This window comes from Vulpes lagopus, chromosome 5 (genome assembly GCF_018345385.1).
Source record: "Vulpes lagopus strain Blue_001 chromosome 5, ASM1834538v1, whole genome shotgun sequence".
In the NCBI taxonomy this organism is placed as follows: Eukaryota; Metazoa; Chordata; class Mammalia; order Carnivora; family Canidae; genus Vulpes; species Vulpes lagopus.
This window is the reverse complement of record NC_054828.1, coordinates 10,809,243-10,865,884: the sequence shown is the minus strand read 5'-3', so window position 1 is coordinate 10,865,884 and position 56,642 is coordinate 10,809,243. Positions and strand designations below refer to the sequence as shown.

The 56,642-nt window shown below is 54.1% G+C and overlaps 3 protein-coding genes and 1 long non-coding RNA gene across 6 annotated transcripts; 2 read left to right on the top strand and 2 right to left on the bottom strand.

Annotated features, from left to right (window-relative positions):
- Positions 1 to 4,734: 4,734 nt before the first annotated feature.
- CDC42EP1 (CDC42 effector protein 1) lies at positions 4,735 to 12,762 on the top strand. Of its 2 annotated transcripts, none has more exons than XM_041755084.1 (3): positions 4,735 to 4,871; positions 9,214 to 9,859; positions 11,419 to 12,762. In XM_041755084.1, exons 2-3 carry the CDS (start codon positions 9,397 to 9,399, stop codon positions 12,105 to 12,107), a joined length of 1,152 nt encoding a protein of 383 aa, XP_041611018.1. In that variant the 5' UTR covers positions 4,735 to 4,871; positions 9,214 to 9,396; the 3' UTR covers positions 12,108 to 12,762. The 2 variants fall into 2 exon arrangements, with proteins under 2 accessions (XP_041611018.1, XP_041611017.1); XM_041755083.1 differs by having other exon boundaries at positions 9,151 to 9,859.
- Positions 12,763 to 13,258: 496 nt separating this feature from the next.
- LGALS2 (galectin 2) lies at positions 13,259 to 16,696 on the bottom strand. The gene is made up of 4 exons (XM_041755085.1): positions 16,620 to 16,696; positions 15,054 to 15,136; positions 13,755 to 13,911; positions 13,259 to 13,580 (listed from the first exon to the last, which is right to left on the bottom strand). The coding sequence occupies exons 1-4, from the start codon at positions 16,623 to 16,625 to the stop codon at positions 13,434 to 13,436; spliced, it is 393 nt and encodes a 130-aa protein (XP_041611019.1). The 5' UTR covers positions 16,626 to 16,696; the 3' UTR covers positions 13,259 to 13,433.
- A 20,385-nt stretch (positions 16,697 to 37,081) lies between these two features.
- On the top strand, positions 37,082 to 56,340 carry GGA1 (golgi associated, gamma adaptin ear containing, ARF binding protein 1). Of its 2 annotated transcripts, none has more exons than XM_041755081.1 (17): positions 37,082 to 37,542; positions 41,443 to 41,527; positions 42,720 to 42,795; positions 43,802 to 43,900; positions 45,207 to 45,330; positions 45,696 to 45,796; positions 46,491 to 46,571; positions 47,503 to 47,643; positions 47,751 to 47,832; positions 48,722 to 48,829; positions 49,575 to 49,727; positions 52,624 to 52,688; positions 53,139 to 53,305; positions 53,668 to 53,861; positions 54,716 to 54,885; positions 55,128 to 55,238; positions 55,331 to 56,340. In XM_041755081.1, exons 1-17 carry the CDS (start codon positions 37,500 to 37,502, stop codon positions 55,439 to 55,441), a joined length of 1,911 nt encoding a protein of 636 aa, XP_041611015.1. In that variant the 5' UTR covers positions 37,082 to 37,499; the 3' UTR covers positions 55,442 to 56,340. The 2 variants fall into 2 exon arrangements, with proteins under 2 accessions (XP_041611015.1, XP_041611016.1); XM_041755082.1 differs by lacking the exon at positions 37,082 to 37,542 and adding an exon at positions 38,436 to 38,600.
- On the bottom strand, positions 49,758 to 52,613 carry LOC121490888. Its single transcript, XR_005987797.1, has 3 exons — positions 52,305 to 52,613; positions 51,178 to 51,278; positions 49,758 to 50,528 (listed from the first exon to the last, which is right to left on the bottom strand). It is a non-coding gene; the product is annotated as an uncharacterized LOC121490888 (long non-coding RNA).
- Positions 56,341 to 56,642: the final 302 nt, after the last annotated feature.

The following is a 56,642-nucleotide window of genomic DNA, read 5'->3' as shown; positions in this document are numbered from 1 at the left end:
AGCCCCGTGTCGGGCTCCCTGCTCAGTGCAGAGTCTGCTTCTCCCTCTCCTTCTGACCCTCCTCCCTGCTTGTGCTCTGTGTGTCTCAAATAAATAAATAAAATCTAAAAAAAATAAAAAAATAAATAAAATCTTTCAAAAAAGGGGGGGATGTTTTGCCCAAGGGTGACCCATGATGAAGGTGAGCGAGGTCTATTTATGTGAAAAAAATGAAGACACCCTCAGAGCCCCACGTGGGTCAGCAGAAGCCAGGTGTGAGTCGACGCAAGCACTTCACAGGATGGACAGGGAAAAGAATGAGTGAATGATGCGTGGATGGACAGGTGGGTGGGTAGACAGGTGTGGGTGTGGGTGTGGGCAGTAGATCCAGGGATGCTAGATGGATAGAATGGGTGGCTGAATATACAGGTATATAAATGGATGAGGATGGAAGGATGCATGGGTGAGTAGGTGGGCAGATGGGCAGAGGGGCAGATGAATGAATGGCCAGGGGTGTAGGCAGTGGGTCAACTGAGGAGTGGGTAAGCAGTTAGCCGATTGAATGGGGGTGAGTAGTAGGTCAAAGTATGGGGAAGTAGGTGGGTAAATGGGTGGGTGCAAGGGGAGTAGATGGATAGAAAGGAGTGGGGGTTGTGGGTAGAAGGATGGAATGGTAATCGTATCCATAGGATGGACCACTGGCCACTCAGGAGAGAGAGTACTGGGAAGCCCAATCAATGGACAAAAAGCCCAGCCAGACTTTGGGATGGAAAGGGTCCATGCTATGCTCCCCAAGGAGAGGCTGGGATGAGGGCTGATAGATGTGGCCAAGCCAACTCACTCAGCTCAAGGATCACACTCCAAACCTCACTGGAGCCGGGTGGGCAGCCACTGGCATTCTTGAGTTCCCAAGGGGGAGTGCCCCTCTCAAGCTGTGCCTTGCTTCAGCTCCATAGAGGACTCCCTGCCCAGAAACCGCCTCCTTCCCATAAGCCCTAAGCCTCAGCCCACCCAGTCTGCTGGGGTGAGTTGAGGGGGCAGCCCAGCTCTGTGATTAGGCCCAAGCCCCCCCCGCCCCCCCACCCCCATTCCCCCAGGACAGAGGAGGAGCTGGGGGCTCCTGAATGCTATAGGCAGCCAGTACCCCCCTTAGCAGCTCCCAGTCCCTAGCTGGGAGGCATTTGTTCTGCATTCTACACGGTGATTACAGCTCCCCAGGGTTAACCCCTGTGCTCCTGGACATGGACAGCCCCTTCACCAGGAAAGGAAAGGGACCACGAGAAATTAGTGGAGGAAAAAAAGCACAGGAAATGGAGACTGCCCATTCTTGCATCCTTCACGAGGGTGCCAAGGCCCCTCTGTCCTCCCATTTTCCAGAGGGGAAAACCTGAGTTTGACACTTAAATCAGAAGTGAAGCAAGGAACAGGAATTCAGCCTGCATGGAGAGGTATTTCTATCTGGAGAGAGGCTTTGAATGAAGGGAGAGAGCCGCCCTCAGGCTCAGTGTACCTATCTGTAAAATGGGGCAAAGAATTTCTGACTCGAACACTGCCTCGCCATGAGCTAGTGGAAACAAAGTACCTGGCACATAAGGAGAAGGTTCTCAGCCACTGGATCCCTGCCCCCAGCCTGGAGCTGGAGAGGATGGAGGCAGTTATGTGGCAGGCTGTAACCCTTCTTACTAAGACTGCTTTCTCAGCCATCTCTGAGGCTGGCAACAAGTAGCAAATCTCCGCACCGGTATTATACCCATTTTATAGACAGGAAACTTGAGGATCAGAGAGGCCAAGTGCCTTGCCCCCAGTCACACAATGCCTGGAAAGCCAATGGGTCAAGATTTGGGTTCAGGGCCTTTTGAAAGGGCACTAAATTGCTTCCTTTGCCAGCTGTTCTGAGGATCCTCTGGCTAAAGTGACAAGTAATTTATTGTCGAACCAGGTCATCTTTGAGAGTGAAAGGAAGTGCTATTAATAATTATGCTGGGGGCGCCTGGCTGGCTCAGTTGGTAGAGCACTCAACTCTTGATCTCAGGATTATATGTTGAAGCCTAACAATGGGTATAGATATTACATAAAAATAAAATCTTAGAGGTACTTGGGTGGCTTGGTCAGTTAAATGTCCAACTCTTGATTTAGACTCAGGTCATGGGATCGGACCCTGTGTCAGGCTCCATGCTCAGTGTGTAATCTGCTTGAGATTCTTTCTCTCCCTTTGCCTCCCTCCCCACTCTCTCTCAAATAAATCTTTTTTTTTTTTTTTTTTCTATTCATGAGAGACACACAGAGAGAGGCAGAGGGAGAAGCAGGCTCCAAGCAGGGAGCCTGATGCAGGAGTCGATCCCCGGACTCCAGGATCAAGCCCTTGGCCAAAGGCAGATGCTCAACTGCTGAGTCACCTAGGCATCCCCTTTCTTCAGATTTTATTTTTTAAAAAATTTTTTTTTCTTTAAAGATTTATTTGAGGGATGCCTGGGTGACTCAGTGATTGAGCGTCTGCCTTTGGCTCAGGTTGTGATCCCGGGGTGCCGGGATCAAGTCCTGCATGGAGCTCCCTGCATGGAGCCTGCTTCTCTCTCTGCCTGTGTCTCTGGCTCTCTGTGTCTCTCCTGAATTAATAAAATCTTTAAAATAATAATAAAATTGGGGCACCTGGGTGGTTCAGTTGGGTAAGTGTCTGCCTTCAGCTCAGGTCATCATCCCAGGATCCTAGGATTGAGCCCATGTCAGGCTCCCTGCTCAGCGGGGAGTCTGCTTCTCCTTCTGCTGGCTCCTTCTCTAGCTCTCAAACAAATTATAAAATCTTTTATTAATAAATAAATATGTATTTTTTTAATTAAAATAATTATGCTGGGACCATCCTGGGCAGAGAGGGGTATGGCCATCCTGCCAGAGCAGGAGACTTTGGGCAAGTCACTGCACTTCTCTGCAAAATGGACATGATGGCAGGATTGTCCCTTTGGGGCTTTCAGGAGAATTAAATGTGACAGTGCCTATAAGAGGCTGTAGGGCCTGATAAGCATTCAATGCTCAATAAATACTGGTTATTACTACTGCTATTAATGATAATAGCCACTAGTCCCTGCTTCTGTCACTGTGTTTCCAGTCCATTCTTGGCTCAGAGTAAGAACTTACAAATACAATCTGACTCACACTGCCTGCTGGCTCCCCATCCCTGCCTGGGAGAGGCTAGACGCCTGGCCCAAGGTTAGGCCCCCAAGACCTGGCCCAGTTCTCTCTCAGCCCTTGACTGTGCCCCTGCCCCATCCCTGCCTCTCAGGGGCAGTCTCCCTTCTTCCTCACCTGTGCTCTTCAGCACCCCTGAGACTATCCCCAGTTCTCCCCAGGACAAAGCACCTCCACGCCTGACCCCAAAGGAAGGGCTCTATCCAATGGGAGTCTCAGTCCTACTGCTGCCCATTAGAGGAAGTGCCAGATTTTGCTGTGCCTCAGTTTCCCCATTTTTCCATCTGTCCAGCTGGGGAAATAACACCCCTCTCTTGGTGGCCAGCAGGAGGACTCAGGGAGTCAGCACAAGAGGCCCAGCACTCTGTAAACACCAAAACTTTGTCTCCTCCACCTGTGTGTAAAAATAGCCCCTCATCCCCAGCCAGAACAGCACTCAGGTGACTTCCTCCAGCCACACCTTCGTCTTCCTTGTAGCTCCTTTGCTCCAAATCTTGGCCTGTGCTGTGTCCCACCAGGTGTGTGTGCGCACTTGCACTGCGCCCCCTCTGCCTATGTGTCCTGTACAACTTATGTCGGGTATCACCTTCTAGGAAAACTTGCTCTCCCCCCCCACACACACACACACTCCCCTGGAGGTTGTTAGGGGTCTCTCTGTGCCAGGACAGCCCTCAGGACTTTCTGCGCATCCCCAGGCAGCTCACAGTCCCAGGAGAGAATCAGAGGAGGACAAGAAAAACATGTGGCAGGGATCAGAGGTCTATCTCCCCTCCTTGAGGATGACACAGGGTCCTGTGTAGGGCTATTCCCTGACCCTCCTGGGTGGGGTTGGGGGGTGCTCGATAAAGCTTTCTGAACCCATGCAGTTGAGGTGTGGTCTCATGGACCTGTTCAGCAGGCCTTCTAGGTGCTGACAGAGCAGAGAACACTTAATAACATAACATCCGATGCCTACTGTTATTATCCCATTTTACAGATGGGAAACCGAGGCCCAGAAAGGCTATGCAGTGGCTAAGGCAGGAGAGGAAACCGGGCCCCTGGGTCCTAGGGCCACCATCCTTGACCACCACACCACACACCACTGTGTGAGTCGCCTGCTGTGGTCTGAGCCCCAGTCTGGCTCACTTCTGGGTCCCAGCACCCCTGTGGCCTGCGTTGGCTTGAAGGGATTGAGGGATCGGGACAAAGGCAGTGGGCATCCCACTCGTAGATCTCGGGGTCTACGGGGGTCTTCTCGGCATTCAAGGCCCCCGCAGACCCGAAGGGAGCGGCTAGAGCCCGGGAGCCAGAGTTCTCAGGTCTGGGCGCCCCAAGGCCCCGCGGGGAGCCGGTGGGGGAGGGAGGGGTCCCCGCGTAGCCCCGTCCGGACCCCGCACGCTTCCCACCACCCCCGCCCCGTGCCCTCAGGCCCCGGCCCCGCGCCCCCGCCGCCGCCCCCCTCCAGCTCCCGCCGCCACTCGCGGCGGCCCGACCGGTGCCCCGGAGGGGGACCCGGCCCCGCCCGCGGGCGGGAGGAGCGAGGCGCGGGGAGGGAGCGCGCCCACACCCCGCCCCCGCCCCCGGAGCCAGCCCGCGGAGCCCGCGGCCAGGGCGGCGCAGACCGGCCCAGCCACTCGCCGGGGCTGCGCGCCGGGACGCGCCCGCCACCGCCCCTGCCGCGGCGTCCGCCCCCCGGCCCCGGCCCCGGCCCCCGGGCTCGCCGAGAGAAGGTAACCGCGCCGCCGGGGGGGCGTGGACGCCGGCGGGGGGCTGCACCCTCCCAGGCGCCCGGGGCCGGGCCGGGGGCGGGGGCGGCCAGCCTGCGACGGCGCCCCGGGTGCGCGCGGAGCGGCGCGGGGTCCCTCCAAGTTTGGGGACGGGGCTTCGCGCGGCCCCGGCGGGCGCAGAGCTGCGGCGGCGAGCGGAGCGCGGACGCGGGAGGAGGGGGCGAGCGGGGGCCGTCTACGCTCCTTCCTGCCCCCCGAGAGGAAGGGAAGGCAGGGGAGGGGGCGATGGGCCGGAATGTCGGGCCCCTCGGCGAGGCCGGCGCGGAGAGCGGGAAGTGGGGGGCGGGAGGGCCCGCTGGGGAGAGGGACCAGGCACCCTGCCCCCTCCCCACCCGCCGCATTCCTGGCCGAGCGGCGGATGAGGTCATCCCGTCCGGTTCCCCTCGGGCCACGGCAGCCGGCTGTCCCCTGCCCCCGCCGATCGACCCTCCCCAGGCTAACCCCCTGCCTCCCGGAGGGAATGTTTTATGGCCAGAGTCTTTCCGGGACCTCCAGTCCGGACGGGCCTCGGGATTGTCCAGTCCTTGCCTCAACCCTGCTAGACCCGCATGGAAGCCCGAAGCCCATTTTCTAGACGGTAAAACTGAGGCCTAGAGGAACGCTCCCCCCCCCGCCCCCCCGCCGGAGGCCGCGCCAAACGCGTTTCGGGGACTGGAACCCAGGAACCGGGGGACACTTGGTCCGTGGCCACCTCCTCCCGGATTGGGGGGCTTCGGCTCTACCTTGGAGTGGTGGACCAAGAGGCGCCTCTCCCGCTCTTTCCTCTTACTCCCCCAGGACCCCCGGCTCTCCCTCTCCCAACCCCTTCAGAGCCGGGCAACAGGGCCCCCCCTGCGACGGCAGACGGCTTGCTGCCCCTCTCTGGCCGCCGGGTGCGCATCTCTCCACCTGGAGGTGGGGGTGGGGGCTCCCGGGGATGCGAGAGGCCCCGGGCAGTTAACCTTTTATGCCAGGGCCAGAGCAGCCCTGAGCCAGGCAGGGCCCCGCTGTCCAGCGGTACCGGTGGTGTTACCCAGCTGGACACACCAGTGGGGAGGGGGCTGTGCGCGTGTGCGTGGCCTCCCGATGGCAGGTGGTGCCCGCGTCGGCACGCAGGCCCGCGGGTGAACCCCAGATGAGTGCCAGGGTGCCCCAGTCCAGCCTCTCCCAACCCCGGGGTGGGGGGGGGGGCGGGGACAGGCCCCTGCCTCCACCGCCCCACACGCGCCTCCACAGCGGCCCCTGTCGGCCTCTCCTAAAGCAGGGTCCCTGCATGCGGCCTCAAACCTCGTCCGTGAGGTCATTGCCACCATTGAGTAACCTCCTGGGAGGGGCGCAGCCTGACTGTCCTCTGTAGGCTCACTAGCAGGACCCCGAGGCTGCCCAGTGACCACTCTTGCGCAGGTCTCTGAATCCACACAGCTGAGTCTCCTGCCTCGCAGGCCTGCCCTTTTCTGGAGCTCAGCAGCTGGGCATTGCCTCCTCTAACAACTCTCCGCGGGCCCCTGTGGTCCTACCCCTCCTCTGGCATTTACTAGTGATGGTCACAGTAGCCCGGTGGGGTTCCCAGCCACACCACTTTTTAGCTCTGTGACTTGGGGCAAGTCAGTCCCCTTTCCATGCCTTACTTTTTTCACCTGTAAAATGGGTGTAAGCGTAACAGGTAGTAATCCTGGGCTGGTGAGGGGAGGTAGGCCTTGCACCAGGACGCCTGGAACCCTTCTTCCCCTGGGGCACCGCTGATCACCAACAATAATACCCTGCAGTCAGCAGCAGGTGCCACAGAGCTGCAGCCAAGGGTGCACCGAATGAGAGATGTTAGTACTGGGGTGTTGGATTTGAACTGGGGCTGCCCTGTTCCGGGACCTGGGGCTTTGGGTACAGCACCTTCCACTCTTACAGCAACTCCGGGAAAGGACCAGCTTTCCATGTTCTTATTTTCCACGTGGGAAAATAGGTCCCTGGTAGCAATGCTCTGCCTGCCCTTGGTCCCACCACCTCTCCATTGGCAGGGTCTCTCTATTGCAGTGGGCAAGGTGGAGGGATAGGGAGAGACTTTTTTAGAGGTACCCAGAGGCATTTGGGAGGTGGGAGCATCACAGGATTGGGGCAGAAGCTGGTCTCACAAGTCAAAGTGGCCATGGGGGTTCTGGGGGGCCAGAGTCCCTTGTGCAGAGTAAAGAGTGGCTACTTCGAGGTGGGGGCTGGGAGAGAGGTGGGTGTAGCAACAAGGCAGACACAGTGACACCTCGCATGATATTTCAGGGTAACACCTCCAATTTCTCCCCAATTCTCCCCAATTTCTCCCCCTCCTGCTCAGAAATTCCTCCCTAATCTCTGCTAAGCAAGGAAACCTGGCCCAAGCCATGCACCTGCCAGGTAACCTTGGCCAAGTCCCTTCCCTCTGAACCTTGGCTCTCTGTATAAAAATGGGCTAACCCCTCTTCTTTGCGGGGCTGCTGGAGTCAGACGACATCATGTAATGGTTGGCGGAGCGCTTCAGCAAACATTCCACGAGGACTTCTTGGTGTGGGGGTGCCAAGGAAAGGGATGATTCAGACACCCCCCCCAGAGGGGGAGGAGTTAGGGTTGGGGGAGGATCAGATGGTGGGAAGGGAAGAGAATGTCATCAGAGAACAAAGCAAGCTTTGTTTTATTGCTTTCTTTGTTTTTATCTTGTTATTTAACCTATTTTGAATTTCAAATAACATTCAAAGGGCCTACTGAGATTTTTATGCTTGGAGGTGGCAGCGAAATTTAAAAAAAAAAAAGAGTTGAGGCACAGATCTAGGTGTTCTTGTTAGGGATTATTATCAACTTTTATCAGCTGAGGTCCCAGGCCAGTGCAGGTACTTGACTTGCTCAAGGTCACCTGGTGAAGCTTTTTAATCCCCCACCCCCACCCTCACCTACCTGCCGTCACTTGAAAGCTAGCAAGGGGTGATCCTGTGGCAGGAAGGTCATCACAAAGATGTCCTGCGATTGAACCCCCGTTGATTTGGCACTTGCCACGCACATGGGGAGTCCAAGCTGGGTGCCAGGAGCAGGGGAAGACGGGACCATTCAGACGGCTGCCCCACCTTCGCGGTGTGTGGCCAATCTGGGGAAACAAGACTGGGCTCCAGGAGCCAGTTGAAGGCCACGTGAGTCAGAGGCTCTGAGTTCAAGTATTGACTAGCTCTCCTGAGGTGACCTTGAGCAAACTTGGGCCCTCTCTGGGCCACAGGAGAACCGGAGATCAGACCACAGAGTCACAAGTGTCGTCCAGACTGCGCTTTCTATGGTACTAGAAGGGATGGGTCAGACGGAGAGAAGCTTAGAGGAGGTGGGCGCTGGGGAGGAGGCCGGCAGATCGGGAGGGGGGAGGGAGTGGGCGAGGAATAGCTTTTGGCACCAACTGAGCTTTTTCCAAAACCTCTTCCCTGACAACAAGGCTCCTCCATCAATTTGAAAAACTATAGTAAAGATCTCTCCCGCGGGCCTTCTCAGAGCCTTGAATATGCTCAGGCATGCAGTAGGCAGCTGGGAAAAGCCACTTCTGACCACAGGATCCTTTTTCCAGGAAACACCTTAAAGGCAGAGGGTTCTGAGGAACCTCTGTGCAGGCTGTTTACACAGCAGCTCACAAAGCCTGTGGCAGGGCGCCTCCTCCCTCCTGGCCTCTCTGAGTGGAGGACAATTTAACCCACAGAGAAGGGAGGCCATTTGCTCAAACTGGCAGCAGAAGAGACTGTAGCTTGGGGCTCAGGGGCTCTGGGTTTGGGGATCGGGGGTTTCTGCTTCGCCGTTTTGACCCTGTAGCCGCAAACGAGTCACCTCAGGCCTCAGTTTCTCTAAAATAGTGTCTCCCTCAGGGCTGTCGCGTGGGTTACGTAAATGACAGATAACTTAATTGGCACTTAGTAGGTGCTTCACGGACAGTCTCGGTATGAAGACCATTAAGCGTGCTGCTTACTGATACACACCTCGAGTGTCCAGCTCGGTGGGTTATTCTGTGCCCACACCCAGCAGTCCCTGCTCCTGCTCCGGGGCAGCCACGATTCCGACTTTATCAGTGTTGTTTCCTTTGCCTGCGGCTAAACATCCGGTGCCCAGGATTATACAGCCTGTCCTCCTGTGCACCCGCTCAGCATCTTGGTGGTGGTCCCCACCTCTGTCTGGGGGTGGAACCGCCTGTTCTCTTGAGCTGTGATTTGGATCCAGGATCCCCCGGGCCCACCATCATTTTCTTCCTTTCTTTCAGGTCCCTACCCCCAGGGCTGTCCACACTCAAGGCACATCTCATACCCTCTCTGTTCTTGGACAGATCACCTACAGCGGCTGCTACGGGGAGCCAGGCCCCAGGGAGAGACCAGCCATGGGCCTTCCACAGCCTCAGCATCTGGGGGTGACACCTTAGGAGCACCAGCGGGCAGCCCCTGCCCACTGCCCCTCCGCGGGGAAGACCCCCAGGGGCGCATGGACCAGCAGCCGTGAAGAGCCAGAGCCAATGCCGGGCCCCCAGGGGGGCGGAGGAGCCCCTGCCATGAGCCTGGGCAAGCTCTCACCAGTGGGCTGGGTGTCCAGCTCACACGGGAAGAGGCGGCTGACGGCAGATATGATCAGCCCCCCGCTCGGGGACTTCCGCCACACCATGCACGTGGGCCGTGGCGGGGATGTCTTCGGCGACACCTCCTTTCTCAGCAACCACGGTGGCAGCTCGGGGGGCACTCATCGCTCACCCCGCAGCTTCCTGGCCAAGAAGCTACAGCAGGTGCGGAGAGTAGGGGCGCCGCCCCGGCGGATGGCCTCCCCGCCGGCGCCCTCCCCTGCTCCACCGGCCATCTCCCCGATCATCAAGAACGCCATCTCCCTGCCCCAGCTCAACCAGGCCGCCTACGACAGCCTCTTGGTGAGCAAGTTCACCTTTGACCACAGCCCTGCCACTTCCACGGATGGCCGCTCCAATTACGGTGAGGGTCTGGGCCAGCTGCTCATTTTGTAGGGGCTGGGGTCCAGAGGGTTCGATCGTCAGCCTCGCTTCCAAGTGAGCTCTCTTCCCCACATTACTCTGGTCTTACCATGTAGGTCAGGCCCAAGCCCCAAACCGTGGATGGGGTGGGGGTCAAGGGGTGCAAAACCTCACCCCAAAGCATGCTAAGGTTGAGAGGTAAGGAGATGGGGTTTGAGCTCTACCTGCCTCTAACTTGCCTCCCTGTGTCTGGGTCCCCTGGCTGAGCCGGCTCTTCCTCTCCCATCCCCTTCAACGGAAGCAGCCCCCTAAGGTCAGAATGACAGGGTGGAGACGCTGGGAGTCTGGGCTCTGGATGAAAATCCTGATTCTTCCTGATTTCTTTTTTTTTTTTTTTTTTTTTTTTTTTTATTTATGATAGTCACACAGAGAGAAAGAGAGAGAGAGAGAGAGAGAGAGAGAGGCAGAGACATAGGCAGAGGGAGAAGCAGGCTCCATGCACCGGGAGCCCGATGTGGGATTCGATCCCAGGTCTCCAGGATCACGCCCTGGGCCAAAGGCAGGCGCCAAACCGCTGCGCCACCCAGGGATCCCTTCTTCCTGATTTCTAACAAGCTGACTGACCTCCTGAAGATCAAACGCTGGCCTGTACAATGGGTCCGTTAGGGTCATTGCTAAGACTCAGGGTTGTGATATGCGTATGAGGTGTGGCCCAGAGTCGCACAGAGTAGGTGCCCAGGACAGAGGAGCTAGCTGTTGCTGCGTTGTTATTTGAACAGAAGTTCCCGTGACCTGACAAATTCAGAAAAACCACTCACGTGGACAGAATCCAGAGGCCGTTCCTGCTGTGGTGGGAGTGACAGGTGCCACCTTGGCGCTGCTGGACAGCTCACCTGGGCACCGGGGCCCTGCTGCCACCTGGTGGCCATTCCCGCCCGCGGCTTTGCCCCACTGCCCCGGCTTCCTCCCGAGCTCCGCCTCCCACCCCCGCTGCTCTGATAGATCCCCACCCTGGGCTGCTCCACAGTAACCACGCGGGGCCTCGGCCATGGTTGTCCTGGAGCAGAGGGCGACCAGACGTCCTTTGCGGGGCATCTGCCTGTCCTTTGTGATTTCTGTGCAGTCAGACCCTGGACCCTCCCCATGCCCCCAAACCAGCCCACACACTGTGGGTTCATCTGCAACCCCCGGCCACTGTCATGGAAGGGGACCAGGGACCATGACCATCAGTTGGGACGGAGAGTCAGAAGGCTTGAGCTCCAGGCTTGGCTCCACCCCTTCAGACTCTGACCCTGGGCCAGCCTTTCCCCTTGTCCCAAACTGAGTCTTACTTTCTTCATCTGCAAAATGGGAATGAGGACCATGTCCCACTTTCCACTTCTAGACTTGATAGGAAGATCCCATGAGAGACTCCAGGGTTTGCTATATTTGAAAGATGGGACAAACTGAGGCCCGACGTGCTAGAGGCCACATAACAAGCTAGTGTTGGTCCTGGCTCTCCCCTTCCCAATTCCTGGTCAGGGACCCCAGCTATGACCCTGCTCCCCATTTCTCTTCTAGGCCTGGACTCTGGGTTCTGCACTATCTCCCGCGTGCCTCGCCAGGAAAAGCCTCGTGACCGAGACCATGATAGTACCTTCCCTTCTGAGCCTGAGCTTCGCCGCTCTGACTCCCTCCTGTCCTTCCGCCTGGACCTCGACCTTGGGCCATCTCTCCTCAGTGAGCTGCTGGGGGTCATGAGCCTTTCAGAAGCCTCTGCAGCTGACACCCCAACCCCTGCCACAAGCCCCCCAGCCCCTGCCCCAAGCCCCCCAGCCCGTGCCCCAAGCTCCCCAGCTCCTGCCACAAGCCCCCCAGCCCCTGCTACAAGAACCCCAGCCCCTGCTGCAAGAACCCCAGCGCTTACCTCAAGACCCCCAGCCCCTGCCTCAAGTCCCCAACCCCGTGGACGCTGCCCCAATGGGGTAACTGCTGGGCTGTTGGCTGAGGTGAGGGCCAGCCCAGTGGAAGATTATCCCCGTGCACCTGCTGACATGGCCCCTGGCAGGCACTGGGGAGCAGGCTGGGGGGACAGCCAGGGCAGCTCCTGGCGGGAGCTGCAGGGGGTGCTGCCCCAGGCTCGGGCTTCTTGGGACAGCCTGGATGAAGAGTGGGGGCAGGCAGGCAGCAGGGCCCCCGTGCCCAGCACAGTGCAAGCAAACACCTTTGAGTTTGCTGATGCTGAGGAGGATGATGAAGTCAAGGTGTGAGTGGCTGGCCAGGGGCTCAGGACCCTGCTGAGCTCAGGGCACCACCTAGGAACAGCCCAGGTGCAGAGTCAGCACCTGATATGTAGGTCCTACCCATGATAGATGGGAGAACCCAGTTGCCCCCCCAAGCCCCTCCACACCTCTGCAGGACAGATGGGAAGGAGGCCAGAGGAGAGACCAGACCTGTTCTGGGACCTGGGTGTTCCCATGGGCCCTGCTGGATTGTCTTGCCTAGCCCCCTACTCGCCCACCCCCATACCCCCACCACTCTGGACCCAGGGCCATTCCTTAAGCCCCCTCCCAACCCTGTGCCACCGCCACTGGTTAGAGGGCCCAGCCTTACAGTACAGCCTTTGTGCTGGAAAAAACTGTCCTGGGGAGGGGGGTGCATACCACACAGGGCCTTTGTCTCCTCTCCTGAAGGGACTGCCTGCCCCAGCTCATCCTAGAGCTGCCCCCAGGAAGGTCCCTGCTACATCCCCAAGAGCCCTAGTCCCTGCCAAGGCTGCTTCCCCGATATTCCAACCCTGAGCCCTGACTTATCCCAGAAGTCTCAGAGAAAAGTCAGGTGTGACCTCACAGGGGGAGGAGTCTCACCATCCTGTGCTCCCCAGACCTGCTTCTGGGTCCCAATTAAAAAAACTTTTTGATAAAAGGTGTCCTGCAAGATGCTTGGGGACCTGGGAGATCACGGTTAGCTCCACCTGCTTCAACAGCCTCGCATGCATGGGGAAAACCAAAGAATCACACCATGCCCCCAACCCGTGCCCCTCTCCCCACTGAGGGGAGAGGCCCAGGCAGGGGGTAATGAATAACCAGGCTGGAATGAATGTTCCAGCGATAAGAGGCCCAGGTGGGAGCCTTATCTCCAGTTCCTGGAACAGCCCCTGGCCCAGGTGCCTGGAAGTAGTGCCTGCCCCGTAATCCCATAGGGCAGTTTGGCGCTTGCCGTGGTGATAATCGGGGACAAGGAGGCAGCAGCGGTGCTTAGAGGTGTCAGGGAGCATGTCCAAACTGCCACCTCGCAGTCCTATGACCTTGTGCCTCAGTTTCCTTCTCTGTACCATGAGGATGCTGGGAGTGTTACAATGTGTGGAAAACAGAAAGACTGAAAAAAAAAAAAAGAAAGAAAGAAAACAGACTGGCCAAAGGCGGATTCTTTTGTTTATTCTTAGTCTTAGAGGAGGAGAGTAGGGTTCCAGGGGCAGGGCTGCTGGTAGGGAAACAGAAGCCAGCGGCTGCTGATCCTGTGTGACGGGGTAAAAGCTCAGGACAGGGAATCTGCACCAGGGAGGGGGTCTTTCACCCCCCTGAGGTGCTACCTGCTTATTCTATCTTGAAGGAGGAGACCTTCAGCCCGCCCTGCACGCCCAGGTAGCTCAGGTGGCTGTGGCCCAGCCTGTTGGGAAAGGTCAACTGGTGCCCATCTGGCAGCTTCACCTTGAATCCGTCATTCTCAAAGGTCACGGAGAACTGTGGTTAGGAGGGAGGGTGTCAGGGAGGCAGGAGGCCCCAGACATGAGCCCAGGCATGGGAGACTCCCGGGGTCTCCATCAGGGCCAGCGCTCATCAAGGCCAGGGTGCCCTACCAACTGGGCTCTCTCCCTTTTGACATCCTCCTCAGGCACCTTTCCCCTTTGACCTCACCTTGACCTCTGACCCTGGGCTGAAGCACATGTGCTTATCCCGTTGCTCCTGCCCCCAGTTGCCATCCCGTGAGTTGCAGACGATGACGGATTCGTGGAAGCGTGGGTTGAAATGCAGGTTCACTTTATCTGACCCCTGGCCCAGATTAATCACAAACCTGTAGGGCAAAGGGGTAACGAGTAAGGAGTGGGGGCCGTTCCTGGGTAGAACTGCTTGGGTGGCAGGGTCTTGGTTGACAACAAGCTGAAAGAATCACGAAAGAAAGGTGTTAATTGAGGCCTGTGCCTGAAAAGGGAGGTGACAGCCTGGTCAGGCTTTGCAGGGGAGTACCACATTCTATTTGTCACCTGGCCTAAAGCTCTCAACAGGAGGGTAACTGATAGGGACAATCTCAGGGATCAGGGGTACCTATCCTGGGGGAGAGAACTGCTGTCCTTAGGTATCTACTGAGTTGGGTCATATTAGGTGGTGAGCTCCCTGTCACTACAGGTATTCAATCAGGGGTTGTGTGACTTCTTGACAGGATGAGTACAGCCTGAGACCGTCAAGGTCCCTGAGAGTAGGACATTCTGAGTCATGAATGGGGGATCCGCCTTCTGTGGGAGGGCTCAGACCAGCAGTGTCATAAATGTCTTTAAACTTGAGGAACCCAAGTAGGAGAAAGGGGTGGGTGGCTTTGTTCTTGGCTCCTACCCCCTCCCTACATCAGTCTGCCCCTCCTCAACCCAAAGTTAATGGATATCAGTCCCCAAAAATTCTACAACCGCTGAGCACACAGGGGAGGCTGGTGCTGGGCTGCGTGTAACGCAGAGGGTGAGCGGAGGGTGAGCCCTGTCCCTTCTAGCAGAGGTGATCCAAATGAGGCCACTTGGCGCCCCTTGGTGGCTGTCTCTGGTGTAACGTGTGTGAAAGGCTGGCCTCAGCCCGCTCAGCTGGGTAATGGTGGGGGGGCTTTCAGTAGAGACGCCTGACCCACAGAGAGCTGGGCCAAGTTCCAGGGGCTTCCCCAACTGCCCCTTCAGTGTCTTTGGGGGCCACAGAGTTGAGCATATAGCATGAGCTGGGAAATTTTGAGGGTCCCCAAACAGCTTCAGACAAGAAGGCAGGCCCCTAGCAGGAGGAGAGCCAGTGGGGGCGTGGGTGAGTGTGAGACACAGCAAAGATGTAAAAAAAAAGGCCCCTTTGGCCTGAGGTCGCTCTCCTCTGTGACCATCTCACAGGGCAGCCCCGCCTGCCTCCACCTTCCGGGCCTGTTCCAGGCCTGTGGACGGCTTCCCTACCCCATCTCCCCTTGCTCACCCATCAGCATCACCAGCAATCTTGCCCTTAATCTTCAGGGTTGCCCCCAACTTCATGTCCATGTTCGTAACCTCAAATTTCCCCTGTGCCAACAGAGAGACATTCCATGATACGTTCATCGCGCCCGCGCCCAGAGCCCTTCTGCCGGTGGCACCCATTCACAAGCACCATCTCCCAGGGCTGCAGGTCACACTCGCCCTCTGCACGCTCGAGGGCACTGAGCTGGGAGGAGATCCCCCATCATTAATACAAGAGATTTGGACGGGGTGGTCTATGGAGAAGGGGAAAGTGGGTCGGGAAAGTCTCTGGGTTGCAGAGCTCCCCCTGAGAGGCAGAGGGTGGCGACAGCATTGTCCCTGCCACAGGTGACCCTGCCAGGGGCACTCCCATCCTGCGTCTTGTCTGTACCGGCTTGAATGGTGTCTCCCAAAAAGTCACATCCACCCAACACCTGTGGATGTGCCCTATCTGGAGATAGGGTCTTTGCAAATGTAATCAAGTTAAGATTTGTTTAGGGCGGGCCCTAAATCCAATATGACTGGTGTCCTTATAAGAAAAGGGAAAAGTGGACCCAGAAACACAGATACACAGAGGAGAAGGTACCTATGAGGACAGAGGCAGAGAGGAGAGCTGGGCAGCTATAGCCAAGCACTGCCACGGACTGCCCACGACCACCAGAAGCTGGAAGAGCCAACAAAGGATCCGCCAACCTTCTAAGGAAGCATGGCCTACTGACCCTCATGTTCAGACCTCTAGCCTCCTAAACTGTGAGAGAATGAATGTGTTACAGCAGCCACGGGAAACTAAGACACCTTAATCCTCAGATGCCATATGTGATCCAGTTCCACAAAATGCAGGAGACTGAGGCCCAGAGACGGGGAGTGACTTGTCTGAAGCCACACAGCCAGTCATGAGAGAGCCAGATTTTAAGTCAGAGAATCAGGGATCACAAAGAGGATCCACTCAAACTCCTGCAGTTTACAGATTGTGACCTTGGGCAACTTCCTCCCCCAGCCTCAGTGTCTTCATCTTTATGAAGCTCAGGAGAGGGGCACTTGGGTGGCTCAGTTGGTTAAGTGTCTGCCTTTGGCTTCGGCCATGATCCCAGGGTCCTGGGATCGAGCCCCATCAGGCTCCCTACTCAGTGGGGAGTCTGCTTCTCCCTCTGTCTCTCCTGCTTGTGCACACACATCCACTCTCTCTCGCTCACTCAAATAACTAAAATCTGTAAAAAAAAAAAAAAAGCTCAATAGGTGTTGACAATTATTATTACTCCTATTATTACTATTACAAACAAGGAACCGAGTCCAGAGAGGGGAAGCGATAGGTTCGGGCCCCCGCAGCAGGGTGGTGGGAGAGACAGAGAGAGAGAGAAGAGAACATCTATCCTAGAGGGAGGGGGAGGCGGTCTGTCCAACTTTGTTGCTATATATATAGGGAAACTGAGGCCCAGAGAAGGGCAGTGACACTTTTCTCCAGCGCCTCCCCCCACCCCTGCCAAGCCACCTACTCAGGCAAAGATGTGGGGAATGGGGAGGTGGCCAGTAGGGAGGCCAGCATCCTTACCGACATGGTGGCAGCTCCTGACCGCAGCTCTCCGAGGCTCCTGGAGGCCTGGGCTCAGGATCGCAAGTCACAGCCCAGTTTATCTTCTAGAATATTACACATTAACTCCTCCAGGCCATAAATGGGGACTTTGGTCCCTTCTACCAGGATGTCTCTCCACTGGCATCTCCCAGGACCCAGAATGAACAGATAGGAGGCTCCACACTCGGGGCGCACCCAGCCCCACCCAGAGCATCCTCCCGACTTCCCTGCACCCAGCTTCCTGCCTCCAGCTCCTCTGCACCCCATCCCCTGCCCAGCCCAGTCTGGCTGGGGATGAGGCCAGATGGGTGTCAGCACGAACACCCTGTGAGCTTGGCAAGCCGCCCTGGTCCTGAGCCCCGCTTCCTCATCTGCAAACAGAGAGACTTGCCCTGTAAAAAAAAAAAAAAAAAAAAAAACTTGAAGCTTCTCATTTTCTGTGATGTCAAGATTCATTCTGAGAGCCCTTTTGTCTTGCTTTTTCCCCTCGTGCCATGACTTTTCTGATCCTATGGGTAAGTTTAAAAGCAATACGTGGTGGATTCAGGGAAAACATCTAGAAGAATCTATAACAAACTGTTAAAATCAGGGAAGGAAGGAGTAGGATTGAGGTGAAGGCAGACTGGGGATTGATTGATTGATTGATTGATTGATTGATTTTTAATTCTTTTTTTTCCAGACTGGGGATTTAAATGCTTCGCTCCTCTTTCGTAACTGACAGGCTCACGCAGGCAGTTCAAAATCCTCAGTAAGAAAAAAGTAAGAAAAGGGGGCACCTGGGTGGCTCAGTGGTAGAGCAGCTGCCTTTGGCTCAGGGCATGATCCTGGAGTCCTGGGATCGAGTTCCTCATCGGGCTCCTCACAGGGAGCCTGCTTCTCCCTCTGTTCGTGTCTCTGCCTCTCTCTCTGTGTCTCTCATCAATAAATAAATAATTTTTTTTGAAAAAATATAAAAATAAAATAAATAAAAATTTTTGAATAGGAAAAAAGTGCAGCAGTCCAGGTGGCTCAGCCATTTAATGCCACCTTCAGCCCAGGGCCCAATCCTAGAGACCTGGGATCGAGTCCCACATCGGGCTCCCTGCATGGAGCCTGCTTCTCTCTCTGCTTGTGTCTCTGCCTCTCTCTCTCTCTCTCTCTCTCTCTCTCTCTCTCTTTCTCTGTGTGTGTCTCTCATGAATAAATAAATAAAATCTTTGGGAAAAAAAAAAGTAAGAAATGAAGCAAGAGCTCCTAACCCTACCACCAGAAGGGAACATGCTTACTCTCCTGGCCCGTTTCTCTCCTCAGGATTTTGTGTAGATTTGTATCATAGACAGCCATCTGTCTATGCAGGTGTCTGTCCTGCTTCGTTCAGTAACCATCAAAGCCCACAAATCTATATTTCACAGGTATATTTTAACGGCAGTGAAATATTCCCCCTTTCAATGACTAAATTTATCTGACCAATTTCCTTCTGCTGAAGACTAACATTAATTCTAAATGTTTGCTATTAAAAGCGCTGCGGCATTAAATCTCTTTGCATATAAAGCTTGACCACATCCTGACAACTTACTGAGGGTGGATTCCCAGAAGGGGGATTGTTCTGCAGCCCTGGTTTGGCGAGCCAGAGTGGTTTCCATCAGAGCTGGCAGTGGCCGGTCTGGAAGGGGTGCCAGGAGGCTGGCCCTGCGAGAACCCTTCGGGGCCAGGAGCTGAGAGGTGGCTTGCTGCCCAGTGCTTACAGAGGACACCACCTCCCGTCCCCTGCCCGCCCTGAAACGAGAGTGATTTCCTCATTTTAAGCCACAAGGAAATCCGTCCCTTCTCGGCCTTTCTCCCACGGCACTGGTAAAGCCCAAGCAAGATAAGGAGTTTTCGAGTGCTTTATAAACAGAAACCCCCTAATCAACAGAAACTACACCTTGTAAAGGTGGCATTTTTCTGATTATAGCAGTAATTCTAGCTCACTGTAGAAGGTTTCGGAAAGTGCACCAAGTCGAAAGAACTTACAAGTTCACTTGTTTCTTAAAAATGTTTCAAGCTGGGAGCCCAAGACCACATTCTGAACTGGACAGTCTTCTGTGTGTATGTATTACATCAATGAGAGATTTTTTAAAAGAAAGAAAGAAGGGAAGGAAGGGGGAAAGGAAAGGAAAGGAGGAAGGGAGGAAAGAAAAAAAATAAAATCACCAACACTTGCATCGCCAGCCCTGTTCTCTTAATATGCCTGCCTCCTGGGGCACCTGGGTGGCTCAGTGGTGGAGCAGCTGCCTTTGGCTCAGGTCATGATCCCGGGGTCCTGGGATAGAGCCTCGTCTAGGGCTCTCTGCTCAGCAGGAGTCTGTTTCTCCTTCTCCCTCTGTGCTCTCACTCTCACTCTTTCTCAAGTTAATTAATTGATTAATTGAACAAAGCCTGCCTTCTGAAGGGTACTTTACACTTTACAAAGTGCTTTATCCAGCCGTCATCACAATAAACTCAACAAATTTTCGAGCTGATCTTTATTATGATCCCATTTTTCAGATGGAGAAGGAAGAGTCCCATATAACAAGTAAGTAGCAGGGCTTGCCTTGTCTACCAACCCTTTGCTCACTAGCGAAGGGAATAATAGTTGCCCTCCAGAAGGATGTCCTTTGTGTGACACAGAGCCTCAGTCACGATGCCCACTGATCCCTACCTCTTGGTGTTCACATCCTTGTATATTAATTCCCCTTAAGTGTGGCGTCCCCAGAGACTCAAGCCTAACCAATAGAATACTGGAATAGGGCAAAAGTGATGGAGGGTCATTTCCAAAATTAGGTTATGAGAAGACTGGTTACAAAAAGAAACACTAAATGGAGCACCTGGGTGACTCAGCATTTGGGCGTCTGCCTTTGGCTCTGGGTGTGATCCTGGGGTCCAGGATCAAGTCCCACATTGGGCTCCCCTCCCCATAGGGAGCCTGCTTCTCCTCCCTCTGCCTATGTCTCTGCCTCTCTGTGTGTCTCTAATGAATAAATAAATAAATAATTTAAAAGAAACATTTAAAAAGACAATCCCCTCACCTTCTCCCTCTCCTTCTCTCTCTTTCTCTCTCTCTCTCTCTCTGTGCCCTAGCTCTGGGGGAAGCAAACAAGCCATGTTATGAACAGCCCTCCAGACAAGGCCCATGTACCAAAGAACCGATGTCTCCAGCCAACTGCCAGTGGAGACCTGAAGCTTGCCAACAGCCTGATGAGTGAGCCTGGCAGTGGCTCTCCCCCAACTTAAGCCAACTTAAGGATGGCTGAGGTCGCCAACATCTTGACCACAGCCTTGATAGAGACCCAGCAAAGTCCTATCTGGATTCCTGACCACAGAAGCTGTGAGAAACCTCTTTCTGGTTTATGTCTCTATGCTGAGGTGAATTTGTTACACAGCAAGGAATGACTAGTACACTTGGCCAAGCGATTACTACCAAAGGCTTAGTGGGAGAAACAATATCTCTGAAGGCCTCCAAACAAAAGAATCTGCGGTCTGGGCATGTCCCTAGCCATTCCATCATGCTAGTCTTTTTAAAGACCCAGCTCTTGGTTTTGTGTCCTTATTTCCTTCCTTTATGCCCAATTAGCTCTTTTCTTGGTGTTTCTTTTCTTTTCTTTCTCTTTTTCTAGCTTCTCAAGTTGAATGTTTAGTTCATTCATCGTTCATCTCGTCTTTTTACTAATAAATGCATTCAAGGCTATAAATTTTCCTCAATTCCCTCTATGGTGACATCTCATAGATGTGCTCCTGTTCCAAATGTTACCTTGAACCGAAGCCAGATGATCAGAAAGTTGTCCTCAGCACTCAGGACATGCTTAATAACTATTTGGGAACTGATCTACTGTAGAGTAAAATCACCAAAATTACTGGGGATAGGGCAGAAAGTAAATTATCACTAATACAGAGTTGGCTACATTCATGAGGCTACACAAATAGAAATGAACTATGATAAAGCCATGAAAGGTCACATCGGGGCAGGGGGCACCTTCTGTGCCCTTGGTCCCTTGCTCATGGCACAGCGTTAAGTTCCCAGGGCTCCGTGACCAGCCTTACAGAGCTGCTTTCACTGAATTGTACATAAGGCCACCAGGTTGTACTAAGAGGCAACAGCAAGGAACAGTCACAACAAAGCTGCTAGTGTGTGTATACCTCTGGGGTGCCAAGAAGGACATGGCTGAGCTGGCCACACAGGGTCTCTGTATTGTAAGATGGGGGATTGAGGGCCTCCATAGAAGAAAAGAATAAAATACAGCCAGACCTTCAAGAGACCAAGCTTAAGTAGGGATATAAGCTTGAACACTGGAAATAACCAAAAAACGATGAATTACTATCACCACCATCCCCAGTGGAAGGTTCCAGAAAGTTCCAGATTCCCAGAACGTCTACAGGGTAGAAGGGGTCCTCAGATGTCCTTTGGAGGGCAATATGGAATGGGAAGCTTGGTTCTACCACTTGCCAGCCATGTGACCTTGGGGCCAGTTACTTAACCTTTCAATCGATCTCTTCCTCTGTAAAATGAGAACATAAGTGTCCTAAGGATTAAAGGAGATAAGACCTAGCCACTTTGTTAATAGTTAACAGATACTATTTGTTATTATGACCAAAAGCCCAGTGGCCCACCTGTGTTGGCTGTAAAGAAGGTAACTACCCCCCTCCTGGCAGCTGCTGTATGAACCCTCAGGCCTCTAGGAATGTTCTTCTGGCAACTTCCCAGAGCCCCGTTATGACTCTCGTGAGTCCAAGGTACATCAGCCTTCATGGGCCACTTCCTACATTAACTACAACATGCACACACACATATTTTCATATACACATACATAACACACATATATATCACTATATTTTACTACTGCCCTGAATAAATATGTTAATATTGTATATTGATACACCTGAAACTACTATAACTCTGTATGTTAACTGTACTGAATTTTTTTTTAATGTTATATATTAGGGGTCCCTGGGTGGGTTGAGCATCTGACTCCTGATTTCAGCTCAGGTCATGATCTCAGGGTCATGAGATTGAGCCCCATGTTGGGCTCTACACTGAGCAGGGAGTCGGCGGCAGATTCTCTTTCCCTCACCCTCTGCCTCTCCCCCCTGCTTATGCACACTCTCTCTCAAAAAAAAATTATATATATGTATATATTAAACATATATTATTTATATATTAAACATTTTCTCAGGGATGGGCGAAATGGATGAAGGGGTCAAAAGGTATAAACGTTCAGTTATAAAGTAAGTCATTCGAAGTACAGCATAGTGACTATACTTAATTATATTCTTGCATACTTGAAAGTTGCTAGCAGAATAAATCTTAAGGGATGCCTGGGTGGCTCAGCAGTTGAGCATCTGCCTTCAGCTCAGGTCATGATCCCAGGGTCCTGGGATCGAGTTCTGCATCGGGCTACCACAGGGAGCCTGCTTCTCCTTCTACCTTCTACCTACGTCTCTGCCTCTCTCTGTATATCTTTCATGAATAAGGAAATACAATCTTTAAAAAAAATCTTAAAAGTCCTCATAACAAGAAAAAAATTGTGCAACTCCTCACGGTGCTGGCAGCTAGGCTTAGTGTGGCGGTCATTTCTCAACATACACAAATACCAAACCCTTATATTATATACCTGAAACTGATGTAATGTGATATATCAACTATACCTCAATAAAAAGCAAACCCCAAAATACCCACACTTCTTTCTACCTGAAAGTTCATTTTCTTCTGATTTTATAAAAAACTAAAATCTAAAAAAAAAAAAAAAACTAAAATCTTTCAGGGAGCCTCTGTGCTGGGCCCAAGGCTCTGTGCCTGCTATGCCTACTGGAGGAGTCAGCCCACAGCTCCTGGTGACTATGGCCCACTGGACTTCTGCTGTTGGGAGACTTTGGTCCTAAGGTCTGGGAGGTTCCTGCCTATCTCCTTTCCTGTTCTGCTCCTCCCAAAGAGCAAACAGCCCAACACATCAGTGATATTCCTCCTGAACCCCTCCTTGCTCACGCTCTCCCCAACATTCTACTTCGGATGGCAGAGGGAATGTGGAGGGCGGGGGGGCGGTGCACAGAAGCACTGAGTTTTGGTATCAAATGAAAAACTATCAAGTCCTGGTTCTGTCGCCTACAAACTGTGGAGGCATGGCAAGTTACCTTTTTTTTTTTTTTTAAGATTTTATTTATTTATTCATGAGAGACACAGACAGAGAGTCAGAGACACAGGCAGAGGGAGAAGCAATCTCCCTACACGGACCTCAATGCAGAATTTGATCCCAGGACCCCAGGATCATGACCTGAGGAGAAGCCAGACACTCAACCACTGAGCCACCCAGGTGTCCCATGGCAAGTCAGTTTAAGCCTCAGTTTCTTCATCTGTGAAAGGGAGCTAATAACGCCTTCTTTACAGGATGATTGTGAGAAATTTTTTTATTTGATTTAAAAACTTATGTAGCATGTGGGGCGCATAATAGATGCTAAAAAAGATAAATGAACAGATACCTTCCTTCCTTTGGGAGAATTCCTAAATGAGTAACAGTTCCACCTGTGCTGATGACCCCAGAGTCCAGGACAATGGACAGAGCCGAAGCTCAGGTGAATTTGCAGTGAGCAGCATCCCACAGCGCGGACTGCGGCTCCTTCCCCTGCCCCTCTGGAGAACAGCTGTCCTTGGGAAGCCAGTGTCCATTCTCCCAGAGCCCAGGGAACCTGGGCAGGAGCCTGGGACATGAGAAGAAAGATGCTGGTGACAGCCAGATGTACCATCTCAAGGCAGCCAGACGCTCAAGGCAGCCAGATGCTCCCACCAGTCGGTTAGGGGTCCCATCACCCAGACAGAGCTAGGGCTCACCGTCTATTGCTTTCCGATCTTCAATCTCTCAGATAAAAACCCTCCTGGCCTTAGTCTTTCTTCAGGTTTGTTGGCCTCAGGCACCAGGAGGCTTTTTTTTTATGATTTTATTTATTTATTCATGAGAGACACAGAGAGAGAGAGAGAGAGAGAGAGAGAGAGAGAGAGAGAGAGAGACAGGCAGAGACACAGGCAGAGAGAGAAGCAGGCTCCATGCAGGGAGCCCAACATGGGACTCGATCCCGGGTCTCCAGGATCACGCCCTGGGCTGAAGGCAGCGCTAAACTGCTGAGCCACCAGGACTGCCCCAGGGAGGCTTTTCTATAGCTGTGTGATCTTGGGCATGTCATGCAACCTCTCTGGGCTTCAGTTTGTCCATCTGTAAAATGGGAAGTGTCATACATCATGGGCCACACCTCACAGGGCAGATATGAACCTTACAGGAGAATGTACACAAAGTGCTAAACACTGAAGTGCTGAGCCGTGTTCAGTGTTGAATAAGCTTTTGCTGTTATTAAATATTATCCATTAGGCATCCTTGGATGTTAAGGCTGCCGGAGTAGATGTCCAGTCCTGCCTCTCCAGCTCCAACCAGCTGACTGTCTGTCCTTCAAGAGATTTCCACAGAGCTCTTGCCTCCTCCAGCCCAGGGATCTTTCTGATTTAACCTGATGGCCTGTTTCTGCGGCTCCACTCTGAGCGCCAGCTACTGGCTGTACCTTGCCATGTGCCTGGCTGAAGTCCCTCCAGCACCGCCTAGGTCCACTGGAGCTCTTGGGTCATCCTTACCTCACCCAGAGTGGCTTGGAAGAAGGAAGGATTTTGGAGAAGTGGGAGGAGGGAATGGGTCAGTCACTTAGCCTCCTCCACCCTCCCTCCTCGTCTCCTGCCCCACAACCTTTGCCCACCCCCGGGGATCTTCATAAATCTAAGTGACAACAGTCCAGTCTCCTGCTCTAAATCCTCCAGTGGCTTCTGGCATTTATTTATTCATGAGAGACACAGAGAGAGAGGCAGAGACAGAGGCAGAGGGAGAAGCAGGCTCCATGTAGGACTCCATGCAGGACTCCATCCCCTGACACAGGACTCGATCCCAGGACCCTGGGATCACGCCCTGAGCTGAAGGCAGATGCTCCACCACTGGGCCACTCAGGCGCCCCTCTTCTGGCATTTAGAACCAAATCCTAACTCCCCCTTGGCTGACAAGGCCTACCTAATCTGGTCTTGTCCACCTTGCAGCCCCATGTCACCCCTCATGTCCCTGGCCAGGCTGACCCTTGAATTCACCAAGCTCATTCCAGCCTCGAGCCATTGTTCTCACTGTTCCTCCACCTAGAACTCTTCCCCAGCTCTTGGATGGACCTTATCAGGTCCGTGTCAGCTCAAAGGTGGGTGGCAGAATGGTGGATGGGCGGCTGGATGGTGGATGGCAGCAGAAACGCTCATCAGAGAGGCAGAAGTGTGGGTATTTGCAGGGGCTCCGATCTAGGGATGCATAGCCCATTGCTTCTTTCCCTGCCCCCAGCATGTTACCCAGGCCCTTTGGACCAGGGAGGCTCCTCATGGTCACAGCTCCCTGAGGTGCACACATGGTGCTGGGAAGATTTACGGAAGAGGCCACAATGTTCTATGCTCTGTTTCATATAAGCAGCAAGAGGAACATTTCCACACAGAACGTCTCTCTAGAAATTAGACAAGTAAATCAAACTGCTCCTTGGATGGACCCGAAGTGCTCTTCCTGGAGGAGGAGAGACCCTAGCCCCGAGCCCCATTCCTCCTCCTAGGCCACTCAATCTTCCTGTGGACAGTGGTACACTTTGATGTCCTGGTCACAGCTGGTGGAGCAGATCCGTGGCAGACAGAAACAGCATCTGGATTATAACCCCCAACCTGGCATTCCCACCCTGCTTCCCTGCCGCCTCCCCCATGCTCCCGGCAAACTCAAGGGCAGGACTATATCTGCCTCAGGGCAGATAGGCAGTCTTTGTGTCTGTAAGGGAAGGGTGTTAATCTGCCCTGATGTGGTTAGGAGCAGAGGAAGTCCCCTCACCCTCCGCCCCCTGTCAAGGGAAGCTCACCCCTTCTCAAGGCCTCCAGCCTACCCTAAGCTCATGAAGCACTAGAAAGACCTTCCTCTTACTGAGTCAACATCTGTCACTCTTGCATCCCAGGGTGGGAGTAGATGCTGAGGGATTCCAGGGGCCCGTGAAGTCACTGGGGGAAATATCCATTTCAGAGGCTGGTGCTCCCTTTTTAGAGTGGGGATGGAACCCCAGGGCCCCATAGTACTTCTATGGATCAACTTCACAATTCAGAGAGCCACTGCCCAGAGCTGTAATGGGCCCCTGCCCAACTCCCAGAGGCCCCTCAGGAGACCACCAGCTGCAGGCACAGTGCTCGAGGACACCGGTGAGGATGGAGACCCCAAGTCCACACAGCTGCCTGCGCTCGGGCTTCAGCAAAATGACATCATCCTCAAGTCCTGGATCTGACACTTACTTATTGTGTGACCTTGGGTAGGTCTGGTGGCCTCGGCTTCCTTGCCTGAAAAGTCATTTTATTATTTTTTAAAAGTTTATTTATTTATTTATTTATTTATTTATTTATTTATGAGAGAGAGAGAGTGAGCAAGGGGAGGGGCAGAGGGAGAGGGAAAGAGAATCCCAAGCAGACTCCACACCAAGCATGGAGCAGGACACAGGGCTCCATCCCACAACCCTGAAATCATGACCTGAGCCAAAACCAAGAAGAGCCAGACTGACACTTATCTGACTACTATACCACTCAGGCATTCCTGGAAAGTCATTTTAAAGATTTCTACTTCCCAGTATTTCCATGGGGCTAATGGAGAGAACGTATGTGATGGGTTTCACATACGGAATCTGGCACATAGTAGGAGCTCCACAATTACTATTCTGTAATTCATAGCTAATGGCTGGCATTTACTGAGTGGTTCCCATGCTCTGGGCCATGGTGAGGCCCCTTACCTCCATCATTAGATTTGCTGTGAGGTGCTTCACGGAGCTAGCACTCACTAGGCCATCATTCTCTTGTCTGAACACAAGAGGGGTTGAGAGCAATGACCCTCTAGCTCAATGTCCCAGAGGGGATCACTCCCCCTCTGCCACTCCGCCCTGCCCTGGCCACCCACCTCTCAACTGGAGTTTCAGGGGCCTGCTTGCAGACTCATGTGCCCTTCTCGCCTACAGAATTCTAGAAGACCCCAGCCCCTCCCTCCCTGTCTTCCTGCCCTAAGTCATCCTCAGGTCTCCTCCTTCCCCGCAGGAGTTGATTTGCCAATAGGGTAAGGGATCTTACCAGAGTCTGTCCATTTCCTGGCAAGCAGCAGACAACCAGTCGATTTTTAAAAATCAAGGTCTAGGGGCCCTCAGATGGCTCAGTCGGTTAAGTATCTAACTCTTGATCTTAGCTCAGGTCTGGATCTCAGGGTCGTGTTCAAGCCTTGCATGGGGCTCCAAGCTGGAACCTACCTAAACAAAACAAAACAAAAAAACAACTGAGGTTTCAACCCTCATACATTGCAGGTAGGAATGTAAAAGGGTGTAGCCATCATGGAAACCCGTTTGACAGTTTCTCGAAAAGCTAAAAGTAGGATTACCACATGACCCAACAGTCTCACCCCTAGGTAGAGTCAAAAGGGATTGACAACAGGGATTTGAACAGAGAGGTGTACACTGATGTTTTTAGCAACATCACTGATGACAGAGAAGATGGAAACAGCCCGGTGTCCATCAACAGGTGAATGCACAAACAAAATATGGTGTGCACACACAATGGAACGTTATTCAGCCTTAAAAAGGAATGAAGAGCCGATCCGTGTTGCCACATGGATGAACCTTGAAAACTGTATGCTCAGTGAAGGCAGGAAGACACAAAAAGCCACATGTTGCATGATTTAACTTTGATGAAATCTTTACAATAGATAAAGCCATAGAGACAAAAATAAATTAGAGGATGCCTCAGTGGCTCCGTCGGTTAGTGTCTGCCTTTGGCTCAGATCATGATCCCAGGATCCTGGGATGGAGCCCCGCACTGGGCTCCTTGCTCAGGGGGGATCTGCCTCCCCCTCTGTCCTTTTCCTCTGCTTGTGATCTCTCTCTCTCTCTATCTCAAATAAACAGATAAAATCTTAAAACATATATATATACATATACATATATATGTTAAAATCTTAAAACACACACACACACATATATATATATATATATATATATATATATATATATATATGTATCTTTTTCTGGAAAAAAAAAAGAGAAAGTTAATTAGAGGTTACCCGGGGCTGGGGCTGGAGAGTTATTGTCTAATGAGTACAGAGTTTCTATTTGGGGTGATAAAAAAGTTTTGGAAATAGATGGTGATGATGTACGACCTTGTGAATGCAATTATTGCCACTGAATTATGCACTTAAAATAGTTAAAATGGAAATTTTTAATGTAATATATATTTTTTGCTACAATTTTTTTTGAGAGTGTCCACATGCATAGGCTGGTGGGGAGGGCAAAGGGAGAGAGAAATCCTAATTAGGCTCCACGCCCAGCACAAAGCCCACAGGTTCAACCTCACAACCCCGAGATCATGACCTGAGCTGAAATCAAGAGTCAGACACTTGGGACACCTGGGTGGCTCAGCAGTTGAGCATCTGCCTTCAGCTCAGGTCATGATCCCAGAGTCCTGGGATCAAGTCCCACATCAGGCTCCCTGCTTCTCCCTCTGCCTGTGTTTCTCTCTCTCTCTTATGAATAAATAAATTTTTAAAATCTTTCAAACAAATAAAAAGAGTCAGACAGTTAACCAACTGAGCCACGCAGGTGCCCCAATTGTGCTAGTCTTTTCAAATTAATAATGCAATTTACCAAAACACATCAAACTGTACACTTTAAATGTCTGAGTCGCTTGGTATGTGAATTATATAACAATGGAGCTATTTTTTTTTTAAAGATTTTATTTATTTATTCCAGAGAGAGAGAGCGAAAGACAACAAGAGAGTGGGGGGAGAAGAAGACTCCTCACTGAGTGTGGAGCCCAACGTGGAGCTTGATCTCAGAACCCTGAGATCATGACCTGAACCGAAACGAAGAGTCAGATACTTAATTGACTGAGCTACCCAGGCGCCAATAAGGATTTTATTTTTAAGTAATATCTACACCCAATGCAGGGCTCTAGCTCATAACTCTGAGATTGAGAGTCTCACACTCCACCGACTAAGCCAGCCAGGCACCCCATGATAGAACTATTTCAAACTCAGAGCTTGCCTGGAGTTCATGATGGCAACTTCTTTCACTTATTTTCCTCCTAGGGCACCACCTGGAGTCTGGGTTCCAGCCACAGGGCATAGCCACTGTGTTTTTAGGAGGTTGTGGAGGGGGTAACCTCCCCAGGAGAGAGAAAGCATTTGCCTCCTCCTGCTGGTCGCTGAAAGAACAATCTAAATCAGAAAGAAAGAAAGAAGAGAGAAGAAAGAAAGAAAGAACGAAAGAACGAAAGAAAGAAAGAAAGAAAGAAAGAAAGAAAGAAAGAAAGAGAAAGGGAGGAAGGAAGGAAGGAACTCATCAACTGCTAAGCATCCATCTCAGAAAAATAAAAAATTACAACATGCATGTGATTTAAAAAATACTTCCCGGAGCTTGGAAGGGTTGGACAGGGAAAAAGTAAGTCTTCCTCCTACCAAAATTCCCACAGCCACCCAGAGGCAAATACCATTCTCCTGATTCTTTTCCAAGTCATGCTCCATGCCTCTCAGGTGAGAGCCTGCCATTCCTTGGTTGGCATGTGTGGTATTGTCCATATCTTGGTTTTATTCTCTTAACCACATATCTTGGATATTGTTCCATATCACGAAAACACTTTTCTCTCTCTAGTGGCTGGGTCTAATTTGCGATCTAACTAACAGGAAGCATTAGGTTGAGTTTCGTGGGTTATCATTATAAGGCTCACAGTCACTTCTAGGAATAGTTAGGGGATTGCTAGCTGTCCTAGTGTAGACAATCGTTTCCAGAAATACTCCTAACACCCATACCCACTCTGCTGAGTCAGCTGGTGTCCTGACATAAAGGTGCAGGGGAAGAGGTTATATCACCCTAGTCACCTGACTTGGGAAGAATGTGGGCAGTGGGGGAGAACCAAGGTTTGCGTTGTACAGAGCCAGAAGCTGGCCTATGAAAAACTCTTCCAATTCTCAGATACATAAAACTACAAGTGGTGGACTCAATTCTCACAGTCACCTAGGTACAAGGGAACTCCAGGCCATTGGGAAAACTCAACAACACGTCATTGTAACTCTAAACATACCACATGCTTGGGGAACCTGGGTGGCTCAGCCAGTTGGACATCTGTCTTCGGCTTGGGTCATGATCCTGGGGTCCTGGGATCAAGCCCTGCATCTGGCTCCCTGCTTAGTGGGGAGCCTGCTTCTCCCTCTGCCCCTCCCCCTGCATATGCATGTGAGCTCTCTCTCAAATAAATAATTTCTTTAAAAATCTAAAAACCTACCATAGGTTATTTTCTTCTTTGTTGGGAATCCAATTGTACAATTGAATTGATCAGGATGCCTCTGTTGTAGGACACAAGCCAGTAGCAGTAGTGCAAACAACAATTGCATCTGTGTGTTATGCCAAATGTTTTCTATAACATGATGCATGAGAGTGTGTCTCAGCATAGAACACATTTGGTTTGGACAGAATTTCACAGTTCCTGATGAAGCAATACACAAAATTTGGCTTTCTCAAGTTTGACAGTATTAAAAATCTAAGATTGACGTGACATTACCAATAACAGATTATGAAGCAGAGAAAACCCTTTCTTTTTTTTTTTTTTTTTGAGAAAACCCTTTCTAACAGAATAAAATAAAAAACTTTTTTTGATCAAACATGCTAGAAGCCTGACCTTTCTTTTTTTTTTTTTTTTTAAAGATTTTATTTTACTCATGAGAGACACACAGAGAGAGGCAGAGACACAGGCAGAGGGAGAAGCAGGCTCCATGCAGGGAGCCCGACATGGGACTGGATCCTGGGTCTCCAGGATCACGCCCTGGGCTGAAGACAGGCACCAAACCACTGAACCACCCGGGCTGCCCTAACTTTCCTTTCTCATTATAGAAAATATAATAAAATCACTGCTATCTGAAAAGCATGGGCCCCAAATTGGGGGGGGGGGGGAAATGTCCTACAGTGGCATGTCAGGTAGTTAAGTAAAAATTTCATATTGTTCTGATTTTATGAGTATATTTGTCAGCTTCTCAAAGTTTGTAATTCATAGGAATTTGTATTCTCACTCCCAGTAAATACCTAATTTTGCATGTGTAATTTTACATTCTTTTATTTTAGTGACGTCTCCAAATTTTTTTAAATATTTTATTTATTAAATAAAGTTTATTTATTTATTTATTTATTTATTTATTTATTTATTTATTTATGAGATACACAGAGAGAGGCAGAGACACAGGCAGAAGGAGAAACAGGCTCCCTGAAGGGAGCCCGATGCAGCACTCGATCCCAGACCCTGGGATCACGACCTGAGCTGAAGGCAGATGCTCAACTACTGAGCCACCCAGATGCCCCAAGGTCTCCAAATTTTCATAAATTTCATTCTCCATAAAACTTGACTTCTCCTTGTCCTTATGTAAAGTTCATTGCCTAGGGACGCCTGGGTGGCTCAGTGCTTGAGTGTCTGCCTTTGGCCCAGGGCATGATCCTGGGGACCCTGGATCGAGTCCTACATCAGGCTTCCTGCATGGAGCCTGCTTCTCCCTCTGTCTGTGTCTCTGCCTCTCTCTTTCTCTCTCTCTCTCTCTCTCTCTCGAATAAATACATAAAATCTTTTTTTTTAAGGGCATTGCTTACATTTGGTATCTCAACAACAACAAAAAGATTGAAAATCCATGGATTAGATAAACGATCTCTGAGATTTCTTCCAACTCCAGAATGCTCTCTGTGGGAAATGTGCCCAGTTCCCCTCCTCCCAGTAGCTTAACTCCAACGGAAAGACAAGGAAGTCCTGTCTTGGAGCTTATCCAAGACTTTGTTGCTGTACTTGGAGTCCTTTTTCGGCAGGGAGACAAAAGTATGGGTGTGCTCAGCTCTGAAGGAAGAGGTCAGATACCTTGAAGGTATATGCTTTGGGAGAAAAGGAAGACCAAGGGTTAGGACCCAACCCTAAACCTGGGGAATAGAATGGAGGGTCCCTCCCAGTATAACAGCACTAGTCACCATTCAGAGCCTTCTTTAACATTTATTGAGTGCCTACTGTATGCTAAGTGTGGTACATGTTATTTCTAATCTTCTACCAACCAGGACTTGAGGTGAAGTTCCCTGCCCGAAGTCACATATAGCTCTCTCTCTTCTCCCCTGCACACCCTTCACTCCAGCCAAGCCATGCTTCCCACATACTGTCCCCTTCTCTTGGGGAGGGAATTCCTGCTCCACTTTAATGCCCTGCTCAAGGGCACCTCCTCTCTCTCACCTCTCAGTTCGCCACCAGGATAACTGGTCTTTCCCCCACCACCACCACCACCCACCTTGGAGCTTAGAAGATAGCCCTACAGGACGTTGACAGTGCAGCAGGCTCACAGCTCCCTGGTGCGTTGTCTTCTTGCCATAACCCCTTTTGAAATTCTATTGTTCATTTATGGGTTTATCAGTTTAGTAGAATGTAAATCCCACCAGGGCACATTAATGAATGGTAAGCATCTGCCCATCAGCAATTAGAGAGAGGCCATGTTTGAATATTGCCTTCTGGTTGGTGAATCCTGGGGTTTCTTGTTTCCTTCCATCATGAGAGGATCAGAGTGCAGCATCTGTGCCTCTGGGCCTCTTCCTACTGGCTGGAAAGGGATGTAGGGGAAAATGGGTATTGCTTGCACCCATCATTCCCTAGCCTTTTCTTCCTCCCTACCACCTGGGTTGGCATACAATTCAGTCCCCGGAAAGTGGGACTTTGCCTGGTACACCTGAGAACCAGAGCAGGGACAGGCTGCTGTTAAAATGAGCTGGGGCAGAGGGAGGCCAGGAACCGGGGTCCCACTATGCTGCAGAGATCATCCACGTGATCTCTGGTCGGATCTTTGGGAGTGAGTCTGTGTAACACTAAATGTGCCCATTTTAGATCTAAGGTGCTTGAGAAGGGGTGCCTGAGTGGTTCAGTGGTTGAGCATCCGCCTTGGGCTCAGGTTGTGACCCCAGAGCCCTGGGATCGAGTCCTTCATCAGGCTCCCTGCATGGAGCCTGCTTCTCCCTCTGCCTGTGTCTCTACCTCTCTGAGTCTGTCTCTCACAGATAAATAAATAAATAAAATCTTTTTAAAAAATAAATAAAATAAGGTCCTTGAGGATCCAGAGTAGGCAGGTGCAAGGGGTGGTTAGGCTAACCTCGGACTGCAGATTCCTGAGGCACACCCTCAGCAAGTCCAAACTGAATATGAGGTTGTCCAAGAGCCTGTGTCCTTCATTAGCTCCCCAGGGGATTTCGACACACATAGTCACCTCAGAGAAAATCAGCAGAGTAGCCCTAGTGCAACCTCAGAAACCAAACAGAAATTGGTCCCAGCTTCCCACTAACTTGCAGCCTCAGTCAAGATTTTCTTTAATGTCTCTGGACCTCAGTTTCCTCCTCTGTAAAATGGGGAGATTAATCCCCACCTCAAAGGTATGATATATATGTAAAGTCATGGCACACAGCAGGTGAGTTGATAATTGGCAGCAAATTGTTTTTGTCATGAAATCAAAGCGAAGACAGCCAAATTAATTGTCACGAGAGAGATACCCACTTGCTGCCCAACCCCCCATGACATGGAAAAGTTCAATGAACAGGTTTACTTATCTCGAGGCTTCAATCCTCTCCCTCCACGCACAAGAAATGACCCAGCCCCTCTCAACCACATCTTAGGTTTACTGTCCCATTATTTGAAATGATCCAGATTTTCTGGGATGGCCTTAATCATAAATAACCAATTAAATCATTTTTTATAATAGAGGCTTTATATTTGCACTGAATTTATCTTTCCTTTCAGCTATAAGGTCATTCTTTTCAATAAAGATAATTTGTTAAATGTACGAGGGAAAAATAAATGTACAGGGAAACAGGGCTGAATTTTAATACTCCATGAGATTCCTCACTTATGTAAATTAATAAATCAGGGCAATAACCTTCCCTATACCAGATGACCTAGTTGTGATTCGGAAAATATGAGTCCATTTCTGTCCCCATGTGCATAAGAAGTGATTGAATACGTAAGCTGCATGCACTCTCTCATCCTTTTGATGCCTGCTTTCTCCTCAGCCAGCAGTAGAATCTGTAATCATGGTTCCTGGAATCAAACACAGACTTTGAGTGCAGAGGCTCAAGCTTGAGCTCAAATTGACTCAGGTGTGCTGAGCTGTATGACCTCAGGACCTCTGCACTTGCTATTCTCTTGGCTTGGACACCCTTCCTACACTGAGCTCCTTTTCAGCTAAAATGTGAACTCATCAGAAAGGTCTGGCTGGCCACCCCACACATGGCCTCCACTCCCACAGCAGCCCACTGTAATACTTTTATAATGAATTCAGCATATTTTGTTTGCTTTTGTGTTTTCTGGCCTTTGAAGGCAAGGACTTGGGACTTACATAGCTCTTATGATGGAAGATGTGTGGTGACGCTGGCCAACCACCTCTGTACATGGGGCCTCAGAATTCTCATCTGTAAAATGGGAGGATAACACCCAGCTCTGAGGTCTGTGTGAGGATGACACCCATGGTCCTTTGTGCCCTTGCCCCCAGAGGGCAGCCTGGTAAAGAGATGTAAGCCAGGACCTGGCTGGGATTACAGGGGCTGGAATTAAAGCCATGCCTCAGCTTGTTTGTGAGCCTTCTACAACCCCCTGCTCCCCGCCTCCCAAGAAAAGGATTGAGTGCCCTCCTACTTGCCCTCCAAGATCTCTCCCCATTTCCTCTTTCCCCCTTCCCCACCCATCCTAGCCAGCCTTTTCAGGGTTGGAAGGGTCTGAGGCATTAAGCCCTAGGAGGTCAGCATGGGTTATTAGTAAATCACAGAGGCTTCAAGAATAGCTCTGGTTTCTTCCTGTCCCTGCATCCAGAGTTCCCAAGTCACTCAGAGCAAGACATTTGCAAATGGTGGAGATGGACACAGCTTTCAAGGCCAAATCCCTGCATTCCCTGTCTCCTGTGCTTTTTCCTTTCACCATCCTTGGGTTCCTTTTCCTGCACCTTCTCCAGTGACCCCCAGTCTGGACCAGGCCCCACGTGCCTGGGCACAGCTCCTGAGTCTCCCTTACCAAGCCCTATTCTCTGAGATTTGCTGATGCACAGCCTAGAGCCTTTCTTGAGAGCACAGCCTGCCCCCAACACACACACACATCTACTTTGCGATGTGGGACATGCTCCTGCACCCCTCCCTCCATAATATTTATGAAGTAATAGCTTCAATTCATTCATTTATTCAATGCATATCCATCAAATACTTACCATGTACTAGCAACTCTTTTAAGCTTTTGAGATACATTAGCGAACCAAACAGATGAAATTCCTTGCTCTCATGGAGCTTACATTCTAGTGGAGAAGAGGGATCAGAAAACACAATGAAGAAAGAAAGTACATAACAAATATAAGTACTAAGGAGAAAAGTTCATCAAGGAAAGTGGGTAGGGAGCATGTGTTGGGGGGTTCACTCTGCAAAAACCATTTCTTTGAATTCTCACAACCATGTTTCAGGTGAGAAGCCTGAGATCTAGGGAGGCTAAGTGACTTGCCCGAGGTCATACAGCTTGGAAAGCAGTGAAGTCAGAATTTGAATCCAGGTCAAATCTATGCTATCTTTAAAACGTGATTCCTGACGCGGTGTTATATGCCCTGAAATCAGTGTGGTAAATACAGTTGCCTTTTCTTCCTGGGATCATTCATTTTGCTAATAAAAGAAAGGAACAGGAAGAGGTCTAAGTACACATTATGTTACAGCTTTTATTGAGGAATGCAATAAACATACATAGCACTTTTACTGAATCATTTGAATGGCCTGCGGGGAGAATTTTAGAAAAGCATCTCAGTCGGCTGAATGGTGAGCTGAGGGGAAAAACTGACCCAGCACAACCCCCTCATCTTCCAGATGAGGTCACTGCGGTTCTGCAAGGTGACTCGAGGTCGTTCACCAAGGCGCTCACCAAGCCGAACCGGCCTCCCCAGATTTCCTAGTCTTTGCGGCTTTAACCCTCCCCGGGACAGGGCGGCTCCAGAGGGGTGGCTCCCCGGAGGGCCGCCAGGGGGCGACAGACTGCAGCCGACCCGGGGCGCCCGGGGACCCGCTCCCTGGGCGTGACGTCACCCGGCGATCCCGGCCGGCAGGTGGAAAGCCAGAGGAGGGAGACCTTTGCGGGAGGAAGAAGCGGCAGGAGGAAAGACCTCAGGGCTAGGAAATCTGCCTGTCCCGCCCCCCCTGATTTCAGGCGAGCCCCCACCCGTATCGTCTCCCCACTCTTGCCGCCGGGACCGCTCTGAAACAAAAGCCTGAGTTTGTCGCCACCCATGAAGCTCTTTAACGACACCCATGTGCCTTCCAGAAAAAAAGCTGAACACAGACCCGCATGATCTCGCCCCTGCCTACTGCCAGGCCAACATCCTCAGGAGCCCTGTGGATATTTTCGATTCGATTCTCTAAATGCACCTTACTCGTTCGGCCCTGCGAGCCCTGAAACGTCTGGTTCCCTCCACCTGAAACATCTTTTCCCACCAGGTGTGCGCGGAGAAGTCCGTCCGTCTCGCAGCTAAATGTCCCCTCTGTGACACCTGCCCTTTCAAGAGCCCCCACACACACACCTCGTTTGCAGTCGGGAGCAACCTCCTGACTTGCCACCACCCGTGGGCTTCCCCCACCTCTGTAATAAATATCCAGCCTGGCCTTTCTCCTCCAGCGCCCATCCCTGAGCAAAGCAAACGCAGAGTTCAATAAAAGTTCGCAAAATGAATGCAGACAGCACAGGATTTAGGCTCCGCTCCTTGTGTGACCTCAGACACACTATCCGGCTCATGGGTTGGTTGTGCGGACAGAATGCATTCATGCATAAAAGTGCTTAGGACAGGGAACCCTGGGTGGCGCAACGGTTTAGTGCCTGCCTTTGGCCCAGGGCGCGATCCCGGAGACCCGGGATCGAATCCCACATCGGGCTCCCGGTGCATGGAGCCTGCTTCTCCCTCTGCCTGTGTCTCTGCCTCTCTCTCTCTCTCTCTGTGTGACTATTATAAATAAATAAAAATTAAAAAAAAAAAAAAAGGAAATTCCAAAGGTTTAAAAAAAAAAAAAGTGCTTAGGACAAGGGCATCTGCCTTTGGCTGCGCATTTGCCCCAGGTTGTGAGCCTGGGGTCCTGAGTCGAGTCCTGCATCGGGCTTCCCACAGGGAGCCTGTTTCTCCCTCAGCCTATGTCTCTGCCTCTTTCTCTGCATCTCTCATGAATAAATAAATAAAATCTTTAAAAAAAAAAAAAAGTGCTTAGAACAATGCCTGGAACACTGTAAGCACTCGACAAACTTTGACTCGTCGCTTTCGCCACGGCCAATGTACGTCATGGCCCCTTTAAGGGAACCTCCCACTTTTCCAGTCTAAACGGAAGTATCCCCTCAGGGTTCCGGAAGTGACCTCAGAGCCCCTCAGAAACATGGCCGCGGAGTGTTCTTCCGGAAGCAGTCACGGGCATCTTCGTGACGCACAACGAGCTACAGCGTCCCGTGGGGTTTCCATGGTGCCGCTCTCGGCCCCCAGTCCCTCCGCTTCCTCTCCCGCCTGAGCGCCGGGAACGGGAAGGCAGGGGTCGAGTCCCGCCCGCGACGTAGACACCACCTGGGGGGAGGAGTCGGGAGAGCGAGTGACCCTCTAGGCCAGCTCGTTCGCGTCTCTATGGTGCCGAGCGCTCCCGTGCGCCGCTCCCGCGCGTCTGGGCGGACGTTGGCCCTTTAATCGGCGGAGGGCGGTGCCGAGGAGGTCCCGCGAGAGCGGCGGGGGGCGGGGGGCGGTGCCGAGGCTTGGGGTCCCGTGGCGGATGGAGCCCGCGATGGAGCCGGAGACTCTGGAGGCGCGAATCAGTGAGTGTCCGGGAGGGGCGCGGGCCGGACCGGAACCGGAACCGGGGGCACGAGGCGGGCCCCTTCCCGGCGGGGGCGGGGTACGCGGCGCCCCCTCCCCACGCTCCGCCTCCGGCCCAGGAGAGGCGGCGCCCCGAGCCGGCTCCCTCCGACCCTGGGGTGGAGGAAGACCCCGCCGCAGCGCGGGCGCTCGGCGGGAGCGGGCACCGCCCACCCATCCGGTCCTGGGGCCGGAGGGAGCTGCGCCCGGAGCCCCCCGGACGGACCCCGTCGTCCCCAAGCCCCAGAGGCCCAGCCTTCTCTGCTGAAGAGCGGACCCCCGAGTCATTCCTCGGCCCGGGGTTGGGGGGCAAGCCAGCTGCCCCTGGGCTGCTCCTCGGGCCCCGCAGGGAGGGCCCTACTCTCCGTGGGCCGCAAGCCCTCCGCTGTCCGGCCCTGCCTGCGAGATCCCCTCCTATGCGTTCCTTGAGCCTGCAGCGCCTTTCAGATTTGCTCGTTCCCTCGCCCAGGACGCTGGCCCATCAGATCCTCCAAGCTCTGGCCACACCGTGGGGATCCCTCGAGCCCTACAGGCTTGGGAGGGTCCCATCTGAGACTCCAGAAGTAGCGTCAAGCTCCCTCCCACTGCCCTCAGCCCAGCCCCTCAGGTTCATACCTCTGCCCGAGTGAGACTCCTTTCCCAGCCTTTGCTGACCTTCCTCCAAGGCCCCTGAACCCTTTTCCCTGTGTCTCCTTAGGCACCGGCTCCTAGTACTCGGGCTTCGGAGCCCCTACACTTTCTGCCTGGCCCCTAAGCCATATTGCTGACGGAGATATTGGCTCTCACAGCCTGCCTCCTGGACTCTCCCTGGGCTAGTGACAGCTACTCCTGAGTCTCTTCTTTGGGCCACGTCTGTGCCAGGGCCTCAGGGAGCTCTCGGTCTACCTTCAGCTCGCTCCTTGGCCCCTGGCACGTCAGGGGCTGTGCGGGGTGATTTGCAGTCATGACCAGCCTTTTCTGAGCCAGTCTGGAGCAGAACCGAACCCTGAGGCTGGCCCAGGAACCAGAGCATTTCCAGGCATGTTTCAAAGTCAGTCTAGCCAGTGGAGGGGGAGGGCATGGAAAGGAGGCACGCGGTGGTCACCGAGACTGTTCCAGAACGCCACAAGTGTCCAGGTCCCCGCAGCAGCTTTGGGGGATGGGCAGGGCCCTGGCTAACAGATCTGACAACTGCAGGACTTGGACTGAGGGTGATACAAAGCAGTCTCGGGTTTACCAATAGTCCGGGTTTTCCGAGAGTCCAGAGCCTGATCTGAGAAACAGGAGTCCGGACACCTGGGTTTGGCAGCAGGCTGGACTCTAATAGACTGAGGCTACAATTGCTCTCTCTCTTTTTCTTCCCCTTTATCCCTTACCAAAATGATAAGCTCTTCTCTTGCAGTGGTTTGAGGGTAAAGAGTAGCTTCTAGTAGGTAGATGATGATATCGTCACCGCTGTGGAGCGACAGGGTAGAGTTGTGCTGTATTGTGAAAGACTTCCCTCTGCCCTCCCTGGGTGTTCTCCCTTGCTGCCTGCCTGCCGGGGAAAGTGCTCCCCCCAGGTAGAGGTAAGAGGGCTGGGGGCTGGGAGCTCAGGCCAGAGACGTTGGTCAGCTCTCACTCTGAGCCCAACGCAGGGGAGAAAGCTGGTGTCTCATGATGCCACTGCTTCTTCCTCACTGGCTTCTGACTCAGGAGCAGTTTGTAGAACTAGCTTCTCTGTCCTCACTCAGACTCATGTGTCTGATACTTCTAAGGTACTTCCTGTTTTATTAGAGTCCCCCACCCAGATGTCATTGAGGATAGGATCTAGCCCCATTCTATCTTTCTAACTCCAGACTCGTGTTCCCCAGCCTCTGGCTGTGTTGGGGAACTAGGGAGGCAGAGTAGATGGACACACTTTCCCTTGGTGGGGCAGGTGGCGGCGGCGGGAGGGGGGGGGGGATGACAGCTATTCTTGGGTCCCTGGGTGTTCAGCAGGGGCTTCCTTTCCCCGAGGGACTAGAGGGCTATGCAGGGCTCCTGGAACAGATTTGTACAGAGAGAAAATGCTTCCTTCAGACCTCTGCTTAGCTCTACCTCCTCTGAGAGCTCTCTCAGAGAGAGCAGCACCTCCCCCCCCAAAACCCTTTCCATACATTCTCCTTGCTATGATTTTCTTCATGGTGCTTCACAACAGTGTACAGTGTTCTGTTTTTTTATCTATCTGAGTGGTAGGTGTTTCTCTCGCTGGGCTATGAACTCTGGAAGGGCAGGGATTTTGTCTTGTTTACTTCTGTGACCCCAGCACTCAGAATATCTATTGACTAAATATGAATTGAATAAATGGCTGCCAGGCACTGGAATCCCGGGGCTCTGGACCTCCCACCACAGCATAGAACCAAGGTGGGCAGGCGCCACATGTTGGGTCCCCAGCCTCCTGTCCACAGATCCCTCTCTATCCGACACCCTCCCCAATGCTGGGCAGTGTTGCCCACTACACCCCCTGCTCAATGTCCGGCTTGGGTAGAACAGACCAGGATGGGGTGAAGCTTAGAGACCGGCTCTGGGGAAGTAGTGAAGATCTAGCTCTGGCTGTCGCCATGGCCTCATCTTGCGTAAAGTATTTTGTCACCTAAATCAGTCCTTGTTTCCCTCCAACTTTACAAATGGGGAAACAGAGGTTCAGGGAAGTCACATGAGCTACTTGATTGTTTTTTAATCAGCATTGGGCATCAGGGAGATGATTGGCTTTGTTTATTACCCCCTCCTGTAGACCTGTGCCCTTTCCTGGCCACTACTCCTTCCTGGATTCAGACTTCTCCAGAACCTATGCCCACCTGCCCACAGCCAAGCCCTCCTTCAGTCATTTGTTTGCCAAGGGAAAATAGGCATGTGCCCAAGAGGCTGAGATGCAGTGCAACTGCAGGCATGGGCCCTTGGATGAAGGTCAGAGCTGGGGGACACACAAGAGAGAGCTGATCCAGCAGTGCCACCCTGGGCAGGAGCCAGGGTTAGGGAAGACTTCGTGGAAGAGGTGATATCTGAGCTGCAGTCCTTATTACCAAGGTCCTTCGTGCTCTGCCCTTTGCTCAGTGATCTACATCTCTCCTCCTCACACACAGCCTTCATGCCATCCCAGCTTGGTTAACTAATTCCTGCTTGAGCGTTGCCTCTTCCAGACAGCCTCCCTGGTCCCAGGCCTGACTGAAATCCCCTGCTCTGGCTCCTTCGCCCTTTGTCACATTGTATTGAGAACCTAGCTTCCCTTGGCCCACTTCCCAGCCAGCCACATGGCTCCTTGAGAGTAGAACTATGGCTTTTTTCTTTTCTTCCTTACTTCTGGATCTGAGTGTATAAATTCCATGAGAACTGTGAGGACACTTTCAGGAGCAGGCAGAAAGGTGTGCAGCTGTGGAGATGGGAACACTAGAGTGTGGCGAACCACCCCTGAGCACTGGCTCTAAAAGTAGCGCTATTCGGGGAGAGGCCACAAGGGGAAGCCAGTGGACAGGAGCTCATCTGTCCATTGATGCAGCTGAAGATCATCACTTGGGTCTTGAAGCTACTGGAACAGGACGTCAAAGGGAGTCTCTTTGTTTTTTGGGTTTTTTTTTTTAAGATTTTTTATTTATTTATTCACGAGAGACACAGAGAGAGAGATACAGGCAGAGGGAGAAGCAGGCCCCATGCAGGGAGCCCGACGTGGTACTCGATCCCGGGTCTCCAGAATCACACCCCGGGCTGAAGGCAGCACTAAACCGCTGAGCCACCAGGGCTACCCCAAGGGAGTCTCTTTGTATGCTCAGTCCTGTCCCCTACTGACCAACCCCACTTCCAGAGGGAGTGGGAGAGGCAGGGATCCCTTCACCAGACCACCATGGCCCTCTTTCCTCCTACAGATAGAGCCACAAATCCTCTAAACAAGGAGCTGAATTGGGCCAGCATCAACGGCTTCTGCGAACAGCTCAACGAGGACTTTGAGGGGTAGGTGGCCTCCTCTTTTGCTCACGTACTCAACAGAATCTACTGGGCACCTGCCTTGCACACTCCAGACCCTGGCCTTGGGCAGAGACATGAGTGGGCTGAGACTCAGCTTCCGTTCTAAACGTGCTTACAAATTAATGATGGTAGTGGGTACTCGGTGCTGCTCGGTGCCACCCTGTAAACCGGGCCTTACTGAACCCATTTTACAGGTGAATAAACTGAGGCCCAGGGGACTCAGGGGTTCCCCACAAAGAAAATGGTAGTCCTGGGCTGCATTAAGCCGAGGCCCGCCTACACCCCAGCCAGTGCTTTGTTGGGACATGCTCCTCAGCTGGGAGGAGGCCAGCAGGCCCTTGGCTCAAAGAGGAGCGAGAACCACCTGCATTAAAATTAGTGCTGTTCAAAAATGCACATTTGGGGCCTGGGTGCAGATAAGGACTAGAGTGGCAGGGAGCTTGGGGTGGCTTTGTTAGCAGGCTCCCCCAGGTGGTGCTGACGTTTGGGGACTGCAACCAGGGTGCTCCACCTCCACTGCACTCCCACCAGTGCCGGTGCTCTGCTCCAGGAGGCTGTGCATAAAGTGCAGTGACCCCGCATCCAGCTGCTGGGGTGCGAACCCCGTCCCTCTGTCCGCTGAGTCAGCCGGGCATGCCTCCAGGTCTTCTGCTGTAAAGGGGAGGCGAGAGCGCTGCCAACCCTGTAGAGCTCCCCTGAAGGCTGGGCAGGAAAATGCATGTGAGACTCCTCATACATCCTAAGCACTGTCACTAGTGATGGGTCTTTTATGATCTAGTGGTGACATTGCCATCTTTGATTTTGCTCAGCAGAATGTCCTGTGCCCCCTCAAATTCCCAGGGAGCTATGTCTGCCCATCCTTCGTGGTACCTTGTCATGGTGTACTCCCAGACTGGGTCCTTCAAGGCTGGGGTCCCCTCTCCCACTCGCAGTTCTCAGGAAAGCTGGCCGACGAGCCGAGCTCACGCGTTTCGATGGTCCCCAGCTCATATTCCTTGCTGGCCCTGCCCTGTCAGGCCACATCTCTGGCCCCAGATGATCAAAAAAGGAGCTGGGCCTTTGCATCTGCCCCACCAAAGCCACCAAGGGCTGCGATCCGAGCAGGGTGGTGTGGCACCCTACCCTGGGGAGCCTTGGGCTCCGGCTGTTTGGGATCTGTGCTGTTCCTCTCACCTAGGCCTCCGCTTGCCACGCGGCTGTTGGCTCACAAGATCCAGTCACCGCAGGAGTGGGAGGCGATCCAAGCCCTGACGGTGAGAAGAGGGGAGAACATGCCATCTGTCCCCTGACCACATGGATATGACCCAGGGAGGCCAAGACTGAAGTCTTTTGGGGGTCTCATCAGGCTCTTCTTTCGAGCCCAAAGGAGTGGTGCCAGAATGACTTCGATCAGGAGTTTGGGCCAGCCCCTGGGGGCCCAGAGCCTCCCGTCCCAGCCCCTGCACCATTAGGCTTCTTGTGGGGAGGAAGCCCTCTAGGACTGGCCTGGGTTCCCTGCTCCAGCCGGGTGTCAGATCTCCAGGAGGCCGGTTACATACTGAATGAAGGCCTACCCCGGGCCCACTGAACCCAAGTTCCTTCAGGATCTGCTCCCGGGAACCTGCACATTTATAAAGCTCCCAGGTGCATTATGGAACCAGCTCAGCCCATCAGTGGTCTCCCGACCGAGACAGTACTGTCCTTCCCTTGGGGGTTCAAGTGTTGGCTCTGGGCTTGGGCCAGAACTTTTGAAGCGATGTCAGCAGAAGACTGGGGGATGCACGGTCTGTGGCCCCCAGGGAAAGGCCCTTTAGCAACTCACCATAGACCGAGGCTGACCTTAGGTGGCAGATAAGCAGGTTTTCTTTTCATAGTTATGTATTTGTTTTGATAGGGTTTTCTCAAACTTGCTAGTCCTATGAGTGCACAGATAAATAGGATAAGGCGAGGTGCATGGTGCCTGTTGAAGTTTAAAAAACCTTCGCAGAAAAGGAATAGGGAATTCATTTATAAGTGGTGCTCAAATGTGGCCAGGCCATGGAGGGGCTCCCTCGGCGCTGCCAGTTAGACATTGCCGGCCCTCAAGGGCACCCACCCCACCTCAGAGGGTGGTGATCAGGCTCAGGGGCCTCTGACCCACAGAATCCACTTGTCCTCAGGAGTCATTCCCCCCACCCTCCACCCTCTGAATGCCCATCCCTGGGCTTCCGGGCCCTGGCCAAGGTGTGGGAGGAGAGACTGTCTCTTCTGACCCCTCTCCTTGGGTTCCCCCCACACTAGGTGCTGGAAACATGTATGAAGAGCTGTGGCAAAAGGTTCCATGACGAGGTGGGCAAGTTCCGCTTTCTCAACGAGCTCATCAAGGTCGTGTCTCCCAAGGTGAGTGCTCCCAGACCCAGTTTAGGCCTGTGCAGTCATGGGGGGTTGGGGGGTATTGAGGAAGGAGGACCCTCTGTGGGAGGCACCTGACTGCTGTCCTCCCAGAAACTCACATTGAGGTTCCCACATCTGCTGCTCAGGCTCCCGTTAGAACTCTGGCACAAACACAGAGCCTTCCTTGAGGTCATTCACAGCTGAGTCTGGGATGGTGGGAGGTCCAGGAGGAGGGCTTCCAGGTCACCAGGTAGCTGGCTGCTCTGGAGCTGCTCAAGGATGGGGCGGCTCAGGCTTAGTGAGGAATGAGCGCAGGGCATGCACGCAGCTGCTGATCAGCCTCCCCAGTAGGCCAGTATGTCTCTGATGTCTCCCCACGCTCCTGGGGTTCTAGTGTAGGGTCTCCCTGTCCCCACCTCACAAGAGTAGCCTCCATGAGACCTTGGATGCTGAGGCCCCAAACTTGAATGGCTGAGCCCGCTGATGGGTCAAGCCCTAGCCTTGGCCTTGGGTGGGGAGTGAGGGGGTCCTCCCGTAGGGCATGCACATGCTTTTTCTTTTTTAAGATTTTATTTATTCATTCATGAGATACACAGAGACACAGGCAGAGGGAGAAGCAGGCTCCCTGCAGGGAGCTCGATGCAGGACTCAATCCCAGGACCCCGGGATCGTGCCCTGAGCCAAAGGCAGATGCTCAACCACTGAGCCACCCAGGCATCCCTAGCGTGCACATGCTTAATGCCCCTTGGGTGAGAGCCCACCCCCTTTGCCCCTCCTTCATTCATACCCCTCTCTTGACCAGTAGCAGCTGAATGTTCCAGCCGGCCCCCCATTCTCTTCCCAGGAGGTGACTGGTGTGAGAGCCAGTTGCCTCAGCCTAGTCTGCTGCTAAGAGACTGTGAGTGGGACCCAGGGCCAAGCAATTCCACACCTGCCCCTACCCTGGCCACCCCCAAGCCAGGTGGCTCCTCCTTCCTGAGGTCACTGAGTTAAGCCAGAGTTGAGCTGGCTGAAAGCAGGCGCTAGGCTGTGCACCTTCCCCGTGTCAGCTCTGCATCCTCACCATGGTGTCACTGCTATCATCCCTACTTAACAGGTGGGGCCAACAGACCTTCAGGGCTGGCACAGCTAGTGAGCAGCAGAGCTAGGAGGTGAGCTCAGTCTGCACCAGTCCAGTCAGGTGGGACGTGAGGGCCCCGCAAGCTGAGATTTTCCTGGAGTCCTGGGGAGCAGCCAGGTTGGGGCAGGGGCTGGGCTGCAGTGAGTGGGGCCAGACAACTGCAAAAGCCTCCTCTCCCCTTGGTGTCTGAAGTACCTGGGCTCACGGACATCAGAGAAGGTGAAGAACAAGATCCTGGAGCTCCTCTACAGCTGGACGGTCGGCCTGCCTGAGGAGGTGAAAATCGCAGAGGCCTACCAGATGCTGAAGAAGCAGGGTGAGGCACCAGATGGTGGGGTGTGAGCAGTGCCTCCTCCCTGAGCTGGGGCTTTTGGCCACTTCAGGGGCAGCTTCTGGCAACGTGGTCATGGAGCTGCCCTTTAACTTTCCAAGAACCTATAGCGAGGGGGGCCTGTTTATGGGCTCCACAGAGTGGCCTTAAAATATGGGTGCCTAAACTCCACCACTCAGTTTGGCATCCTAGTTCAGAAGCTGACTCTGGCCCACCAGAGTCCAAAGCCAGTATGCTGGAGAAAGGCTGTCCCCCAGCCTCCATCCTACCCTCGCCTGCCCCCCGCCCCTTCCCATCCCACCCCTGGCCCTAGGTCCTGTTGACAGCCTTCTCACGACTGTCTGCTCCAGGGATTGTGAAGTCCGACCCCAAACTTCCAGATGATGCCACCTTTCCCCTTCCTCCTCCACGACCCAAGAATGTGATCTTTGAGGATGAGGAGAAATCCAAGGTGAGGTTCCAGGGAGGGGTAGGAGGGGTAGATGAGGAGCTTCGGGGCCCACTTGGTCTGAATTCCAGGCCCTGGCTGCCCTGACCTGAAGCAGAGGCTCACGTGGGGCACAGTCACCGTAGTGGGTGACAGGCTCAGTTTATAAAGCACTTCTGTGTACTGAGTACTTCTCATCCAGAACCCCTGCATTTAGTAAGCGCAAGAGCATGTTTGGTATCCCTGGGATTACTTTGAGGGCATTTCATAGGTTGAGCAGCAGTTTTGTCTTTGATCCTTTCAATGATAATTTCATTAACTTTGTGTTGAAGAAGCTTGTGCTCATGGGCAAGAAATTAAACAGCACAGAGGAGCTAAGATACAAAATAAAAGATCCTGTCTATCTAGTCCCAGCCCCAGAGGGAAGCGCTATTGAGTTTCTGGTACATGCTTTCTGTACCTTTCTGGTACACCCAGAAAGATCCTCTCGCGATAGTCATATAACATTTTGTACCATTTGTTGAGAACTTCTTTGGGGAGTATTTATGTGCAGTGTTTCAGGCGTCCTATGGCCTCCTCCATCAAGTGTCGGTAGAGTCTCACCATTTCTCAAAGAGCTTAATACACGCCCTGTGTCCCCCCAGTGAGGAAACAGGGAGCCAGGATATGACCCCCGGCCCAGTCCTGGTGTCACAGCTGTGCCCCTCCATCCCTGCAGATGCTGGCCCGCTTACTGAAGAGCTCCCACCCCGAGGACCTTCGAGCAGCCAACAAACTCATCAAGGAGATGGTGCAAGAGGTGATGGCCAAGCCCGTGGTGCAGGGAGGAGGCAGAGTGGGGATCTGAGCTGGGCCACCAAGGTGGGGTTGTATGTGTGCATATGAGGAACCCTGCAGTGACCCAGGTAAAGGGCCTTCTATGAGGCCAGCTCCCTCTTCCACGAGAAACAGAAATCAGTTAGGCATCGTTCATTATATTTAAGGGACTCACATATGTGTATGTCTTGCAAAGAAAGAGTATGTGTTTAACTTCTAAGCAAGCATATGGATGTTGTGGGCGCACGCTGAAACTTCTTTTATCGATGGAGGCAGGCCATCAAAGCCTACAGTCTGGAGACACTCAGGGCAGAAGTCCCAGGCTGTCCTCAGGGCAAGCTGGGTGTGCCTTGACAGTGTAGAGAAAGTCCGGGGTGGCCCCTCTCAAGGAGGGTGACTATGCTAGAGGGCACAGCACAAGCCCACCTTTTGTCCCACCCGGGAGGAATGTGCATAGTAAGCACGGCGGGCATGGGATGGGAGGGTGTCTGTCCTAGTGTTGAGTTGTGCTCAGTGACCACGAAGGCTCCCTTTGGCTCTCAAGTGCAGGCACCTCCTTTCAAGGGTCAAACACAAGGAGAGCTAGGGTCGTGTAAAACCACAGGCGTGGGTATGTAGCTCTCATCCTCCAGAACCACCCAGCCCAGATTCCCAAGCCACCCTGGAGATTGTGTCTGAGGGCCTTGGAGGTTCTGACTGGCTCCTGTAGAGGCCTGGGCTCAGGGGGCATCAGGACAGGAGAGGAGAGGAAGTGAGCACGTGGTTGGCAGAGGGCTTCTTGGACTCAAATGCCCTGTGCTGGGCATGAGCACCTTGTGGGGGGTCACACCAAGCCAGTGGAAACTAGAGTGCTTGGACGGTGCCTGGCTCAGAGCAGGCATGACCTGGGCTCTCCCGGGCTGCTGCCTCCCCAGGACCAGAAGCGGATGGAGAAGATCTCAAAGCGGGTGAGTGCCATTGAGGAGGTAAACAACAACGTGAAGCTGCTGACAGAGATGGTGATGAGCCACAGCCAGGGCGGAACCTCAGCCCGCAGCAGCGAGGACCTCATGAAGGTATGGGTACTGGTCCGGGTTCAGTCTGGGTTCACCGGCCTCCTCTGCCCAGCCCCCACCCTCACCTGGCCCCCGCCGGCCTGACCCTCCCACCCTGCTGCCCCCAGGAGCTGTACCAGCGCTGTGAGCGGATGCGGCCGACACTCTTCCGACTGGCCAGTGACACTGAAGACAACGATGAGGCCTTAGGTGAGCCCCCAGCAGAGTCACCTAAGACTTTTCTCTGCTGCCTCTCTCAGGCCTTGCTAAGTATCTGCAGTTGACAGGAGCTGCCACCAGGGGGCCCCCTTCTCCAGGACCTCGGATTCCTCCTCATTGAAGAAGCAGAGAGCAGGAGCAGATGTGGTTATGAGATGCTATGGGCCAAGCCCCTGCTTGGGCAGTTCATTTACTGCCCACAAGCTGAACAAGCTGAAATGGGGAGAAGGAACTTGCCAGACCACAGAGCATAACAGTGACAGAGCCAGGGTAGGCCAGGGGCTCTCGCCAGACACTGCCTCCTGGTAGGTAAGGGTTGGGAACTGAGGACAAGTCCCGCAGGCTTGAGCAGTCCAGAGCGGGGCCCTGTGACCCCTGCCAGGGCCACATTATCAGGTTCTTGTCCTTATTCTCTGGCATCCAGGGTCTCTGGGCAGCAATCTGGGTGCCATCTCAGCACCTGATTCAGTGGAAGCTCACTGAGTGCCTCCTGTGTGCCAGGAACCTAGTCCCTGCCCAAGAGACTTGCTTGCTGCCCAGACCCCTCTAAGCCCCAGCCCCTGAGGGGGTGGTGTTGGTAAGGGCCTAGTTTGTGCCTGGCACTGTTCTAGTCCTTGGCGATATGATTCCTCAGTGGGGCGTGCAGCCTATGGAGAAGAGACAGACAATAAGCAAGGACGTGAGCAGTGATGGTTTTCAACCGAGTGGTGGTCAAGTGGAGACACTGGACAAGGGGAGGTGGCAGGGGGCCTGAGTAGAGCAAACGGGATGTCCCCGCCCCACCCCCTCACCCGAGGGCTGGGATGGATGCAGGTGTTCATCTCCCCCCAGAGGCCCCCACCTTCCCGCAGCCTAGTCTCCCCTCTCTTGCCTGTTCCAGCCGAGATCCTGCAGGCCAACGACAACCTCACCCAGGTGATCAACTTGTACAAGCAGCTGGTGAGGGGCGAGGAGGTCAACGGTGATGCTGCAGCCGGCTCCATCCCTGGTGAGCATGTGGCAGGGGAGCTGGGGAGGGCCCTACCAGGCTGGTGGAGTGCTGGTTCCAGAGCTGGGGGCTGTGACTGCCAGGGTGACCCTGGCCCCTTAAATAGGGAAGGCCCCTAAGGAGAGAGCTGGGGGGGAAGTCTGGGACAAGGCTGCAGCTGTGGGGGAGGAAGTCTGGACATGAGGAGGAGGGAGAGGGAGCCAGGGTTTGGCAAGGACAGGCAGAAGAAGGAAGGCCTTTCTTTCATTTGATAGATCTGGCACCTGTCATGTGGGGCTGGAAGGCACCCTCCAGGCTTGGTTTACTTATCAGAAGGTGGGAGGGAGGGTTTAGCACACAGACGTTGTAGGCTCGGCTCCAGTCAGGGTGAAGTGACAGCCATGGGGGCCCACAGAGGTTAGAAGGGACCCTGTTGGGGGGCTGCAGGGGCAGGGGTTACACAGAAGCAGCCGGATTTAAGTGACATCTCAAAGGATGGGGGGGCAGCTGGCCAAGTAGAGGGAAGGAGAAAATAGGTTCTGGACAGAAAGAACACCGTGTGCTAGACAAAGGGCCTGGTGTCAGATTTGGGGACCAGGACAGTATGGCCAAGGAGGGCAAAGGAAGCAGGAGGGCTGTGGGGGGTAGGGGGACAGCTTCCTGCTCCCCAGTCCGTCCCCCCCCCTCCCCCCCCACCCAGGACCTTGGCCTCCAACAGCCTGACTGTCCTCCACCCAGGGCGTGCCTGACTCTCGTTTCCCTGCAGGGAGCACCTCGGCCCTGCTGGACCTCTCCGGCCTGGATCTCCCTCCTACGGGCACCACCTACCCAGGCGTGCCTACCCGCCCTGCTGACCCAGCCAGCTCCGAGCAGCCTAGCACCTCAGTTTCCCTGCTTGATGATGAACTCATGTCTCTGGGTGAGGAAGGGCTGGGCCCAGAGGAGGGTGGGCTGGCTGCAGGTGGAGGGGATGCCCACAGTGCATGAGGCATCCTGCATCCAGTGGGTCCTGTGGGGTTAGGCCCATTTCACAGCTGAGGAGGCTGAGGCTCAGGAATGTTAAGGAGTTCTTACTGGGTCACTAGCCAAAGGGTGAGACTGGCCAGCCTCTAAAGCAAGCCCATACCTAGGCTCCAGTGGCCTGTGGGGAAATGGTGGGACTTCCCCACAGCAGGTTAGAGCCAAGAATTGGGAGCCTCCCAGCAGAGAGCTGTGGTTTTCCCACCCATCTAGAGGGAGAGAGGCATGGGACGCCTGGGTGGCTCAGCAGTTGAGCATCTGCCTTAGGCTCAGAGTGTGACCCTGGGGTCGGGGGAGGGTCCCTGTGAGGAGCCTGCTTCTCCATCTTTCTGTGTCTCTGTCTCTCTCTCTGCGTCTCTCATGAATAAATACATACATACATACATACATACATACATACATACATAAATCTTTAAAAAAAGAGGGAGAGAGGCACAGGGACAGAGCCATGGCCCTGCAATACCGGAAGCTCCGGGGAAGCTGCTGCCAGAGCCCCAAGCACTCCATGTCCCAGGCTGGTCCTGGACTATGGGCTAGCGGCAGGGCTCAAGAGCCCACGGGGACCAGGCACATGCCTGGGGAAGATGCAGGGGGCAGCCAGCTGGCCAGACAGTTGTTAGGAGTCCAGCTTTCTGATGCAGCAGCCCCATCTGAGGCTTTAGAAGCAGGAGATCGTGGTGGTGGCCTCTCCGTCTCAGCCCTGAAGTTATTAAAAAAGAAATAAAAAGAGCTTGAGCTCTGTCAGAGGAACCTCAAAGGTTTAGTTGCGGGAACTGACTTCGATGCCAAGAGTCAGTGTGTTCTCTCGAGCCAATTCTGAGGTAAAAACCAAACCTAATGGACCGGAAGAAGCACTCACGAGCCAGGGTCCTGGGCAGGTGACTTCCCTAACCACGGCTACCAGACTGTCGTATCACAGACCACCACTCTCCACCCACCACAGGAATGGGTGCCACCAACATCCCTGCTGTACAGATGCAGAACCAAGGCTCAGGCAGGTGGGAGGGGTGCCTTGCCAAAGGGGGCACGTAGGTTAGGACGAGGCACTCAATCCTGAGTCTCTCTCTGAACCTCTCTGTGGCTCTGACTCAGCTAATCAGCCAGGAAAGGGACACAAGAGCTTGGACAGTGGACCAGGACGGGCTCCTGTCTAGGCCCAGCAGCTGGCACCCTACCTAAAAGGGTCTGACCCCAGGGTGTCTGTGGGTCTGCTTCTGCCTCCCATCCACCTGCCCCCTCTTCATTCTGAGCTACAGAAAGGGACAGGATGGTCCAGTGACAGAGCACCACCACCCCCGCCCCCGGCTCATCTGCCCCAGCAGAGCCTGTGCCAGGCAACAACTACCCACCTGGGGCAAAGCCACCTTTTTAGGAGAAGTGAGGTGTGCTTCGTACTTCCTGTCCCTGGGCCGCTGCCGCAGAGCCCTGAGCCTCCAGCTCCCATTGGTTTCTACTCAGAAGCAGAGAAAATGTGGGAACAGGAACCAGAAGTGCCAGGGCAGCACCCGCCCAGCTCTGGGGGAATAGAGGAAGCCTGGGGACCACAGAGGGGGCCTGTCCTAAACGGTTTTTCGCCGCAGGAAGGGTGAAGGAGGGGGCAGGGTAAGCAACGCAGACTTCCCGTCTGCTGAGGAGGGTGCCCTGCACGGTGCAGGCACTTCCTCTCGTTGCTCTAGTGTACCGCGGTCCCCTCGTACAGACGGCTGTTGGCTCAGTTTTACAGATGAGGCACAGGGAGGCTGTCACCAGCCTGAGGTTATACAGCCAAGTGGCAGAGCTGTGTTTGAACTCCAGGAATGAGGCCCTGCTCCAGCCGGGCCCAGATGCCGCCACTTGCCGGGTGTGTGGCCTGGGGCAGGTTACTGCACCGCCCTTGGGGTGAACAGGGTAGTTTGAGGATTCAGTGAGTCCCACGGCTGAGGAGCCTGACACGTCAGGGGTGTGTGGGAAACCTTAGCAGCCACCCCCGTGTCGTCCCTGCTCTCAGGGTGCTGTGCCCAGAGAGGAGACCCAGCCATCTGGGCTGCCCGTGCCTTGCCTTTGCCTGCAGCACTTCAGGCTGCAGCTCACTTCTTCAGGATTTGCTAGAAACAGGATAACTTGTCTTCTCTAGGTAAAACCCGTGGTGAACTTGGTCTCGAGTGTACCTCGGGGCGGGCAGAGGTCAGACTGGTTGGTGACCTGGACTGCCTTCTGCTTATCGGCAGGCCAGTAAGCAGAGCCATCCAGAGGGCCCCCATCTCTCCTTGGCCCCAGCCAGCCCACCCTGTGGGCACCAGCCAGGGCAGAGAAGGCCTCGGGAGTCTGCCCCAGCTCACGCCTGCCACTGTGCACGTGCGGGCACTGCAGCCCAGCCAGCCTGGCTGTTCAGTCTGGGGCACTGCCTGCGCTCTGATGTCCAGAGGCCACTGTTGGGTGGGCACAATGCCACCCCCTGTCCATGGATCCTCACCTGGTGTCTTCCACTGAATCCTACCTCTCCACCCACTTGGGGCTCCCAGTTGCCCGTTGACTCTGAAGACAAAAGTCCTGATGTCCAGTGATGGAGATGGCTTCAGAGTGGCAGAAGAGGAAAACCAGTGGGTGCAGGGAATGGGCCTTCAGGATCTTTGGTTTCTGCTTCTGCTCTGCTGCTCGTTCCCTCTAAAAGTGGAATTTCCCCATTAAACTAAGCCTCTCGAGGGGATGTAGAGGGAGGGCAGGAGCCGGTGACCCCCAAGCCAGCACATAGCCCCCAGCCCCTGTGTTTACTCTCAGGAATCCAGCTCCTTTATCTCTGCCTCACTTCCTCTCAGGCCTCAGTGACCCCACACCCCTTCCAGGCCCCAGCTTGGACGGTGCTGGATGGAACAACTTCCAGGTAGGAGGGCCAGGAACCCGCCTGACCTGTCCCAGGGGGAGGGCAGCTGGGACAGGCAGCCTCCAGGAGGCAGTGAGGAGAGGGGACCCTGGGGCGGCAGGGGCCCTGGCGCTGAGGCACCTGTCCCCAAGTGGGGTCTGCAGTTGGGGGAAGGCAGGCATTCTCACCTCCACATGCTCTCCCTGCGAGTCTCCATGTTGGGTTGAGATGGGGTTCCCCGTTCTTTTTTGGGGGGTGACTTTAAGGACCCTGGAATGTGATGGTTTCTAGAGTAGAACCCCAGACCAGGCCAGCCCACAAGAGGGGAGTGGGCCAGCAAGAACGTCCTGTTCTGTGCTGCTTCCCCGGATGTCACCTGCAAGGAGGGGAAGGGGCTTCAGGGCAGCACCAGGTGACTCTGCCCCTTTTCAGCACCACCCTAGCCATCTGCATGCTTTGTGTGCCCAACAGTCCTCTGATGGCGCAGAACCCCCAGCCCCGCCTCGGGTCCCCAGCACAGACAGCCAGCCCTCAGCGCAGACATCCCTGCCAGCAAGCAGTGGTTTGGATGACCTGGACCTCCTGGGGAAGACCCTCCTGCAGCAGTCACTGCCCCCGGAGTCCCAACAAGTGCGGTGGTGAGGGCACCCCCTGGCTGGAATGGGGTGGGAGTCCCTCCCCCCACTCCTCCCCACCTAGAGGACTGCTATGTGCTGAGCTCTGTGCAGGGCTTGTGGGAGGCAACAGGGCCCGAGGCAGGTGCAGGGCCCATTCCGTGGAACAGAGAGGTTATGAGAGAAAGGGGAACTGTACTCTACAGGGCAAGGGTGGCAGGTGGGGGAGCAAGAGCTGCCTATTCCAAGGGGAGGAGACAAAGGCCGGAGAGGCAGGGAGGCATCTCAGCTGGTCATTGGGGACAGCCAGGAAGCCCAGCCTGTCCTGTGACCCTGATCTCTCGGCCACCAAAGATTCACCCCCCAATGCCACGTCCCCCAACAAGGGAGAAGCAGCAGCCTGCCCCCCGGCTCACACTCCGGGACCTGCAGAACAAGAGCAACTGCAGCTCGCCCAGCTCCAGTGCCGCTGGCCTCCTTCATACCGCATCTCCCGAGCCCCCTGGGCCTCCGCAGCAGCCGACTACAACTGAGCTCTCGCTGGCTACCATCACTGTGCCCCTGGAGTCCATCAAACCCAGTGAGTGGGCCAAGGGTGCAGGCAGCTACAGGCTGGACTGGGTCAGCACGCCATCCAGCAGCACCCCCTCACTGCCCTTGGAGCTCTGGGTGAGACCCCTGCCCTTCCCAGGATTCCACTTTTTCATCCATCTCAGAGCGAAGGCAGAGTGCTCTATAGAGTCCAGGGTTCCATAGGCAGGAGGACTTCATACGCTGGCTGCTGAGTGCTGCCTTCCCAGGAAGTCAAGGCGAGGACATAGAGGTTCCGGGTCTCTCCGAGATCATGAAACCAGACCAGGGTAAAGATGTAGGTCCAAGCCTGAGCCTCTCCTGCCCGGGAGCAAAAGGGAGGCCGCTCATAGCCCAGGCTGCGAGCAGACAGGTAAAGCCTGACTAGTCTTCTCGGCCTTGTCCATCCTGTGACTGCCCTGTGACCAAGAGCATCACCCCTTCAGTGTCCCCAAGGAGTGGGTAGTGGTCCCCCTCTCTTACCAGTAAGGAGGATCCTGGACAGCAGAGTGACCGTACCAGGTTCACACGGGGAGAGCAGGACCCCAGCCCCCAGCCAGGCCTTCACCCCAGCTCTCCAGGGAGCAGTGCTGGGGGAGCCACAGCGGTGACTCCGTCCATGGTGGCATCTTGCCTCCACCAACACCAACAGGTGGAAGTCTGCCTGCCCCACCTGGGGGCCGGTCTGTACCCCTGGCCACACTACTGCCCAGGGTCGAGGCAGGGACCTGAGCGTGTGGACTCGTTCACTCGTTCCCAGCAGAGCCGCAAGTGCCTGATGTGAGCTGGGTCGGGGGAGCTGGTTGGACGCCCATGGGCTCGGGCCTGGCACCACCCATCACCTTCTCCCCTTTCCTCTGCCAGGCAGCATCTTGCCAGTAACAGTGTATGACCAGCATGGCTTCCGGGTCCTCTTCCACTTTGCCCGAGACCCACTGCCGGGGCGCTCCGACGTGCTGGTGGTGGTGGTTTCTATGCTGAGCACCGCCCCCCAGCCCATTCGCAACATCGTTTTCCAGTCAGCTGTCCCCAAGGTGACACAAGCCTGCCTCCCTCCTTTCCAGGCAGGGTGATCTGGGGCTGGATAGGAGCCAGCTATCAGGGGGTGGGGGGAAGGGGGCAGGGTCCCCTGGGGATCAGGGGATAGAAGGGAACCAAGGGACAAGAGCTTCAGGACCCTCCAAGGAAGAGCTGGCAGGTGGACTGGGCCTGGTCCCTCAGGATGGGGACAGGAAGCCAGGGCTAGCTGGGCCCCATCCTGCCCTCCTGTCTGCAGGTCATGAAAGTGAAGCTGCAGCCGCCCTCAGGCACGGAACTGCCGGCATTTAACCCCATCGTCCACCCCTCCGCCATCACCCAGGTCCTGCTCCTTGCCAACCCCCAGAAGGTGAGGGGCCAGGCCATGACAGCGCCCCGCTATGGGGTGGGGGCAGCCTCTTCTCTCCCTCTGACTCTCTGCCTTCACCCTCTCTGCCGCAGGAGAAGGTTCGTCTCCGCTACAAGCTTCTCTTCACCATGGGCGACCAGACCTACAACGAGATGGGGGACGTGGACCAGTTCCCCCCACCCGAGACCTGGGGGAGCCTCTAGAACAGGGAGGGGCTGGGGAGAGGAGGGGGCAGCAGGACTGGGCGCTGTCTGGCCTGGGTGGGAGGCCATGGTGGCCTAGGACGCCCTTCATTCCCATGGCCATCCCCCCCTGGCCTGGTGCTTCTCTCCATACCCCTGTGGGCCCCTCCTTCCTTGCCCCCTCCCCTGCGGAGCTGAACCCAGCAGGAGGCTGGGCCTGGGTTTGCACTGCTGGGGACCTTTGCCACAGGGGGGAGCCTGGAGCAGGGGAACAGCTGCCTGGCCCTGGAAGGACTTGGGGTCGTAGGGGAGAAGCAGGGCTGTCGGGCAGGGGCCAGGACCTCAGGCCCAGCCCCAACCCCAGCCTGGGGTGGGGTTGTCCCCACCTATCTCTTATGCCTTATGGGAAGGCCCAGCCATAACTCGGGGGCCATGCTGGAGCAGGAACCAGCTCAGGCCTCCTCCATAGGAACCGGGTGACTGGGCGGGTGACGCCTGCACCCCCAGCTCTTTGCACTCTCTGGTGTGTGGTTTGACACTCTTTGCTTTTCTTTCTCGGTGGCCCTGTGGTCATCGTCTCAGGGGGCCCAGTTGGGGGAGCCCCACCTGTCTCCCACTCCTCGTGGGGGCTTCACTCTACCCACCTGCCCCCTTTTGCCATCAGGCCTCCTGAGGGACTGTGGGGGCTGTGACTGCCAGCCCAGAGGTAACGGCAGACCTGGGGCCCCAGCTGGGAGCTCCAGGGCCCCTGGCCAAGGGAGGTCCCACATTGGAATCCTCGGGGCGTCTCCTTGGGCCCCTGGCCTCTGCCTCCTGTGGGTGGCCCGCCTCTGCCCATCCGTCTGTCTGTGGGCGGAATGGGGTCTGTGTGTGAGTGAGAGCAGGAATATTTATGGAAATAAAACGTCCTTTTTCCTGGACCAGCTGCCCTCCTGGCCCTTCTGAGATGGAGGGAGACGAGGGTCCAGGAGTGGGAGGGTCCCGGGGCTGCCCTGCAGGCCTCCCCAGCCCTGTCTTTGGCGATCCAGCCAGGGTTCTCCTCCTCATCACCCCTGAGCCCTTCACAGGAAGAGGCCCTGCTTGGGGGCCCGTGGTGGTGCTGAGTCACCACAGAGGGCCCAGGGCTGTGGCGGGCCCAGAGCTGTCCCAGCTGGAAGCGAGTGGCCGCTCAGGCCTGCCTGCCAGGAGCCCCAGCTGCTGCAGACGCTGAGTGGGAGGCCCC

What these genes read in the sequence shown, in the direction of transcription:
- CDC42EP1 (XM_041755084.1), top strand. Translation starts at nt 9,397, where the DNA reads ATGCCGGGCCCCCAGGGGGGCGGAGGAGCCCCTGCCATGAGCCTGGGC. An exon ending in GGATGGCCGCTCCAATTACG is followed by an intron (nt 9,860 to 11,418) that starts GTGAGGGTCTGG and finishes TTTCTCTTCTAG; the next exon opens with GCCTGGACTCTGGGTTCTGC.
- LGALS2 (XM_041755085.1), bottom strand. An exon ending in ATTGCTGGTGATGCTGATGG is followed by an intron (nt 13,912 to 15,053) that starts GTGAGCAAGGGG and finishes TTTGCCCTACAG; the next exon opens with GTTTGTGATTAATCTGGGCC. An exon ending in GCCCAGGGTCAGAGGTCAAG is followed by an intron (nt 13,581 to 13,754) that starts GTGAGGTCAAAG and finishes TCCTAACCACAG; the next exon opens with TTCTCCGTGACCTTTGAGAA.
- GGA1 (XM_041755081.1), top strand. Translation starts at nt 37,500, where the DNA reads ATGGAGCCCGCGATGGAGCCGGAGACTCTGGAGGCGCGAATCA. An exon ending in TCAAGGAGATGGTGCAAGAG is followed by an intron (nt 46,572 to 47,502) that starts GTGATGGCCAAG and finishes CTGCCTCCCCAG; the next exon opens with GACCAGAAGCGGATGGAGAA. An exon ending in CTGGATGGAACAACTTCCAG is followed by an intron (nt 52,689 to 53,138) that starts GTAGGAGGGCCA and finishes TGTGCCCAACAG; the next exon opens with TCCTCTGATGGCGCAGAACC.